This window comes from Odontesthes bonariensis, chromosome 9 (genome assembly GCF_027942865.1).
Source record: "Odontesthes bonariensis isolate fOdoBon6 chromosome 9, fOdoBon6.hap1, whole genome shotgun sequence".
Classification (NCBI taxonomy): Eukaryota; Metazoa; Chordata; class Actinopteri; order Atheriniformes; family Atherinopsidae; genus Odontesthes; species Odontesthes bonariensis.
Genome location: NC_134514.1, coordinates 1,054,647 through 1,125,689, shown reverse-complemented (window position 1 = coordinate 1,125,689; position 71,043 = coordinate 1,054,647). Strand labels below are relative to the sequence as shown.

At 42.4% G+C, this 71,043-nt stretch overlaps 7 protein-coding genes across 8 annotated transcripts in view; 4 read left to right on the top strand and 3 right to left on the bottom strand.

The window, feature by feature from the left end:
• Positions 1 to 13,003, top strand: part of abcg1 (ATP-binding cassette, sub-family G (WHITE), member 1) — a 61,015-nt gene extending 48,012 nt beyond the window's left edge. Inside the window, exons 5-15 of one of the 2 annotated variants that reach the window (XM_075472715.1) lie at positions 594 to 644; positions 735 to 880; positions 3,277 to 3,400; positions 4,291 to 4,405; positions 5,440 to 5,585; positions 6,387 to 6,488; positions 7,326 to 7,494; positions 7,573 to 7,673; positions 7,940 to 8,098; positions 8,170 to 8,288; positions 12,393 to 13,003. In XM_075472715.1, the coding sequence (XP_075328830.1) occupies positions 594 to 644; positions 735 to 880; positions 3,277 to 3,400; positions 4,291 to 4,405; positions 5,440 to 5,585; positions 6,387 to 6,488; positions 7,326 to 7,494; positions 7,573 to 7,673; positions 7,940 to 8,098; positions 8,170 to 8,288; positions 12,393 to 12,621 (1,461 nt within the window). In that variant the 3' untranslated portion in view covers positions 12,622 to 13,003. Of the gene's footprint in view, positions 1 to 593; positions 645 to 731; positions 881 to 3,276; positions 3,401 to 4,290; positions 4,406 to 5,439; positions 5,586 to 6,386; positions 6,489 to 7,325; positions 7,495 to 7,572; positions 7,674 to 7,939; positions 8,099 to 8,169; positions 8,289 to 12,392 lie in introns of both variants that reach the window. The other variant, XM_075472716.1, reaches the window with a different exon arrangement.
• A 1,951-nt stretch (positions 13,004 to 14,954) lies between these two features.
• On the bottom strand, positions 14,955 to 15,917 carry LOC142388979 (olfactory receptor 10A6-like). Its single transcript, XM_075474529.1, has one exon. It carries the CDS (start codon positions 15,915 to 15,917, stop codon positions 14,955 to 14,957), a length of 963 nt encoding a protein of 320 aa, XP_075330644.1.
• An 8,308-nt stretch (positions 15,918 to 24,225) lies between these two features.
• Positions 24,226 to 25,188, bottom strand: LOC142388978 (olfactory receptor 10A6-like). The gene has a single exon (XM_075474528.1). It carries the CDS (start codon positions 25,186 to 25,188, stop codon positions 24,226 to 24,228), a length of 963 nt encoding a protein of 320 aa, XP_075330643.1.
• A 15,524-nt stretch (positions 25,189 to 40,712) lies between these two features.
• LOC142388977 (olfactory receptor 4B13-like) lies at positions 40,713 to 41,651 on the bottom strand. The gene has a single exon (XM_075474527.1). It carries the CDS (start codon positions 41,649 to 41,651, stop codon positions 40,713 to 40,715), a length of 939 nt encoding a protein of 312 aa, XP_075330642.1.
• A 4,623-nt stretch (positions 41,652 to 46,274) lies between these two features.
• Positions 46,275 to 47,213, top strand: LOC142388731 (olfactory receptor 10A6-like). The gene has a single exon (XM_075474281.1). It carries the CDS (start codon positions 46,275 to 46,277, stop codon positions 47,211 to 47,213), a length of 939 nt encoding a protein of 312 aa, XP_075330396.1.
• Positions 47,214 to 50,999: 3,786 nt separating this feature from the next.
• On the top strand, positions 51,000 to 51,929 carry LOC142388976 (olfactory receptor 4B13-like). Its single transcript, XM_075474526.1, has one exon. It carries the CDS (start codon positions 51,000 to 51,002, stop codon positions 51,927 to 51,929), a length of 930 nt encoding a protein of 309 aa, XP_075330641.1.
• An 11,413-nt stretch (positions 51,930 to 63,342) lies between these two features.
• Positions 63,343 to 64,272, top strand: LOC142388975 (olfactory receptor 4B13-like). The gene has a single exon (XM_075474525.1). The coding sequence runs from the start codon at positions 63,343 to 63,345 to the stop codon at positions 64,270 to 64,272; it is 930 nt and encodes a 309-aa protein (XP_075330640.1).
• Positions 64,273 to 71,043: the final 6,771 nt, after the last annotated feature.

The following is a 71,043-nucleotide window of genomic DNA, read 5'->3' as shown; positions in this document are numbered from 1 at the left end:
TGGTCTCAGCAGCAGATGGAGGGGCGAGCCACAACCCCCGAGTCCTGGTCTGAATCAGAGCCCTGGTGTGAATCAGAGTCCTGATCTGAATCAGAGTCCTGGTGTGAATCAGAGTCCTGGTGTGAATCAGAGTCCTGGTGTGAATCAGAGCCCTGGTGTGAATCAGAGCCCTGGTGTGAATCAGAGTCCTGGTGTGAATCAGAGTCCTGGTGTGAATCAGAGTCCTGGTGTAAATCAGAGTCCTGGTGTAAATCCTCCACGTTTAAAGTGGTTGGTATGGTAAAAACCTCCAAAAAGTCCGTGTTAATTCCAGGTTGTAAAGAGAAGCATTGAATGTGTTTGTGAAAAACTTTCCCAGGTGACTGTAGTGCGTCAGGCAGTCAGGGACCCGGTCAGGGACCAGGTCCACTTTATGATCGGAGCCGGTCAGTCAGAGTAGCTGAGCATCCTTTATGTTTTTCATCAAACTTACAGCCAGCTGAAGCTCGGCTGAATATTGGGTGAGGACACCTCGGTACCATCCCCACATTTAGAACCTCTGGTCCCCACCGGGCTCTGGTATCGGTCAGTTCTGAGTCTCGGTGTCTCTGCAGGTTTCGGCCAACCTGAAGCTGCAGGAGAAGGCAGAAGCTCGCAGGGAGATGGTGAGTTCTGACCCCTCACAGGTTCCTGGTCCCGTTCCCGATCTCAGAGTCTGAGCTGCAGTGTTCGGGTTCTGGTTTCTGCTCCAGCAGGTCCGGGAGATCCTGAAGGCTCTAGGTCTGCTGGACTGTGCTAAAACCAGGACGTCCCACCTGTCGGGGGGGCAGAGGAAGCGGCTGGCCATCGCTCTGGAGCTCGTCAATAATCCTCCAGTCATGTTCTTCGATGAACCCACGAGGTGAGAAAAACTTTATGTAGCTGTGAAACCGGGTTTGGATTCAGGTTCTGTCACTGCTGGTTGGTTCTGCTGCAGAAGTCATGGTCGGTAACGGGTCGGTAAGGGTCGGTACGGGGTCGGTAAGAGTCGATAAGGGTCGGTAAGGGTCGATAAGGGGTCGGTACGGGTCGGTACGGGGTCGGTAGGGGTCGGTACGGGGTCGGTAAGGGTCGATAAGGGGTCGGTACGGGTCGGTAGGGGTCGGTATGGGGTCGGTACGGGGTCGGTAAGGGTCGGTAGGGGTCGGTACGGGGTCGGTAAGGGTCGGTAGGGGTCGGTATGGGGTCGGTACGGGGTCGGTAAGGGGTCGGTACGGGTCGGTACGGGGTCGGTAGGGGTCGGTACGGGGTCGGTAAGGGTCGGTAGGGGTCGGTACGGGGTCGGTAAGGGTCGGTACGGGGCCGGTAAGGGTCGCTAAGGGGTCGGTACGGGTCGGTACGGGGTCGGTAAGTGTCGGTAAGGGTCGCTAAGGGGTCGGTACGGGTCGGTACGGGTCGGTACGGGGCCGGTAAGGGTCGCTAAGGGGTCGGTACGGGGTCGGTACGGGTCGGTACGGGGTCGGTAAGGGTCGGTACGGGGCCGGTAAGGGGTCGGTACGGGTCGGTAAGGGTCGGTAAGGGTCGGTACGGGGTCGGTGAGGGTCGATAAGGGGTCGGTACGGGTCGGTACGGGGTCGGTAGGGGTCGGTATAGGGTCGGTAAGGGTTGGTACGGGGCCGGTAAGGGGTCGGTAAGGGTCGATACGGGTCGGTACGGGTCGGTACGGGTCGGTACGGGGTCGGTAAGGGTCGGTACGGGGTCGGTAAGGGTCGGTACGGGGTCGGTAAGGGTCGGTACGGGGTCGGTAAGGGTCGGTACGGGGTCGGTAAGGGTCGGTAAGGGTCGATAAGGGGTCGGTACGGGTCGGTACGGGGCCGGTAAGGGGTCGGTAAGGGTCGGTAAGGGTCGATAAGGGGTCGGTACGGGTCGGTAAGGGTCGGTACGGGGTCGGTAAGGGTCGCTAAGGGTCGCTAAGGGGTCGGTACGGGTCGGTACGGGTCGCTAAGGGGTCGGTACGGGTCGGTACGGGGTCGGTACGGGGTCGGTAAGGGTCGGTAAGGGTCGGTAAGGGTCGGTAAGGGTCGCTAAGGGGTCGGTACGGGGTCGGTAAGGGTCGGTAAGGGTCGGTAAGGGTCGGTAAGGGTCGCTAAGGGGTCGGTACGGGTCGGTACGGGGTCGGTACGGGGTCGGTAAGGGTCGATAAGGGGTCGGTACGGGTCGGTAGGGGTCGGTACGGGGTCGGTAGGGGTCGGTACGGGGTCGGTAAGGGTCGGTAAGGGTCGCTAAGGGGTCGGTACGGGTCGGTACGGGGTCGGTACGGGGTCGGTAAGGGTCGGTACGGGGCCGGTAAGGGTCGCTAAGGGGTCGGTACGGGTCGGTACGGGGTCGGTACGGGTCGGTACGGGGTCGGTAAGGGTCGGTACGGGGCCGGTAAGGGGTCGGTACGGGTCGGTACGGGGTCGGTAAGGGTCGGTAAGGGTCGGTACGGGGTCGGTAAGGGTCGATAAGGGGTCGGTACGGGTCGGTACGGGGTCGGTAGGGGTCGGTATAGGGTCGGTAAGGGTTGGTACGGGGCCGGTAAGGGGTCGGTAAGGGTCGGTACGGGGTCGGTAAGGGTCGGTACGGGGTCGGTACGGGGTCGGTAAGGGTCGGTACGGGGCTGGTAAGGGGTCGGTAAGGGTCGGTAAGGGTCGGTACGGGGTCGGTACGGGGCCGGTAAGGGGTCGGTACGGGTCGGTACGGGGTCGGTAAGGGTCGGTAAGGGTCGGTACGGGGTCGGTAAGGGTCGGTACGGGGTCGGTACGGGGTCGGTAAGGGTCGGTACGGGGCTGGTAAGGGGTCGGTAAGGGTCGGTACGGGGTCGGTACGGGGTCGGTAAGGGTCGGTACGGGGCTGGTAAGGGGTCGGTAAGGGTCGGTAAGGGTCGGTACGGGGTCGGTAAGGGTCGGTAAGGGTCGGTAAGGGGTCGATAAGGGTCGGTACGGGGTCTGTGAGGAGTCTGTGAGGAGTCTGTAAGGAGTCTGTGAGGAGTCTGTAAGAACATGTGGATCTTCTGGTTCCTCTGGTCTGAACATGTGGATCTTCTGGTTCCTCTGGTTCCTCTGGTTCCTCTGGTCTGAACATGTGGATCTTCTGGTTCCTCTGGTTCCTCTGGTCTGAACATGTGGATATTCTGGTTCCTCTGATTCCTCTGGTTCCTCTGGTCTGAACATGTGGATATTCTGGTTCCTCTGGTTCCTCTGGTTCCTCTGGTTCCTCTGGTCTGAACATGTGGATCTTCTGTCTGACTGAAGCTGACACAGGTTTTTCTGTCTGCAGCGGCCTGGACAGCTCGTCCTGTTTCCAGGTGGTGTCTCTGCTCAAAGCTCTCGCTCAGGGAGGGCGGACCGTCATCTGCACCATACACCAACCCAGCGCCAAACTCTTCGAACTCTTCGACAAGGTGAGCCGAGCCCAACAAACGCACAGATTTAAGGTTCCCACCGGAGTTCCGGAGTCTCCAGCAGAGAACTGGCAGATTGGTGCTGATGGAGTCAGAAAGTGTCAGCTCCTTCATTTATGAGAACTAGTCCTGTAATTTATAGCAAAACAATATTTTCATGAAATGAACCAAGAAATCCAGAAGCTATTCAAGATTCAAGATGTTTATTTGTCTTTTACACAATAACAGACACAGTGGTTATTATTGGGTGATGAAAATCTTAAACCAGTTAGAGTCCAATTCAAACCAATTAGAGTTCAGTTTAAACCAATTAAAGTCCAGTTTAAACCAGTTAGAGTTCAGTTTAAACCAATTAGAGTTCAGTTTAATCCAGTTAAGAGTTCAGTTTAAACCAGTTAAGAGTTCAGTTTAAACCAGTTAAGTGTTCAGTTTAAACCAGTTAGAGTTCAGTTTAAACCAGTTAGAGTTTAGTTTAAACCAATTAAAGATTAGTTTAAACCAATTAGAGTTCTGTTTAAACCAGTTAGAGTTTAGTTTAAACCAATTAGAGTTCAGTTTAAACCAGTTAGAGTTCAGTTTAAACCAATTAAAGTCCAGTTTAAACCAATTAAAGTCCAGTTTAAACCAGTTAAAGTTCAGTTTAAACCAATTAAAGTTTAGTTTAAACCAATTAGAGTTCAGTTTTTAAACCAGTTAAGAGTTCAGTTTAAACCAGTTAAGAGTTCAGTTTTAACCAATTAGAGTCCAATTCAAACCAGTTAGAGTTCAGTTTAAACCAGTTAGAGTCCAATCAAACAAGAGCTCCGACCTAGGTTTTTGAATCTCCACTTTCATCAGATGATGTCATCAGTTGGTGTGTCTAAAGTCAAGTGTGTGTGTTCGTGTTCCAGCTGTACGTGCTCAGTCAGGGTCAGTGCATCTATAGAGGGAAGGTGTCCAGTCTGGTTCCGTATCTGCGAGAACTCGGACTCAACTGCCCCACCTACCACAACCCCGCCGACTTCGGTAAGACCACGGGAAGCGGTCTCAGCATGGGATTTAGTTCGGACTTTAGGGACCATTAAAGAACCCAGAAGAACCCAAGGGTTCTGACAGAACTCGGAATGTAAAAGCAGAAACCTTTAACCCTTTGTTTGGTCTTAACATTGTGTTTACTCCCTTTGTCCTACGGGTCAGAAATGAGCCGCCCTACCAAAGCCCTAAAATAAAGCAACTTAATTGAATTTTAAATCCAAAATCTATTTTGTATGATGAAACCACCTGTTATTTATCTATTCAGCTCAATTCAATACATTTTTTATCATGTATTTTTTGTTACACAATACAAAAAGACAATCACCAGTTTTCAGGATTACACTTTTTTTTTTACTGTCAGTTGGACCAACAGTTTTCTTGTTTTCTCAGTTTTCTTTGACATAATAAAGGTTTATTATTGCTATTATATAAATGTGAAGTAATTACTTCTGAATTAATTATATTGAAAGGGAAAAAAACAGTTAAAAAAACAGTTAAAAACTTGTTAAAAAAACAGTTAAAAAAATAGTTTAAAAAACAGTTTTAAACAGTTTAAAAAAAAAACAGTTAAAAAAAAACAGTTATAAAAACAGTGAACTTTTTTCTGCTGTTTAAATGTTTTTATAATTCACGGCTCAAAAATGACCCATAAGACAATCTTTGTACCCTGGTGGTGTACAGCCCACATGGAAACATAAACAAAAATAAAGTGTGACTTCTTCTAATGATGGGGTCCCTTTAGGAAAAGTCATAACATTTCAAGTTGGAGAAAGATAGTTTAAGGTGTTTTTTCTACAGCTAAACATGGTGGTGGCTCACTTTTGACCCGCAGGACAACAGGAGGGTTAAGAGCCTTAAAACTAGGAAAAGAACCTGAAAATCTCTTCTGAAGCCGATGCAGAGACCTTAAAGCTGCTGTGGGTCAGAACCGGCTGAGTTCTGGCTGTGGGGGGGCAGAAAGCAGAGCATCCCAGGGATGGATTCTGGAGGAAGTAAAAGCCTGTGATGGTATGTCTGTTCCCCAGTCATGGAGGTGGCATCCGGGGAGCACGGGGACCAGATGGTGAGACTGGTGAAGGCCGTTCAGGACAGGAAGTGTGAGAAGGAGGATCAGACGGAGCTGAACGGGGACACCAGCCTCCACCCGCTCCTGTGGCAGCGCACCGAGGAGGTAGGAAACAAACGCACCCCAGATATTTGATAATGTATGTGGAAGTTATAAGCAACTTAATTTTTTATGGCGAGTCATAAATTTGAGGCGTCGCCACGGCCACGCCCTTTGAGGTTTGAAAAAGTTTCTCCATGACTCTTTCCCCCCATGTCTTAAGAGTAACCTGGCCAAGTTTGAAGCCTGTAGCATTAAATCTGTAGGACGAGTTTGATCAAATGCGAGGCGTGGAATCGGTCAAAAATGGCATGAAAACGGACCTTCCATCCAAAATGGCCGCCTTCCTGTGGACGTGGGACCATGGTACATTGAGACTTATTTGTGCGTCTGGGCATGATGAATGAGTATGCCGAATTTTGTCATTCCACGTGAAACTAACCCCAATGCGGGGACCATTTTTAAGCATCGTAGGGGGCGCTACAGAGTCAATGAGCGACTCCCAAAAATATAAAGTTTAGATTCTTTCATGTCGTCGACTGGCAGGTGGCGCTCGCAAAATTTCAAGAGTTTTCGAGTAACTTTTGCAAAGAATAATTCGGAAGAATAATAATAAACCTTACAGATACAATAGGGTCCTTGCAGTTTCACTGCTCGGTTCCGAACAATAAATCACCTTTTCTCTGATGGTTACAGGAAAGATTAATCTGGTTTTAAACTTTATAACGACACAGAAAAATAGAAAAAAGACAGAATGAAATGACATGATGGTGGTGACGGTTCTGAGGATTATTTAAATGTGATAAAAGCATCTCTGACCTTGAGGAGAAAAGTAGAGATCAGGTGTTTCCTCTGTGTTGTGGACAGGAAAACTCTCCGTCTGAAGGCTGCCACAGCTTCTCAGCCAGCTGCATGACTCAGTTCTGCATCCTGTTCAGAAGGACGTTCCTCAGCATCCTCAGAGACTCGGTGAGAAACTCTCAGTTTGATGACCTGTTCCACAAAACTTCCTCAATTAGAGTCCAATTCAAACCAATTAGAGTTCAGTTTAAACCAGTTAGAGTTCAGTTTAAACCAGTTAGAGTTCAGTTTAAATCAGTTAGAGTTCAGTTTAAACCAGTTAGAGTTCAGTTTAAATCAGTTAGAGTTCAGTTTAAACCAATTAGAGTTCAATTTAAACCAATTAGAGTTCAGTTTAAACCAATTAGAGTTCAATTTAAACCAATTAGAGTTCAGTTTAAACCAATTAGAGTTCAATTCAAACCAATTAGAGTTCAGTTTAAACCAATTAGCGTTCAGTTTAAACCAATTAGAGTCCAGTTCAAACCAATTAGAGTTCAGTTCAAACCAGTTAAAGTTCAGTTCAAACCAATTAGAGTCCAGTTCAAACCAATTAGAGTCCAGTTTAAACCAATTAGAGTCCAGTTTAAACCAATTAGAGTCCAGTTTAAACCAGTTAGAGTCCAGTTTAAACCAGTTAGAGTCCAGTTTAAACCTATTAGAGTCTAGTTCAAACCAGTTAGAGTTAAGTTTAAACCAATTAGAGTCCAGTTCAAACCAATTAGAGTTCAGTTCAAACCAGTTAGAGTCCAGTTTAAACCAATTAGAGTTCAGTTTAAACCAATTAGAGGCCAGTTCAAACCAGTTAGAGTCCTGTTCAAACCAATTAAAGTCCAGTTATGAACAGAAACATTCTGTAACTCACAGCAAACAGCAGCCGAGGTTCAGGAAACTATGAGGAAACTTCCAGGAAATAATCTGTAGAACTGTGGAAACTGCCATGCAACGTTGTGATTGGTCGAACAGGTCCTGACTCACCTGAGGATCTCTTCTCACATCGGAATCGGCGTTCTGATTGGTCTGCTGTACCTGGGCATCGGCAACGAGGCCAAGAAGGTTCTGAGTAACTCGGGCTTCCTGTTCTTCTCCATGCTGTTCCTCATGTTCGCCGCTCTGATGCCCACCGTGCTCACCTGTGAGTCACCTGCCGATCATGTGACCAACAAGCTGAGATCAGAGTCCTCCCTCAAAGAAACCGTGTGTTTGTGTTCAGTTCCTCTGGAGATGGCGGTTTTCCTCCGGGAACACCTGAACTACTGGTACAGTCTGAAGGCGTATTACCTGGCTAAGACCATGGCCGACGTCCCCTTCCAGGTAACCACCCGAGCAATCGCTTCTTTAAGATACTTTAAAAATACTTTTAAAAACAAAGACATGAACGCATCGCTGTGTTTGCCTCTTAAATGTGTTAAAGTCTCACCTTTAAGGTCTGAAATGGTCCCAAATACATCTCAGACTTGTTCCCTGCTGATCATCTGATAACTGTTCCCAGATCAGTTTGTGATCTTTGGAGCTTCATATTTATATTTATATTTATATTTATATTTATATTTATTTATTTACCCCCGGCTTTGGTCCAGGTGGTGTTCCCGGTGGTGTACTGCTGCATCGTGTACTGGATGACGGCTCAGCCTCCGGACGCCGGACGCTTCTTCCTCTTCCTGTCTCTGGGGGTCCTGACCTCCCTGGTGGCTCAGAGTTTGGGTCTGCTGATCGGCGCCGCCTCCACCTCGCTCCAGGTTGGCGTTCCTTCCTCGCCTGCATCCCACAGGTGATACGGACGTGTCTGAGGTGTGCTTCATCCCCACAGGTGGCCACGTTCGTGGGGCCGGTGACGGCCATCCCGGTTCTGCTGTTCTCTGGGTTCTTCGTCAGCTTTGACACCATCCCTTGGTACCTGCAGTGGATGTCCTACATCTCCTACGTCAGGTGGGGGCGCCGCACACGTTGGGAGTCTTGGGTAACTGCGGTAACTGAGCAGCAGGGGGCGCTGCTGCTCAATGAGGCCAGTAATTTTAAGAATAGGCTAAAATTCTATGGAGGTTCTGAGCCTGTTGATCACCAACTTGGCCTAGCAGTGAAATCATCACAGATCCAATGATTTTGGTTGGATTTTTCCAATTTTTCTATGGAATGAGTACACTGTTTGGTGAACAGAATGGCATACTTACTGATGTCATAATTTGGGGGAATAATTGATTGCCAATGAAGTAAAGAGGAAAATATTGGAAAAAAGTGAAAAAAACGCCTGATTTCTTTGCATTAAATTGAGCCAAAATCATGTAGAAATGTATTTTAAGAGTTATACTTTCTTTGTTTTTAAATTTGCAAATTTTTATTGAGTTTTTGTTTTCCATACAGGTGAACAACCACAATTCCACATTTTTCACAATATCCTTTCCGTATTCAACAAACTGTTGTGTCCACATTCTGTATTATAACCTTTCTTTCCTTTATGTACTTCAACCTGCCCCAACACTTTCAATACCCGGCATTTACTGTTCCTTCTTCCAACCTCTTCCAGTCTCCTAATTTTCCTATCTTCTCATTTAAATTTACCTCCAAATGAACTATATACAATCTGTAGCTATGTAAGGGTTCCTCCTGTCCCCGGGGTTTTATTCAACAACATCTGACCTCAATGGTGAAACAAAGTCCAACCAATTTTTCCAGTAATTCTTAAATTTGCCCGATTCTAATCTGATGGAAAATGTCAACCTTTCCATCATATAAATATTGTGCATTACGTCAACCCGATCTTCCCTTTTAGGCTCCATCTTCATCCATTTCCTAGTGATGGCTTTTTTTGCTAGCCACCGGCATGATCCCAAACATATATTTATCAGCTGATCTTGACAACCTTTCCGTCCCTCTTCCCATGTTTAGAGCATCAAATGTGAACGGCATGTTCGTCCCCAAAACTTTATCAAGAGTTATAATTTAATTGGATGTTGTCTCCACATGTGTTCTGTGCACCTGGAATGCATTTATTGACAGCTTACCCAACCCACTGAGGATTTATGGAAAATTGTAATTTTCCAACATTTTCTATCAAAAAATGAAGGGTACATACACTAAAATGGCCACAATTTTTTTTTCGCCATGTTTCCGGCAGAGCTGACCCTCTGATTATTGCTTCTTACGGTAGCCGTCCACTATTCCGGCACGTCAACTTAACTCGCCGGATTGGATGCCTAGTCTCGCCATGTTGCCTGTACAGTGGGCGTGTACAGAGGGGCTTGTATACGAAGTTGTAGATAGAACATACGGGCTCCGGGGGAAAGTAAATAACTTGGAATTTTAACCAACCGAAGTTTCTCCCTCTAAAAATCTGAGTTTTGGAGGGAAATGAATGTGTATAAATCGTCAGCAATGGAACATTTTTTCGTATTGCACCATGGCTGTGGATCTGCGAGCGAGGAGAGCTGCTGTGCTGCTGCTGCGACACAGGAGATCACATGATCTACTGTCATTGGGTAACGCACTCCGTGTGCCGTGGCAAATTTGCATAAAGTTCGGCCGAGCCCAACTTTTTGACGTGCCGCAAGTGCCCCGCTCGCCGTGCCGGAATCCCAGCATGCTTTGCGAGCACGGCGACAACGATCGGTTGGATTTAATTGAAAATGAATTGAATGCGTTGGATACGGCTTGACGTGCCGGAATAGTGGACGCCTACCGTTACGGTAGTCGTCAATTGTTCCGTCACGTCAACTTAACTCGCCGGATTGGATGCCTAGTCTCGCCATGTTGCCTGTACAGTGGGCGTGTACAGAGGGGCGTGTATACGAAGTTGTAGATAGAACATACGGGCTCCGGGGGAAAGTAAATAACTTGTGATTTTAACCAACCGAAGTTTCTCCCTCTAAAAATTTGAGTTTTGGAGGGAAATGAATGTGTATAAATCGTCAGCAATGGAACGTTATTTCATATTGCACCATGGATCCGGATCTGCGAGCGAGGAGAGCTGCTGTGCTGCTGCTGCGACACAGGAGATCACATGATCTACTGTCATTGGGTAACGCACTACGGCTGCCGTGGCAAATTTGCATAAACTTCGAGCGAGCCCAACTTTTTGACGTGCCGCAGGTCCCCCGCTCGCCGTGCCGGAATCCCAGCATGCTTTGCGAGCACGGCGACAACGATCGCCCGGATTTCATTGAAAATTAACTGAATGCGTTGGATACGGCTTGCTTTGACGGAACAATGGACGACTAGCGTGAGGCATGGGCGTCAACTGGGTACGGCAGCTGCCACATCTTGGCTCCAGGGGAAAATGTAAATGTTCGTTTTTCTTTTTTTCTCTTTTTTTTTAAATGAATTTATGGAATTACTCTGTGTCAATTTGTATTGATTATTCTATTATTTAATACATATCGATGAACTACAAATGAAATTCTGATAAACACAATCAATTGATCTAAGTATCATCTTCCCTTTTGAAATGTGGTATCTCCGAGCCCCCCCCCCCCCCCCACGAGATGACGGAGCCTGGAGGTCAAAGCTGACGTTATTAGCGGGATTTGTTGTTTGCTAATTAATGTAAAATATGAAAAGGAAGCAGAAACCTTATTTATCAATCACCAAAAAAAAAGCAGGTGATGATGGGACCAATGTTGCCCCAGCGGCGGAGGAAGGAGGACCGGGTAGTGAAGGCGGGATTCAGGCTGTTAACGAGGCTAATGCTAATGCTAATGCTAACAGGGAGACGGAGACGAGTCCATTGTTATGTTAGCGGCTATGTGAGTGAGACTGCATTTGCACACAGAGAAGCTACATAGCAGACTTTTGTGGTGAAAATTGTATATTTATTGATTTATTGATACGGTAGTCATGTGACTATTGACCCATCCCACGTGACGTCACAACAAAAGCGTCAACCATTTTGGACGTGAAAACAAGTAGTCTACCACAGCCAACAACGGAGGAGCGAGGAACATTCAAAGGAAAATATCGATTCGATCAGTAAGGTTTACATCATGCCGGCATATTGTTGCGCGCCTGGGTGTACCAGCAGTCAGCAGACGAGGAAAGATTTGTCTTTTTACCGGATCCCCTCTGACCTTGAGCGACAGAGAAGATGAGTCGCGGCGATCAATAGGAAAGGCTGGCAACCTTCAGTATACCAGCGGTTGTGTAGTGACCACTTTGTTGGAGGTAAGTGTCGAATAAAGATATTTAACATATACATATACATGCAAAATAAAGATAAAGCCTTAGAGGGATTTTCCACGGCACACCAGATGATCTCTCACGGCACACTAGTGTTCCCCCGTGCCATTTCAGGGTTGCCTTTCTACTAGATAAAACATAACACAGCGCCTTTAGTAAAGCACTACGACTTGGTCATTGCAATTCTCGTAATAGCAAGATTATAACACCGTGTCAACGGGTTTACATGTCGTTTATCCTGGTAAACAACGTTAAATGAAAAATGTAAACAAACCTTAGCTGTAAAAAGATGGCGCCCACCGGCTCCAGGGACGATCCACTGGAAAAAGGCTTTCCCATGTATGGCGATGGGTTTTTTACAACATAAATATAAAGGTCGTGGGGGCCGAAGTCGGGTAAAGACGAGGCGGTGGCATGCTGTCGGACGTCTGTAAACAGCCCTAGTGGAAGCAAGTACACGTCGTTTTCTAAACCTCCAATTTTCAGCTTCTCCAAATACCTCTCCCTCTGCTGGCCCACTAAATGCCCGACCTCGCTGGATAGTGGAGGTTTTTTCTGCATCTTGTTCTTTCTTCTTTTATTCAATTTTCAGTCTGTCTGTATCGTTACTGTTACTATCGTTACTCGCAAATCGTTGTCTTCTATAAGTCCAAAATGGCGGTTGCTTTACGAAAGTCACGTGACTGGGAAGGGTCAATAGTGACCTTGCCGTACCTTAGCTTTGGCTGAATTGACGCCGCTGTCCTTAGGGTCAAAGTGAACATAAGAAACACAAATAAAAAGTATGGCAGACCATGTCAGGTTCAACCCATTTTTGAGTCTTTGGCTCCCCGACTACAGGCCGAACCTGCTGCTGTGTTTCAGATACGGGTTCGAGGGGGTCATCCTGTCCATCTACGGCCTGGACCGCGAGGACCTCCACTGCGAAAAAGATGAAACGTGTCACTTCCAGAAGTCGGAGGCCATCCTGAAGGAGCTGGACATGCTGGACGCCAAGCTCTACCTGGACTTCATCATCCTCGCCATCTTCTTCTTCTCTCTGAGGCTCATCGCTTACTTCGTCCTCCGGTACAAGATCAGCTCCGAGAGGTAGACCCGGGCGAGGAGGCGGAGCCACGGGGCGAGCAGGCGGAGCCACGGACGAGGAGGCGGAGCCACGGGGCGAGGAGGCGGAGCCACGGCGCGCTGCATTTAGGCCAAAGTTAGCACGCAGTCATGTTGTCTAAAAACACACGAAGAAGAAAGAGATGGTCTGAGAGAACGTGTGACGCCTGTAGACGTAGATCTGGTTGTTGTCTCATTCAGGTTTCGAAGGATCCGGAGCTGGTCTCCTGGTTCCTGAAAGTTTCTTCGTGCCACAGCCTGAAAGTCTGCAGGAAAACGGTCTCAGGACGACTTTAGTGAATTATTGATGAGTTTAAAGCGTGAGGACGCCACAGACTGTTCATGTTGATGAATAAAGTTAATTTCCTCTGTCCTGTGTCCAGTATCTGCTTCAGTTACAGGTGAAACCTCTGAGTTTGGGTCTTAACTCGGGTGATTCACGGTCATTTTTTTTATTCTTTCGTCCAGTTTTTCATGCATTTAACGTCTCCAGTGACACTGAAAGTCCCCATAAAATTCAGATTCGATGTTTAACCCTCCTGTTGTCCTGCGGGTCCAAAGTGAGCCACCACCATGTTTAGCTGTAGAAAAAACACCTTAAACTATCTTTTTCCAACTTGAAATGTTATGACTTTTCCTAAAGGGACCCCATCATTAGAAAAAGTCAGACTTTATTTTTGTTTATGTCTCCATGTGGGCTGTACACCACTAGGGTACAAAGATTGTCTTATGGCTCATTTCTGACCCGTGAATTATAAAAACATTTAGACACCAGAAAAAAGTTCACTGTTTTTTTTCCCTTTCAATATAATTAATTCAGAAGTAATTACTTCACATTTATATAATAGCAATAATAAACCTTTATTATGTAAAAGAAAACTGTTGGTCCAACTGACAGTAAAAAAAAAGTGTAATCCTGAAAACTGCTGATTGTCTTTTTGTATTGTGTAACAAAAAATAAATGATAAAAAATGTATTGAATTGAGTTGAATAGATAAATAACAGGTGGTTTCATCATACAGAATAGATTTTGGATTTAAAATTCAGTTAAGTTGCTTTATTTTGGGGCTTTGGTAGGGCGGGGCATTTCTGACCCGTAGGACAAGTGTCTTAAAACGACATGAAAGTAGGATCTGTGGGTCTCTGAAGCACTGACGGATGCAGGTTTTCATCTCTGTGGCCACACCATCCATCCTCTCAGTGGGATCAGCTGATCCTTCATTTTCTTTGTCTTTGTCAACACTGGAAAAAATGCCCCTCCAAAAATAAGGAAAAAAAACAACAAATAAAAGACGTTTTTGCTTGAAATAAGCAAAAAAATCTGCCAATGGAACTAGTGAAAATCGGCTTGTCAAGAAAAAAAAAAGCTTGTTTCATATGAAATGTGACTCAAAACAATTTGTTTTCAAGACTTTTTCATTTAACAAGATATTCCAGATGTATTGTATTAAAACAAGTCCCTATATCTGGCTGAAATGGTGCTTGTTAGGCAGTTGTGTCTCATATTAAGTGTAATGAGATATTTAGACTAGAAATGAGACAAATATACTTGGTAAGACTTTGATTTTTTCCAATGTTCTTCATAACCCGAGTCAGATGGAAGATTCTAAATATTTGAAACGCGTTGGATCCAGAGGAGGTGAAGCTCTGATTGGTCCACAGACTGAAACATGGACTCACCATGGTATTACTGATACTGTACCTGTGAGCCCCAGGTGGAGCTGTTTACCAGCAGGTGGGGTTTCAGCATCAGTTCAGAGCACTGTTACTCCCTCTGCTGGCTGCTGGCTGCCGGTGAAGTGATCTTTATCCAGAACAGGACTTCAGAAAGAGAAAAAGAGTTCTAACCAGCTGTTACGTGCCTTCTTTCACCTTCGTAATGTTGTTAAAATCAGGAACATCTTGTCTCAGAGTGATGCAGAAAAACTGCTCCATGCATTTGTTACTTCAGGATTGGACTACTGTAATTCTTTATTATTGGGCTGTCCCACATATTCTCTGAAAAGCCTCCAGATATGTGTTTACAAGTGTTTGCAGTTTGTTTGTCTTTTTCACAAACGCTCCAGATTCCATGTTTGATTCATAGGCGACTTTATTCAGTTCTCAATGAAAGGGGGTAAAAATGGGTAAAAACCTTTGCCAGAAATACATATAAACACATATAAACAGGGGCGGACTGGGGAGAAAAAGTGGCCTCGAAAACCATCGGTAAATTAACTCGTTATCTGGAGAAAACCATCAGAAAAAAGTTTATACGCACCACGTCCGCTCCGGGCTTCCGTACATCAACACACATGTTTTTAATCTTCTGTTCATAATGAATCATGACGCAGTATTTTTCCGCTGATCTATAATCTTAAAACAGAGCACGTGTTTGTATATTTTTCTTATCTTTGACATCTGCAGTCCGTACATGACAGGGTTTAGAAAGGGTTGTATGATGAGAAAGTAGAGGGACAGAAAGAGCTTCAGCTCAGCGGGGACGCCGGTCAGATCAAATCTGCTCTGAAGCATCTCAAAGCAGCTGCCGAAAGAAAAGTTCACGAGAGACACGAGGTGAGGCGAGCAGGTGCTGACGGCCTTCTGCCTCATCTGCCTGGAACCCACGAAACACACTCTCAGGATTTTCATGTAGGAGAAGATGATTGGAAGCAGGGGAGCAAAAACAGAGAGAAAAATACTAAAAATACCGTAAAAGTTATTCACCTGGGTGTCAGAACAGGCTAATTTAACCACCCCGTAGTTCTGACAGTACAAACTGTTTAAGATGTTTCCGCAGAACGACAAGCGGATGGTTAAAGACAAGACGATGAAAAACTTCACAAAACAGTAAAGCCAAGTCAGAACGATGATCACAGCAGCGCTGCGTAGCGTCATGCGTGTGCTGTACTGCAGAGGATAACAGATGGCCACATATCTGTCGTAAGACATGACGGCCAAGTTACAAAACTCAACACTTCCGTAAGTATAAACACAGAAGATCTGCAGGAAGCAGAGAGGAGCAGAAACAGTGTGAACGTCAGAGAGGATCTGAATCAGCAGGAATGGAAACAGCCCTAAACTACCATACAGTTCATTTACAAACAGGCTGCACAGAAACATGTACATGGGTTCATGTAAGCTCCTGTTCACACTGATAACCACGATGAGCGACGCGTTGGCCACGACTATAACAACGTACAGCGAAGCGGCCATCAGGAAGAAGAAGTATCTCAACTTTCCAACATTCAAATAAGCACCAAGAATGAAATGAGACAAAGTTGATGAAGTTGAATTCAACTTCATTCTTCTGATCAAACTTGGTGCAGATTTCAAAGGTTCTATTATCAGGTCAAAACTTATTATTTACATTTATAGTTCATTTACAAACAGGTTGGACTGAACGTAGTTTTATAGAATACGTGTTCACTTACAGAAGAAAATATAACCCTTTAGTTCATGTTTGCATCTTTTTTTCTCACCAAAAACAGAAAATAAAGCAGTTTGATTTAAAAGAATTAAATATTTCCTGACCTTTCTACATGTTTCTGATTTTAGAAATGGTGCGTCAAAGCTGCACAAAGTTACCGTTTGTTCTTCTTCACCATCGCAGCTGTGAAGCTGCTCAGCTGAACTTTATAAGTCCTTCAGGACAAAGAAAACCACCGGCTGCACACACCTCATCCCCAGTGACGCCATGTTTACCGACAGCGAGATGAAACCTTCTTTAAACCTTTGGTTTCAGCCGTCTGACGCAACCCTGCTCCTTCAGACAGATAGAACATAGATGCCACTGTGTGTCCAGTTTCTAGCTGAAAGATTTCTGTCTCATCTGGAACTAACAGAACAAAGTCTAAAGTTTTCCTGTGAACAGAGAAAAACACCAAAAATACCCAAAAAGTTCGCAGAACAGGCCGATAACAGAAGTTTTAGATCTGAATATTTTATATCTGTACACTCCCCTTTCAATCCCCTTGAAATAGAAGAGGTAAAGATAAGTAGGAATGGGAATCAAACCCTGGTTCAAGTAGGGGGTAATGAAAGTATAGAGGGTGCCAGAGGTGGAGGCAGGACACGACACACTATTGCATTGTATTTAAATTTAAACTCCTCTACTAGACTAGAAACTGGGAGCTGGAGTATGCCTTTCCCATACAGTGCCACAGTACTTAAACATCTAGGAACACCGAGCCACTTCCATGTCTGCCTGGTACCACCTGCCTAAACTCTATTTCACTTCCATCTTTAAACTATTCATATTCGCTCTGACAAAAAAAGCAAAAAGCAAAATGTTTCTTCACTTGATGGTGAAAGTTTTCTTTCTTTTAGCATCACACAACTAAACAAGTTTCAGGGATGGTTCAGGTAGGTTCACTGCCATGATTCTTTGATAAGATAAGAGTGTGGAAATGAAGAATAAGCTCCCTCAAATGTTCGAGCAGGTGGTTATAGGGGTAAAGAACTAAAAGGGAAAATGTTTGTAAGATAGAATTTAATTTAACACATTTTTGTTTAAGGCAACAAAGCATCAAATTATTTTAGGTGACACATTTAAGCATATTTCACCCTTCTGTGCATCAGTCTGCTGCTTGGTGCTTTATGTCACAGCTCCATTAATGACAGGGTTAGGGTCTCCCCAGTCCGCCCCTGTTTATATGTGTTTTATATGTGTTTGTATGTGTTATATGTGTTTATATATGTTTATATGTGTTTATATGTGTTTTATGTGTTTATATGTGTTTATATGTCTTTATATGTTTTATGTATTTATATGTGTTTATATGTGTTTATATATGTTTATATGTGTTTATATGTGTTTGTATGTGTTTATATGTATTTATATGTGTTTATATCTGTGTATATATGTTTATATGTGTTTATATGTCTTTATATGTGTTATATGTATTTATATGTCTTTATATGTGTTATATGTGTTTATATATGTTTATATATGTTTATATGTGTTTATATGTCTTTATATGTGTTATATGTGTTTATATGTCTTTATATGTGTTATATGTGTTTATATATGTTTATATGTGTTTATATGTCTTTATATGTGTTATATGTGTTTATATATGTTTATATGTGTTTATATGTGTTTTATGTGTTTATATATGTTTATATGTGTTTATATGTGTTTATATGTCTTTATATGTGTTATATGTGTTTATATATGTTTATATATGTTTATATGTGTTTATATGTCTTTATATGTGTTATATGTGTTTATATGTCTTTATATGTGTTATATATGTTTATATATGTTTATATGTGTTTATATGTCTTTATATGTGTTATATGTGTTTATATGTCTTTATATGTGTTATATGTGTTTATATATGTTTATATGTGTTTATATGTCTTTATATGTGTTATATGTGTTTATATATGTTTATATGTGTTTATATGTGTTTATATGTCTTTATATGTGTTATATGTCTTTATATGTCTTTATATGTGTTATATGTGTTTATATATGTTTATATGTGTTTATATGTGTTTATATGTCTTTATATGTGTTATATGTGTTTATATATGTTTATATGTGTTTATATGTGTTTATATGTCTTTATATGTGTTATATGTGTTTATATATGTTTATATGTGTTTTATGTGTTTATATGTGTTTATATGTATTTATATGTGTTTATATGTTTTATGTATTTATATGTGTTTATATGTGTTTATATATGTTTATATGTGTTTGTATGTGTTTATATGTATTTATATGTGTTTATATCTGTCTATATATGTTTATATGTGTTTATATGTCTTTATATGTGTTATATGTGTTTATATGTCTTTATATGTGTTATATGTGTTTGTATGTGTTATATGTGTTTCTATATGTTTATATGTGTTTATATGTGTTTATATGTGTTTTATGTGTTTATATGTGTTTATATGTATTTATATGTGTTTATATGTTTTATGTATTTATATGTGTTTATATGTGTTTATATATGTTTATATGTGTTTGTATGTGTTTATATGTATTTATATGTGTTTATATCTGTCTATATATGTTTATATGTGTTTATATGTCTTTATATGTGTTATATGTGTTTATATATGTTTATATGTGTTTATATGTGTTTATATGTGTTTTATGTGTTTATATGTGTTTATATGTCTTTATATGTGTTATATGTGTTTATATATGTTTATATGTGTTTATATGTGTTTATATGTCTTTATATGTGTTTATATGTGTTTATATATGTTTATATGTGTTTATATGTGTTTTATGTGTTTATATGTGTTTATATGTATTTATATGTGTTTATATGTTTTATGTATTTATATGTGTTTATATGTGTTTAAATATGTTTATATGTGTTTGTATGTGTTTATATGTATTTATATGTGTTTATATCTGTCTATATATGTTTATATGTGTTTATATGTCTTTATATGTGTTATATGTGTTTATATATGTTTATATGTGTTTATATGTGTTTATATGTGTTTTATGTGTTTATATGTGTTTATATGTCTTTATATGTGTTATATGTGTTTATATATGTTTATATGTGTTTATATGTCTTTATATGTCTTTATATGTGTTATATGTGTTTATATATGTTTATATGTGTTTATATGTGTTTATATGTGTTTTATGTGTTTATATGTGTTTATATGTATTTATATGTGTTTATATGTCTTTATATGTGTTATATGTGTTTATATGTCTTTATATGTGTTATATGTGTTTATATATGTTTATATGTGTTTATATGTCTTTATATGTGTTATATGTGTTTATATGTGTTTATATGTGTTTATATGTGTTTTATGTGTTTATATATGTTTATATGTGTTTATATGTGTTTATATGTCTTTATATGTGTTATATGTGTTTATATATGTTTATATATGTTTATATGTGTTTATATGTCTTTATATGTGTTATATGTGTTTATATGTCTTTATATGTGTTATATATGTTTATATATGTTTATATGTGTTTATATGTCTTTATATGTGTTATATGTGTTTATATGTCTTTATATGTGTTATATGTGTTTATATATGTTTATATGTGTTTATATGTCTTTATATGTGTTATATGTGTTTATATATGTTTATATGTGTTTATATGTGTTTATATGTCTTTATATGTGTTATATGTCTTTATATGTCTTTATATGTGTTATATGTGTTTATATATGTTTATATGTGTTTATATGTGTTTATATGTCTTTATATGTGTTATATGTGTTTATATATGTTTATATGTGTTTATATGTGTTTATATGTCTTTATATGTGTTATATGTGTTTATATATGTTTATATGTGTTTTATGTGTTTATATGTGTTTATATGTATTTATATGTGTTTATATGTTTTATGTATTTATATGTGTTTATATGTGTTTATATATGTTTATATGTGTTTGTATGTGTTTATATGTATTTATATGTGTTTATATCTGTCTATATATGTTTATATGTGTTTATATGTCTTTATATGTGTTATATGTGTTTATATGTCTTTATATGTGTTATATGTGTTTGTATGTGTTATATGTGTTTCTATATGTTTATATGTGTTTATATGTGTTTATATGTGTTTTATGTGTTTATATGTGTTTATATGTATTTATATGTGTTTATATGTTTTATGTATTTATATGTGTTTATATGTGTTTATATATGTTTATATGTGTTTGTATGTGTTTATATGTATTTATATGTGTTTATATCTGTCTATATATGTTTATATGTGTTTATATGTCTTTATATGTGTTATATGTGTTTATATATGTTTATATGTGTTTATATGTGTTTATATGTGTTTTATGTGTTTATATGTGTTTATATGTCTTTATATGTGTTATATGTGTTTATATATGTTTATATGTGTTTATATGTGTTTATATGTCTTTATATGTGTTTATATGTGTTTATATATGTTTATATGTGTTTATATGTGTTTTATGTGTTTATATGTGTTTATATGTATTTATATGTGTTTATATGTTTTATGTATTTATATGTGTTTATATGTGTTTAAATATGTTTATATGTGTTTGTATGTGTTTATATGTATTTATATGTGTTTATATCTGTCTATATATGTTTATATGTGTTTATATGTCTTTATATGTGTTATATGTGTTTATATATGTTTATATGTGTTTATATGTGTTTATATGTGTTTTATGTGTTTATATGTGTTTATATGTCTTTATATGTGTTATATGTGTTTATATATGTTTATATGTGTTTATATGTCTTTATATGTCTTTATATGTGTTATATGTGTTTATATATGTTTATATGTGTTTATATGTGTTTATATGTGTTTTATGTGTTTATATGTGTTTATATGTATTTATATGTGTTTATATGTTTTATGTATTTATATGTGTTTATATGTGTTTATATATGTTTATATGTGTTTGTATGTGTTTATATGTGTTTATATATGTTTATATGTGTTTGTATGTGTTTATATGTATTTATATGTGTTTATATCTGTCTATATATGTTTATATGTGTTCATATGTGTTTATATATGTTTATATGTCTTTATATGTGTTATATGTGTTTATATATGTTTATATGTGTTTATATGTATTTATATGTGTTTTATGTGTTTATATGTATTTATATGTGTTATATATGTTTATATGTGTTTATATGTATTTATATGTGTTTTATGTGTTTATATGTGTTTATATATGTTTATATGTATTTATATGTGTTTATATGTTTTATGTATTTATATGTGTTTTATGTATTTATATGTGTTTATATGTGTTTATATATGTTTATATGTGTTTATATTTATTTATATGTGTTTATATATGTTTATATGTGTTTATATTTATTTATATGTGTTTATATATGTGTTTTATGTATTTATATGTGTTTATATGTGTTTTATGTATTTATATGTGTTTATATGTGTTTATATATGTTTATATGTGTTTTATGTATTTATATGTGTTTATATATGTTTATATGTGTTTATATATGTTTATATGTGTTTATATTTATTTATATGTGTTTATATGTGTTTTATGTATTTATATGTGTTTATATGTGTTTATATGTATTTATATGTGTTTTATGTGTTTATATGTGTTTATATATGTTTATATGTATTTATATGTGTTTATATGTTTTATGTATTTATATGTGTTTATATGTGTTTATATATGTTTATATGTGTTTATATTTATTTATATGTGTTTATATGTGTTTTATGTATTTATATGTGTTTATATGTGTTTTATGTATTTATATGTGTTTATATATGTTTATATGTGTTTATATTTATTTATATGTGTTTATATGTGTTTTATGTATTTATATGTGTTTATATGTGTTTATACGTATTTATATGTGTTTATATGTATTTATATGTGTTTATATGTGTTTATATGTATTTATATGTGTTTTATGTGTTTATATATGTTTATATGTGTTTATATGTATTTATATGTGTTTATATGTGTTTTATGTGTTTATATGTGTTTTATGTATTTATATGTGTTTATATGTGTTTATATATGTTTATATGTGTTTTATGTATTTATATGTGTTTATATATGTTTATATGTGTTTATATATGTTTATATGTGTTTATATTTATTTATATGTGTTTCATGTGTTTATATGTGTTTATATGTATTTATATGTGTTTTATGTGTTTATATGTGTTTATATATGTTTATATGTATTTATATGTGTTTATATGTTTTATGTATTTATATGTGTTTATATGTGTTTATATATGTTTATATGTGTTTATATTTATTTATATGTGTTTATATGTGTTTTATGTATTTATATGTATTTATATGTGTTTATATGTGTTTTATGTATTTATATGTGTTTATATATGTTTATATGTGTTTATATTTATTTATATGTGTTTATATGTGTTTTATGTATTTATATGTGTTTATATGTGTTTTATGTATTTATATGTGTTTATATGTGTTTATACGTATTTATATGTGTTTATATGTATTTATATGTGTTTATATGTGTTTATATGTATTTATATGTGTTTATATGTGTTTATATGTATTTATATGTGTTTTATGTGTTTATATGTGTTTATATGTGTTTATATGTATTTATATGTGTTTATATGTGTTTTATGTGTTTATATATGTTTATATGTGTTTATACGTATTTATATGTGTTTATATGTGTTTTATGTATTTATATGTGTTTATATGTGTTTATATGTGTTTTATGTGTTTATATGTGTTTATATATGTTTATATGTGTTTATATTTATTTATATGTGTTTATATGTGTTTTATGTATTTATATGTGTTTATATGTGTTTTATGTATTTATATGTGTTTATATGTGTTTATATGTATTTATATGTGTTTATATGTGTTTTATGTGTTTATATGTGTTTATATGTGTTTTATGTGTTTATATGTGTTTATATGTATTTATATGTGTTTATATGTATTTATATGTGTTTATACGCACCACGTCCGCTCCGGGCTTCCGTAGCTTAAACCACACGTTTTTAATCTTCTGTTCATAATGAATCATGACACAGTATTATGTGTTTATATGTGTTTATATGTATTTATATTTGCTTATATGTGTTTTATGTGTTAATATGTGTTTACATGTATTTATGTGTTCATATGTGTTTTATATGTATTTATATTTGCTTATATGTGTTTTATGTGTTAATATGTGTTTACATGTGTTTATATGTATTTATGTGTTCATATGTGTTTATATGTATTCATATGTATTTATATGTGCTTATATGTGTTTTATGTGTTAATATGTGTTCACATGTGTTTATGTGTTCATATGTATTTATATGTATTTATATTTGCTTATATGTGTTTTATGTGTTAATATGTGTTTACATGTATTTATGTGTTCATATGTGTTTTATATGTATTTATATTTGCTTATATGTGTTTTATGTGTTAATATGTGTTTACATGTGTTTATATGTATTTATGTGTTCATATGTGTTTACATGTGTTTATATGTATTTATGTGTTAATATGTGTTTACATGTATTTATGTGTTCATATGTGTTTTATATGTATTTATATGTATTTATATGTGCTTATATGTGTTTTATGTGTTAATATGTGTTTACATGTGTTTATATGTATTTATGTGTTCATATGTGTTTATATGTATTTATATGCGTTTTATGTGTTCGCAGTTTGTTTGTCTCGTAGAGATAACTTTCATATCTTAACTTTCAGGCCGTCTCCATGGTTACCCAATGATGCACCAGAGGTGCCGTCATCGTTTTCTGGAGATAACGATAATGGCATGATTGGTGTGTGTTAAACCTGATTCCATTCTTCTTTGCTTTTTTCAGTTTCAAAAACGCTCCAGATTCCATGTTTGATTCATAGGCGACTTTATTCAGTTCTCAATGAAAGGGGGTAAAAATGGGTAAAAACCTTTGCCAGAAATACATATAAACACATATAAACAGGGGCGGACTGGGGAGAAAAAGTGGCCTCGAAAACCATCGGTAAATTAACTCGTTATCTGGAGAAAACCATCAGAAAAAAGTTTATACGCACCACGTCCGCTCCGGGCTTCCGTACATCAACACACATGTTTTTAATCTTCTGTTCATAATGAATCATGACGCAGTATTTTTCCGCTGATCTATAATCTTAAAACAGAGCACGTGTTTGTATATTTTTCTTATCTTTGACATCTGCAGTCCGTACATGACAGGGTTTAGAAAGGGTTGTATGATGAGAAAGTAGAGGGACAGAATGAGCTTCAGCTCAGCGGGGACGCCGGTCAGATCAAATCTGCTCTGAAGAATCTCAAAGCAGCTGCCGAAAGAAAAGTTCACGAGAGACACGAGGTGAGGCGAGCAGGTGCTGACGGCCTTCTGCCTCATCTGCCTGGAACCCACGAAACACACTCTCAGGATTTTCATGTAGGAGAAGATGATTGGAAGCAGGGGAGCAAAAACAGAGAGAAAAATACCAAAAATACCGTAAAAGTTATTCACCTGGGTGTCAGAACAGGCTAATTTAACCACCCCGTAGTTCTGACAGTACAAACTGTTTAAGATGTTTCCGCAGAACGACAAGCGGATGGTTAAAGACAAGTTGATGAAAAACTTCACAAAACAGTAAAGCCAAGTCAGAACGATGATCACAGCAGCGCTGCGTAGCGTCATGCGTGTGCTGTACTGCAGAGGATAACAGATGGCCACATATCTGTCGTAAGACATGACGGCCAAGTTACAAAACTCAACACTTCCGTAAGTATAAACACAGAAGATCTGCAGGAAGCAGAGAGGAGCAGAAACAGTGTGAACGTCAGAGAGGATCTGAATCAGCAGGAATGGAAACAGCCCTAAACTACCATACAGTTCATTTACAAACAGGCTGCACAGAAACATGTACATGGGTTCATGTAAGCTCCTGTTCACACTGATAACCACGATGAGCGACGCGTTGGCCACGACTATAACAACGTACAGCGAAGCGGCCATCAGGAAGAAGAAGTATCTCAACTTTCCAACATTCAAATAAGCACCAAGAATGAAATGAGACAAAGTTGATGAAGTTGAATTTAACTTCATTCTTCTGATCAAACTTGGTGCAGATTTCAAAGGTTCTATTATCAGGTCAAAACTTATTATTTACATTTATAGTTCATTTACAAACAGGTTGGACTGAACGTAGTTTTATAGAATACGTGTTCACTTACAGAAGAAAATATAACCCTTTAGTTCATGTTTGCATCTTTTTTTCTCACCAAAAACAGAAAATAAAGCAGTTTGATTTAAAAGAATTAAATATTTCCTGACCTTTCTACATGTCTCTGATTTTAGAAATGATGTGTCAAAGCTGCACAAAGTTACCGTTTGTTCTTCTTCGCCATCGCAGCTCTGAAGCTGCTCAGCTGAACTTTATAAGTCCTTCAGGACAAAGAAAACCACCGGCTGCACACACCTCATCCCCAGTGACGCCATGTTTACCGACAGCGAGATGAAACCTTCTTTAAACCTTTGGTTTCAGCCGTCTGACGCAACCCTGCTCCTTCAGACAGATAGAACATAGATGCCACTGTGTGTCCAGTTTCTAGCTGAAAGATTTCTGTCTCATCTGGAACTAACAGAACAAAGTCTAAAGTTTTCCTGTGAACAGAGAAAAACACCAAAAATACCCAAAAAGTTCCCAGAACAGGCCGATAACAGAAGTTTTAGATCTGAATATCTTATATCTGTACACTCCCCTTTAATTCTAAGGTTTCTCAAGGTGTTTATGGTGTATCAGGTTATAATGGAAATATTTTCAAAGTAAACTCAAGAAATTTGTGCTAAAGAAAAAATGGACCAGACTCAGTGAATGATTCCCTATTATATAGATCAGTGAGCAGTGCTGACCAACATCATTGGGGTCATCAGGGGGGAACCTCCTTTCATCAGTGTTTGGTCTAGGTCGAAGTAGGAATGGGATTCAAACCCTGGTTTGGGTAGGGGGTAGAAATAGAAGAGGTAAAGATAAGTAGGAATGGGAATCAAAGCCTGGTTCAGGTAGGGGGTAATGAAAGTATAGAGGGTGCCAGAGGTGGAGGCAGGACAAGACACATAGTGGTTCCCAAACTGGGAGGCACAGAGCAATTGCAGGAGGGAATGCACAAATTAATCAATTAAAATAAATGATACTGCTAGCATAACATGGACAAGTTTTTGATGGGGCTCCCATGTAAACGCAAAGCAGAGGATGATGCCAAATATGCTTCCAAAGCAATTTCCTTCCATGGCAAAGAAAAGTATATATGGTGACACATATCTTGCCTTTGGCTTCACCTGTAAAACGGTGGGTTACGAGGAGATACCGCAGTGTGTTGTCTGTCTTAAAACTCTAGCTTGTGACAGCTTGAAGCTGAACAAGCTTCGGTAAAAAATGTCTTATGTACCAAAGGGGGGCCCAGCAGAGAATGTTTGGGAACCATTGCACTAGCAGATTCAGCAGACTAACTCACCTAAACAGTCCTACAGTCACTAAAAATGCCAGCAAAAACAAAGCCATACAGGCCAACTCACCTAAAATGGCTGCCTGGTTACACATGGGCCACACCCTCCACTTAAATGTCTTGAACTTCTTCTTTGCTTCTTCCAAGAGTCTGTTTACCCTAAGTGCTCCCCCTGCTGGGCCCCCAGCTGCTATTGCTTCTTCTAATCCAAATCCACTGACTGGACTTTACTGCTTCATCTGACACTTCCTTCACTATTTTCCTCACACTCTGTCCACTTACACCCAGCTCCCTCAGCAATGAGACAACAGACTTTGCAACAAATCCTCTACATCCTACTTCCACTGGACAGATTCTAACCTTCCATCCTCGCTGCTCTGCTTCTGCCCCCAACTCCACATATCTAAGCTTTTTCCTTTCATATGCTTCTGCTACTGATTCCTCCCAAGGAACAGTCAGCTCTATGAAACAGACTCTCATTCTACTCCTAGACCACAAGACTATATCAGGCTTTAGATTTGTAGAGGCTATCTCCTGGGGAACAACAAGCTTATTTCCTAAATCTACCTGCATCTCCCAATCACAAGCATCCTCCAAGCTGCCGTGCCTCCTAATCGTTTTATTAACTTTCTCCCCCTCTTGAACAAACTGAATTGCCCCTCTCTTCGCCTAAAGGGCCCAGTATAGTTGCCGTGATGGCTCTCACGAACGGTGTTGATGATGTCACAGTGTCGTGCCAGCCATATATAGCGCCAATCTTCTCCGTCACAGAGGTGTCGCTGCTACGTGAAGGATACCGCTCTGCAACGACGATAGTTGAGAAGAAAACAATGCCCCTGCAGCGCTGCCATCAGTGAAGCTTCTGCTTAGAACCTTACCTAAAAAAAAATAAAAAGTAATAAAAATAAATAAAAATAAAAAACAATTAAAAATCATTTTAAAAAAGAACCTTACCGGCGAAAAGGTGACGAAAGAGAAAGATTATTTTTCATAATAGCTGATGAGCCTGCAGAAGTTGAAATTTCAATAGGTGTTTTCTATAGTCTGATACAGTCCTTAGAATATTGTTATAGGACTTTAAGTGTATTGTGTTACCTTTTGTTTGTTTGTTTGTTATGAAATAGTGTGCTTCAATGGACACACTTTGGAATTATCGTTACCTTTCAGGATGCAACAATAATAATAACAGATGGTTTTATATGGCGCTGATACTCAACGCTGCTTCCAGTGAATGAAACAACAGCAAATTCTTAACGACATCATTTATTTACAAATAATAGCACAAAGTATTTTACATGACAACCGGCAGCCGCGTGCCTGTTTTCGAGTTGGTCCGTCCGGTTTGTCGTTTTACGTGCGCGCCAAGTTTCAAATTTTGACTGGTGCCCGACTACGCGCCACGCCGCCTTTTCATGGCGCGCACCAGGCAGAAATACGTCATCTTGATGTTACAAGACATATTCATATTCTTTCTTCTTTCTCTTTTTCCTAAGACGTTCAGCCCTTCTGAGTATTGCTAGCCTGCCTCTCAATTCTTCCTGCAAAACATTAATTCCCTCTCTCTCTTCTTCTGTAGATATTTTCCACTGCTTTCTTAAATTTCTTCTTTCCTTAACCAATTTCTCCATCTCTTTTTGCCGCCTAGACTTAACTAAATGTACTCTTTCAACTCTCTTTCTATCTTGCACCCCAAATCTTTCTACACCATAGGAGTAAATTATATCTCCCATCTTCTCTAGCCTATCGCTTGCATTTCCTCCTAACCTACCTAATATGGACAAAACAGAAACACTGGTTATTGCCCCTGATGACTCCATTCCAGGGATTAACCAGTACTTGGGTGACTTGGGCCAGTCTGTTAAACCGAGCCTAAGGAACCTGGGTGTTGTGTTTGACAAAGACACGTCAAACAGCTGACCAAAAACTGCTTTTTTCAACTGAGGAAAATCTCCAAACTCTGGAAAATGGTGTCACAAAATGATTTGGAGCTGATCATTCATGCATTTGTGTCTTTGCGTTTGGACTATTGTAATAGTCTGTTTTCATGTCTGAACAAGAAGGAGCTGTCTCGCCTGCAGTTGGTGCAAAACTCTGCAGCCAGAATTCTGACCCGCTCTAATAGGAGGACTCACATAACTCCTGTTCTTAAAGCTCTTCATTGGCTACCAGTTTCCTCTAGGATAAATTTTAAAATTTTGGTTTTAACTTTCCGAGCATTGCATGGTCAGGCTCCACCTTACATCAGAGATCTGATCCAGTCTTACACCCCAGCTAGGGATCTGAGGTCTGTGGATCAGAACCTTCTGATGGTGCCGGACCAAAGGAGACCGATCCTTCCAGGCTTTGGAACGATCTTCCGCTCATGCTATGCTCGATGGAGTCTGTTGACGCCTTCAAAAGGCAACTGAAGACCTTTTTATTTGTTCAGGTTTTTTCTTAATTGTCTTGGGGCTGCTATGATTGTCACTGAGTTGCCTTGGCCTTCTTAAACTTATACTTTTATGTACTTCTTAACTGTGTTTTTCTATTCTACCTGTAAAGCGCTTTGTGACTCTGGTCTGTGAAAGGCGCTGTACAAATAAAGATTACTAACTTACTTACTTACTAATATTATCTACAAATCTTTATTGACTGCCTCCCATTCTTTGTTACTATTTGCCCTAGGCCACTTAACTCTAGCTTTCTGCTCCATATTTCTCTCTCTAACTGGCCTGTTCACCTCAGTATCAGCTGCATCCCTTCTTAGAACCTCCTCCTCCCCCTCTGTAGCTGTGTTATTGATATCCTTTGGACTGTGGTTTCCTACCTGCCGCTGGACTCCATCCGACTTACTTGATTGACTTCTTAAAAAGTACTGATCGATTCGGCCACACTGCCCTTCCTTTACCACACATCTCTTTCTTCCCTGATGCATTTTAAGGCCTCTAACTATTTTACTTGAGCCTACCACTTTTATTCTCTCCAGCTACACTCACTTTCCTCTGAGAACTATTCTGCCCAGCTCTAGCCCCAGAGAATAGGTCTGTGCCCCTATCCTTCACCGAGTCACATCTCCAACTCATAGTCATGCACTGGAAAAAATCTAAATCTTACCAAGTATATTGGTCTCATTTCTAGTCAAAATATCTCATTACACTTAATATAAGACACAACTGCCTAACAAGCACCATTACAGCCAGATATAGGGACTTGTTTTAATACAATACATCTGGAATATCTTGTTAAGTGAAAAAGTCTTGAAAACATCTTATTTTGAGTCATATTTCACATGAAACAAGCTTTTTTTTTTAATTTAAAGAGGTCTTTAAGCTAATTTCAAGATCACTTTTAACTCAAAAGTCCTAAATATCACATTTTATTTCAAGAAATCTTGACAAGCCGATTTTCACTAGTTCCATTGGCAGATTTTTGTGCTTTTTTCAAGTATTTGTTGTTTTTCTTACTTATTTTTTGAGAGGCATTTTTTCCAGTGTGTTATATACCTATTAAGTCCCAAAATGAGGGGAACCAAACCTCAGATGAACAACACATGACTAACTGACAGATATGTCACATCTGTACTGTGTGATGAGATCTTTAGAACGTTAAATGGCAGCTCCAGTTTCATCATAACCAATACCAGCTGTCGCTAACTGCCCTGGATGCTAAAGAACTCGTATCTCCCACTTTCAAATCCGGCTCAGTTGGACGGCCGTGCTACCTGCTGGTTTGTGAACATTCCCACATCAGAAAATGAGGACAAAGGATTATCAGTAATCCTCAGTCACGCGTCTCAGAATCTCTCTTTTATTTTCAGCTGTTTAGTTAGCTTAAAGTTAGTAAAACATTTCCTCCAACCCCCTTACAATGTCTATCAAGTTAACCTTGTTTACTGGTTTATGAGTAAAAAAAATTAGCCAAATTTCCAAAATACTAAAACCTGGTGGACATGTGAAAGAAAATCTCTCATCGGCAGGAATATAAAGTTTTTAGTTGAGTTACTGTTTATATTTCAGCAGAATACTGTGATGAGAAAGCAGAACAGATGATGCTGTTTTTAGGTTGTTAAGAGGAATCAATCTGTCCCAAAAATAATGATAATAAAGTGGAATCTCATTAATGAAAGCTGGGTTTGGAGTCGGGCTCCTGGAAAGGATTTGGGTCAAACATGGAGGAAGTGCGATGCTCTGTGTTTCTGTAACTGGATTCAGAGTTGGTTGGATGGGATAAAGATCCAAATGTCAGAGGAAAACAGCTGCTTTCAGTCATAGAACCGATGTTTGAGATCAGAGAAGAAGAAGAAATATCTGTTTGTTCTGTACTTTAACCCTCCTGTTGTCCTGCGGGTCCAAAGTGAGCCACCACCATGTTTAGCTGTAGAAAAAACACCTTAAACTATCTTTTTCCAACTTGAAATTTCATGACTTTTCCTAAAGGGACCCCATCATTAGAAAAAGTCACACTTTATTTTTGTTTATGTTGCCATGTGGGCTGTACACCACTAGGGTACAAAGATTGTCTTATGGGTCATTTCTGACCCGTGAATTATAAAAACATTTAAACACCAGAAAAAAGTTCACTGTTTTTTTCCCTTTCAATATAATTAATTCAGAAGTAATTACTTCACATTTATATAATAGCAATAATAAACCTTTATTATGTAAAAGAAAACTGAGAAAACAAGAAAACTGTTGGTCCAACTGACAGTAAAAAAAAAAAAGTGTAATCCTGAAAACTGGTGATTGTCTTTTTGTATTGTGTAACAAAAGATACATGATAAAAAATGTATTGAATTGAGTTGAATAGATAAATAACAGGTGGCTTCATCATACTAAATAGATTTTGGATTTAAAATTAAAGTAAGTTGCTTTATTTTGGGCCTTTGGTAGGGCGGCTCATTTCTGACCCGTAGGACAAAGGAGAGTAAACACAATGTTAAGACCGCACAAAGGGTTAAACCTGGTATGATAACACAAAGTGTTTCCAAACTTCAGTTAATTTCACATCTAATCATTTTCGTGACTAATACAACTAAAGTTTGCTGTGTCGTTCCTCCTGAGGCGTGTTGTTGCAGAACGGTCTGATGGGAGGTCATTAGTGTCCTCAGCACTCTGCGGACAGACGGACGCCTGATTGGTCTCTCTGGTTCAGAGGAAACGAACAGAAACTGTGGCTAAAGCTGAAGACGCCTCAGGGACAAACGTGTTGAGTCGCTGAGGCGACCTCGGACATCAGGGACTTCAGTAATGAGCTGCAGTGATGCAACTTCAGCTTCCATCAGCAATGCAAACAAAGTTTATCTGACAAAAGTTTCATCACTTAGACACATAATCAACAACATTTTCAGAAAAGCTGAGAAGATTAAACAAACAAATGCGCTGATTATTGATCCTGAAGAAATGGGATCAAGAAGGGATCAGAAACTTTCTAGATTCTGACGAGAACCTTTTCCAATCAGAAAACATTTAACAAAGTTCTGGTAAATATCTTTTTTCTTTCTAAGTGAACTAAATAACTGCTGATGAGAACTTCCAAAGAAAAGTTGTGGATAAAGGTGAAGACTCCGACGGTCCACTTAAAGCATCAGAATAAAGCTGGACTGAGGATGAATTCTGGTGAGTCTGGGAAACTGAGACAGAATAAAGTAGAAACTGAACAAAGATCAGAACTGAGGCAGAGCCAGACTGAGACTACATCAGATAGATAGATAGATAGATAGATAGATAGATAGATAGATAAGTACTTTATTCATCCCAATTTGGGAAATTATTGTGTTGCAGCAGCGTACAGTATAAAAGATATGTAAACAATTAAAGTAAAAACAAGCAAATAGAATAGAATAAAAATAGTGAATAAACATCAGCTATATACAGATCTACAGTATGAAGAGTAGGGTAAATAATGATAATAGTAATAATAATAATAATAATGATGATGAACATCAGTAAACTAAATAAAATAAATTAAAAACAGATTTGTACATTTAAAGGAAAACGTCGGAAAATTTCAATTTTTCTATTTTCCCTGACACCTGTCCCCCAAAATCGATTTCTCACACTGTTTTACATTATTCAACCCATAACCTTGCGCTCCCAGATTTTTTCACTTCTAGCCATGGGCGCAGCCATGTTCAGCCACATCCGGGCATATTTTACGTCAGAAATGCAAATTCTACTTGTGCAGCGGAAACAAAAATTCTACTTGTGTGGCGGGAGTGTGCTCTAACAAAGTGTAGAGTGTAACTTGGAAATACACAATGATTGAATACTACCTGTATATAGTAGAATTAGAAATTATTTTTATTTCAACATGTATGTTCACATATATCTGTAGTGATAGTCTACAACTGCCTCGTCGGCGTGAAGGAAACCCTTGTAGGTCCCGTCCTGCGACTCATATTTATCCCTGATCGCCCACACCGCACAGGAGGGAATCACTCTTCGGAAGCGCTTCCCAAGTCTCCCATGGAGAAAGTAGGTCACCTGCCGGTAGGCCTGGAAACGGTACACAAGGTTGGGCATGGGGTCCGGAAACGCCTCACGGCTCGTGGATACAACCGGTGAGTCGTTAGCATTTGGCGGCGGTGCCGCGGCTGCTGCGACAGCCACTTGTCCGTCCTTATTTTTAGCCTTATCCGACCATCTCGGCTGATGGCTAAGCTAACATAACTTGGATCGAGAGGCTGATCATGATCTGACTCGGACTCAGGCGAAACTTCGCATTCTATCTCCGGGTCCGAGTCAGACCAAGACAGTTCGTAAGTGTCTTCCATTGCTGTAGAAAAAATGTTTGCATTTCTGACGTCATGTTGAGTGAACATGGCGGCGCTAGGGAGGCAGAGCCAGAGCGGTATAACTTGAATTTCAAACATTCGCGAATGTTACTCTCTCGGGCTGACAAATGTAAACAAGGTGAGAAATTGAGTTTGGGGAACATCTTCCAGGGAAAATAGTACATTTGAAACTTTCCAGCGTTTTCCTTTAACAATAAAGGTAAAAAAAAATAGATTTAACTGAGCAGACTAAACCAATAAGAAATATAGGGTATATGGATAAAATATGGGGCATATGGATAATTTACATTATATTGTACTATGATGAAAACATGTTTTTTAGTTTTTATGAATATAAAACTAAAGAGAGACAGAGCAATAAATCAGAATAAATCAGCTGATTCGATACATTTATTCTTCTGTTGTGTTTTATTTGTGTTGAGCAGTGATAAGCAGGGCTAACCCCTGACCCTGAAGCTAGGTATTCGAAAAGAACTGGTTTACTTCTGATACAAGGGTTATACAACTGGTTTGAAAAGTAACAGGCCTTTGATTCACAAAAACAGAGTCACCACGTGAGGAGCCCTTTGTCCAAAACAACAGGTCCGCCATCTTGGGCCGCCATCTTGAACAAAGGCAAAACAATAGGTCCGCCATTTTGTGACGCTATGTTGAACAAAGACACATCAGTGTCATCCACGCAGTTTAAACAGAAACTGAACAGAATAAAACCGAATTCAGGGCAAGCTTAAAGATAAACTTTTTATCATCAAATCACCACCAAATTGGACGCAGGACTATTCTTTAGACCTGATCAGCTGAGGGGCTGCCACAATGGAGGGCATATGGTGATAAACAGCTGAAACGCCTGCGGATTTGCTCACAAAATCGTTCTCGGCTGTCGGCAGGCGGCAGCAGGCAGTGATACGAAGGGAGAGAAAATAGGGCCAAGAGATTGTGAGCTCTGACTTTTTCCTGTTGAACCATTTTGTGATGCAAATGTATTACTCTGTTGAACGCATATTGTTTTGAGAAGCAAAACGCTTTATTTTTTAAACCCCAGCCAACTAGCCGGACTACCTTCATCAACACCAAAACGAGGCTGGAACTCTGCTCACAGGACGCAGCAGGGGGTAAGAAGATGTTCAGAAATGATGTTGCTAATATGGGATGTTGTCAGGTTCAAATACTTAGAATTACATAAAGAAGAGAGAGAGAGACGTTTAGGATTTTTTACTCATGAGGAGAGCAATGAGGAGACAGCTTTTTACACTCTCAAAAAACGCTCTGAAGCTTCTCCATCATGTCTCCTCAACTTTATTTGGAAAATGGGTGTGTCTTGCTTACAAACAGCTCTCAAAAGAAGGGAAGGGGGATCCAGTTTCAGGCCTGACCAGACCACATTCCTAACAGTGGAATTTACGATCTTCACACAAATGAGCAAAGCACAACTTTGCTTAAAACTCTTAATCAATACAACAAAACAGAGTATATATGGGATAACTAACATAAAATGTATTTACAACTCAACAGATGTCATACAGCTTCATGTCAAAAGAGGCGAACTGTCCCTTTAAGGGGTGCAAAGGCAGTGGCTCAGGCTAAGCAGGGACGCTGGGTGAATTGGGAAGGTGTAGAGAAGAAAAAGCTTAGTTGGAAAGAACTGTGGAGTATGGAGGAAAGGAGTATTAGATTTTTGATAGGGGCAACATGTGATGTATTGCCAGAACCTAAAACTCTGGGTAAATGGAGACCCGTTATGTTCGTTATGTTCAGGTACTGCAACTCTAAGGCATATTTTGTCAGGTTGTAAGGTTAGTCTGTCACAAGGCCAGTATACATGGCGACATGACCAAGTATTAAGAAGCTTAGCTGCAGGTATTGAAGATAAACGAAGGCAGGTAAACTTAGGAGGGTCTAAAGCTTGTTTTATGGTTGACGCGTCGCTCATGGCGCGTGACATCAAGATGACGTATTTCTGCCTGGTGCGCGCCATGAAAAGGCGGCGTGGCGCGTAGTCGGGCACCAGTCAAAATTTGAAACTTGGCGCGCACGTAAAACGACAAACCGGACGGACCAACTCGAAAACAGGCACGCGGCTGCCGGTTGTCATGTAAAATACTTTGTGCTATTATTTGTAAATAAATGATGTTGTTAAGAATTTGCTGTTGTTTCATTCACTGGAAGCAGCGTTGAGTATCAGCGCTATATAAAACCATCTGTTATTATTATTGTTGCATCCTGAAAGGTAACGATAATTCCAAAGTGTGTCCATTGAAGCACACTATATCATAACAAACAAACAAACAAAAGGTAACACAATACACTTAAAGTCCTATAACAATATTCTAAGGACTGTATCAGACTATAGAAAACACCTATTGAAATTTCAACTTCTGCAGGCTCATCAGCTATTATGAAAAATAATCTTTCTCTTTCGTCACCTTTTCGCCGGTAAGGTTCTTTTTTTAAATTATTTTTAATTGTTTTTTATTTTTATTTATTTTTTATTACTATTTATTTTTTTATTTGTTTTAGGTAAGGTTCTAAGCAGAAGCATCACTGATGGCAGCGCTGCAGGGGCATTGTTTTCTTCTCAACTATCGTCGTTGCAGTGTAGTTAGCGGTATCCTTCACGTAGCAGCGACACCTCTGTGACGGAGAAGATTGGCGCTATGTATGGCTGGCACGACACTGTGACATCATCAACACCGTTCGTGAGAGCCATCACGGCAACTATACTGGGCCCTTTAGGCGAAGAGAGTGGCAATTCAGTTTGTTCAAGAGGGGGAGAAAGTTAATAAGACGATTAGGAGGCACGGCAGCTTGGAGGATGCTTGTGATTGGGAGATGCAGGTAGATTTAGGAGATAAGCTTGTTGTTCCCCAGGAGATAGCCTCTACAAATTTAAGGCCTGATATAGTCTTGTGGTCTAGGAGTAGAATGAGAGTCTGTTTCATAGAGCTGACTGTTCCTTGGGAGGAATCAGTAGCAGAAGCATATGAAAGGAAAAAGCTTAGATATGTGGAGTTGGGGGCAGAAGCAGAGCAGCGAGGATGGAAGGTTAGAATCTGTCCAGTGGAAGTAGGATGTAGAGGATTTGTTGCAAAGTCTGTTGTCTCATTGTTGAGGGAGCTGGGTGTAAGTGGACAGAGTGTGAGGAAAATAGTGAAGGAAGTGTCAGATGAGGCAGTAAAGTCCAGTCAGTGGATTTGGATTAGAAGAAGCAATAGCAGCTGGGGGCCCAGCAGGGGGAGCACTTAGGGTAAACAGACTCTTGGAAGAAGCAAAGAAGAAATTCAAGATATTTAAGTGGAGGGTGTGGCCCATGTGTAACCAGGCGGCCATTTTAGGTGAGTGGGCCTGTATGGCTTTGTTTTTGCTGGTATTTTTAGTGACTGTAGGACTGCTTAGGTGAGTTTGTCTGCTGAATCTGCTCGTGTGTCTTGTCCTGCCTCCATCTCTGGCACCCTCTATACTTTCATTACACCCTACCTGAACCGGGGTTTGAATCCCATTCCTACTTATCTTTAACTCTTCTATTTCTACCCCCTACCTGAACCTGGGTTTGAATCCCATTCCTACTTATCTTTACCTCTTCTATTTCTACCCCCTACCAGAACCAGGGTTTGAATCCCATTCCTACTTATCTTTACCTCATCTATTTCTCTTCTCCTTCCGACGGGCTCACCACCCGTGGGAGGGGCCATGGGGGTCGGGTGCAGTGTGAGCTGGGTGGCAGCCGAAGGCGGAGACCTTGACGGTCTGATCCTCAACTACTGAAGCTGGCTCTTGGGACGTGGAACGTCACCTCTCTGTTGGGAAAGGAGCCTGAGCTGGTGCGCGAGGCTGAGCGGTTCCGGCTAGATATAGTCGGACTCACCTCGACGCATGGCTTGGGCTCCTGAACCAGCCTCCTCGAGAGGGGTTGGACTCTTCCACTCTGGAGTTGCCCGTGGTGAGAGGCACAGAGCAGGTGTGGGCATACTTATTGCCCCCCGGCTGTGAGCCTGTACATTGGGGTTTACCCGGGTGGACGAGAGGGTAGCCTCCCTCCGCCTTAGGGTGGGGGGACAAGTCCTCATTGTTGTTTGTGCTTATGGGTACCGACAGGCCAAACGGAAAGAGGCCTCGGCGGTTGCTGAGGAAAAAACTCGGGTTTGGGAGGAGTTTGGTGAGGCCATGGAGAACGACTTTCGGACGGCCTCGAAGAGTTTCTGGTCCACCATCCGGTGTGGGAGAGAAATGTCATGACATGGCCTAATTACATCGTGTGCTTTGTTGTTCGGTTCATATGAATATTGTTGATAGTTAGAATGAGCTTGTTTATGATAACGGCGAAAGCTAGGCGCCTCCAAAGAAGATTGGGCCTGGCCACTACGTATAAAAGGTTGTCACAAAATGAGGTCGTTGGAGAGTTTCGGACATCCTGTAAGCACATTTGCTGTGACGGCTTGTTCAAATAAACTTCCCCAATGAAAGACTGACCGACGCGGATTCGACTCCTTTTTCTCCACAACATAATGGTGACCCCGAATTCGTGAGATTTCTACATCTGGAGCCGGCTCAGGAGGGGAAAGCGGTGCACCGTCAACGCCGTGTATGGTGAGGAAGGGGCTCTCCTGACCTCATCTAGGGACGTTGTGAGTCGGTGGGGGGAAAACTTCGAGGGCCTCCTCAATCCTACCGAGTTGGGGAACTTGGACGTGGGGCCTCTCATTTCTGGGGCTGAGGTTCCCGAGTTGGTCAAAAAGCTGCTCGTTGGCAAGGCCCCGGGGGTGGATGAGGTCCGTCCCGAGTCCCTAAAGGCTCTGGATGCTGTAGGGCTGTCTTGGTTGACACGCCTCTGCAGCATCGCGTGGACATCGGGGGCAGTGCCTCTGGACTGGCAGATCGGGGTGGTGGTCCCCCTCTTTAAAAAGGGGGACCGGAGGGTGTGTTCCAACTATAGGGGGATCCCACTCCTCAGCCTCCCTGGAAGGGTCTATTCGGGGGTACTGGAGAGGAGGATCCACCGGATAATCGAATCTCAGATTCAGGAGGTGCAGTGTGGTTTTCGTCCTGGCTGTGGAACAGTGGACCAGCTCTACACCCTCCGCAGGATCCTGGAGGGTGCATGGGAGTTCGCCCAACCGGTCTACATGTGTTTTGTGGACTTGGAGAAGGCGTTCAACCGTGTCCCTCGGGGAGTCCTGTGGGGGGTGCTCCGGGAGTATGGAGTCCCGGACCCCTTGATAGGGGAGTTTGGTCCGTATTGCCTGCAGTAAGTCAGACATGTTTCCTGTGAGGGTTGGACTCTGTCAGGGCTGCCCTTTGTCACCGATTCTGTTCATAATTTTTATGGACAGAATTTCTAGGCGCAGCCAGGGCGTTGAGGGGGTCCGTTTTGGCGACCTCAGAATCGGGTCTCTGGCTTTTGTGGATGATGTGGTTCTGTTGGCGTCGTCATGCCGTGACCTTCAGCCTCACTGGAGCGGTTCGCAGCCGAGTGTGAAGCGGCTGGGATGAGAATCAGCACCTCCAAATCCGAGACCATGATCCTATGGCCGGAAAAGGGTGGAATGCCCTCTCCGGGTCAAGGATGAGATCCTTCTTATTCACGAGTGAGGGACATATGGAGCAGGAGATTGACAGGCAGATCGGTGCGGTGTCTGCAGTAATGTGGGCTCAAGCTGCTGCCCCCGCAACCCGATCCCTAGTTGAGGTCAGCAGAGCCCCGCCCTCACCATACACGGTGTTGACGGTGCACCGCTTTCACTCCCTGAGCCGCCGGATGGTGGACCAGAATCTCTTCGAGGCCGTCCGAAAGTCGTTCTCCATGGCCTCACCGAACTCCTCCCAAGCCCGAGTTTTTTCCTCAGCAACCGCCGATGCTGCACAAACAACAGTCAGGACTCGTCCCCCCCATCCTAAGGCGGAGGGAGGCTATCGTCTCGTCCACTGGGGTAAACCCCAATGTACAGGCACACAGCCGGGGGGCAATAAGTATAAGCATTTTGCCAGAAATGCAACAGTAAAGTTAAGTCTGTATAAAGTGCAAAAACTTGTCACGAGGAGCCATTGTTAAGGTGGCTTAAGCCGGAACTCTGGCCACATGCCAGATCGGCCACTTCTGCCACGTCGCCAGAAGTCTGGCCACCCGCCAGGCCGTCTCTGGCTTTCCTCAGGTAAAAACAGACCTGCAGTTTCATTAAAAACTGTTTTTTGTTCCGATAAAATGCTGAATCTAATAAAATCAGTTTTGCTCCTGAAGGGGTCTTCACATGATTAAATTGTTGATGGTGGAAAAGAGGATCTTGGGTTATTCTTACTGTCGGTTATTACTTTGGTAAAGTAGGTATTCCTTGTCTGTTTAACCGCAGCGTTGTAGGTTTTAAGTTGTTTTTGCACAATTTGATGACGTGTTGCCAGTTCCTTTCAGCCATCCTCCAATTTCTTTTCAGTTGTCTAATTTCATCGTTTCTCCAACTGTAGGCTTAGTATTTACCTTTTTTGTTATCAGTGGAGCGACTGAGTAAAGACTTGATTTGAGTTAAATGTTCAATGATGAAATCACAGGAGAACTTTTGTTTAAGACTTCAATAAAATTTGCAGCCACTTCTGGGGTCAGATCGCGTTTCGTCACCCTGAGGGTTTTCTCTGGGGGCTACGCCTCCCTCTACACATCTAAACAAGTGTGTTAGGTTAACTGGTGGATTTAAACCTACTGTGTGTGACAGCTGCTTCCACTGTAAACATTTCTCTACCAGGACATGAAAGAATGATTTTACCACTCAGGGTACAGAAGTTTTATTTCACATGTACAGACTAGAAGGTACAGAAATGTCTTTGGGACCTTTACTTTGCCTTGATTTCTTCATGTATAATCATTTAATTTGGGCTCTCTTCTTTTACTATGAGCTGAACTTTATTTGCAACAGAACTGCTGAATTGTGGAGTTCCCTGACATAAGGTGCCTTATGATGGCCTTTAGCCTTCAACTGATGCTGCATAATTAAAGTGAATTAAACTGCAGATGGTTAAATACAGTTACAGACACATTTTGGTCCCTTCTGAAAATGATCTCCCGTTTCAGCGTTGGACATCCACCTCTGGGTGTCTCACACGTCTCAGTTCAGAGACTTGAAGAAACAACAGTTTAAGCTCAGAAATACAAATATTTCAAAGCGTATGTGTGAAGTTATTAGACTTTAAAGCAGTGGTAACAGAACAGAAGGAATGACTACTTTCAGTGACACAAAGAAAATCTCTAGCTCTGTAACAAAAGTATTTACTCTTTCTTCAGACTGTTATTAAAATCAAATAGTTCTGCACTCACATTTAGTTCCATTTAATCTAATAATATCTCAGTTCCACCTCATATGACGGTTGGATTAGAGGTAGATCTTCCTCCCAAAAAGCAGATCTTTACATGCGTTTCTTATTTTGGACATTTTCAGTCCGTAAAGCACAGGATTGACAAGCGGCTGACATGTGAGCCAGTACAAGGACAAAAAGATGCGCAGCATGTTCGGTAACCTGCTCAAGTTAAACCTACTCTGCACAATTTCAAAAAAGGCCCCAAAGGAGAAGTTGAGCAGAGAAGCCAGGTGTGGTGTGCAGGTACTGAAAACCTTCTGTCGGGTTTGTTTGGACCCAGAAAAACACACTTTCAGGATTCTAATATAAGTGTAAATGATTAGAACAATCAGACCCAGGATGACTGTAAACATCTTAACAAGTCCACAGATGTTATTGACTGTGGTGTCAGAGCAGGCCAGTTTTACGATATAGTAGTTATCACAGTACACTTTGTTGATGAGGTTCCCACACAGCTGTAAAGGGACAGTTAGTACAAACACAAGGAAGACATTAGAAAGGAAAGGGTAGACCCATAAAACAGCAGTGAGCACAGCAATCTTATTAGATGTCATGCGTATGTTGTAATGCAGAGGATAACAGATAGCAAGATATCTGTCATAAGACATGATGGCCAGGGTGAAAAACTCTACACCTCCGTACGAGTGCAAACAGAAAACCTGCAGGAAACAGAGAGGAGCAGAAACAGTGTGAACGTCAGAGAGGATCTGAATCAGCAGGAATGGAAACAGCCCTGAACTACCATACAGCTCATTTACAAACAGGCTGCACAGAAACATGTACATGGGTTCATGTAAGCTCCTGTTCACACTGATAACCACGATGAGCAGAACATTAGAGCTGATGATCAGGATATAAAGAGTCAGCACAACCAGAAAGTATAAATGCTTCAAACGCCCAGTGTCAAAGTAAGCAGTGAGGGTGAAATATGAAACCTGTGTGGAGTTTACCATGATCACCTTTCCAGTCATTACCGCTGTTCAGAAAGAGGATACACTGTGATTACTCTCCAACAGTTTGTCAAAGCTCAAAACCACAAACTCTCCACGTGTTCAACTGACTGTCAGATGATTCAACATCAGTGTGATGCAGGCTGTGAGGGTGGTTGAGCTGCTCATACCTCTTTAACCTTTTCAGGTGAGGGGTGGGGTGGAGCCCAGGTTTTCATTTCCGGTCTGATTGGCCGACAGAAACATTGTCAGGGTGGGGTGGGGAGGTAAGACACGGATGGGGACTTTCAAAAAGAAAACTGGGTTTATTTCACAAAACAAAACATGGTTAAACAAAAGGCGCGGCTGAGCCGGATTAAAACACTAAACTGTGACAAAACAAACAAATCACTTGACATGGCATGGAATAAAAACTTAGCTTCAAAAGATGACGTAGCGAGGCATGAGGGGTGAAGACGGATAACATGGGTGGGAACATAGGTAATATGGGTAAGGATCTGACAAACTGAAAGGGGAAACCTGGAAACTAAATAGAGGACTGGGAATGTTAGTGAATGAGTGCAGCTGATGGGGAAAACAGGTGAAGGGAGTGAAGCTAACAAGCTAACACTAAACTAAAACATGGGAAAAGTCACGTGGGTGTGACAGAGACCCCCCCCCCCCTCAAGACGACCCAAAACTCTGAGGGAGGGAGGGGCTCGAAGCCAGTGACGGCCTGGCATGTGGCCAGAGTTCCGGCTTCGAGTGGCAGGAGGCGGTCTGGCGAGCGGCCAGACTTCCTGTGATTCTGAGGTCGCCAAACCGGACCCCCTCAACGCCCTGGCTGCGCCTAGAAATTCTGTCCATAAAGATTATGAACAGAATCGGTGACAAAGGGCAGCCCTGACGGAGTCCAACCCTCACAGGAAACATGTCCGACTTACTGCCGGCAATGCGGACCAAACTCTGACACCGGTCATACAGAGACCGAACAGCCCATATCAAGGAGTCCGGCACTCCATACTCCCGGAGCACCCCCCACAAGAGTCCCCGAGGGACACGGTCGAACGCATTCTCCAAGTCCACAAAACACATGTAGACCGGTTGGGCGAACTCCCATGCACCCTCCAGGATCCTGCAGAGGGTATGGAACTGGTCCACTGGTCCACTGTTCTGGACTCTATTGCCCCTTTTAGGCAAAAATCTGCCAAGCCAAGAACTGACCCCTGGTTGAACGACACCACCCGCGCCATCAGGCAACGTTGCAGGCAGGCCGAACGCAGATTGAAGAAGGACAAACTGTATGTGTCTCTGGAAATGTTAAGGGACTGTTTCGCTGATTATCAGAGAGCCGTACGTGAAGCAAAATCTCAGTATCTCTCTGATATTATTTCTAGCAGCAGTCATTGTCCCAAGGTGTTATTTGATACAATTAACGCTGTTGTTAACCCTTGCACTTCTTCTGTGATTGATGTATCAATAGCCACTTTTTCTTTAACATTCAAAATGATGAATTTCTTCATCATTTTGTTGAAAAAGTGGATTCTGTTAGAAAAGATACCAGTAATGTTATTGTGAGTAGAAATAAGGATCTACCTGTTGCCCCATCTCATTCTGCTGCGTTCGATCAGTTTGATTAGGTTTCCCTCTTCTCTCTGTGACGTAGTGAAATCTCTGAAACCTACAAACTGCCCATTGGATATTGTCCCTGCCAAAGTTTTGAAAGTGGTTTTTAAAACTATGGGGCCCAGTCTCCTGGTTTTTATTGACTCCTGTCTGAGATTAGGAACTGTCCCAGCTGCCTTTAAACAGGCTGTGGTCAGGCCCCTTCTTAAAAAGCCTAATCTTGACCCCTCAGTGTTGTCACATTTTAGACCTGTTTCCAATCTGTACTTTCTTTCTAAGGTTTTAGAAAAAGTTGTTTTTATACAATTACAGTCCTTTCTTGAGGATAACTCTGTTTTTGAGAAATTCCAATCTGGGTTCAGGTCTCCTCACAGCAGAGTCTGCACTGTTAAAGGTGCACATTGCTCTGTCTGTGGATGCCCTGTTGTCTTAGTGCTGCTTGATCTCACAGCAGCCTTTGACACGGTGGACCATGCAGTCCTCCTGTCACATCTCAGTAATTATATTGGCATCCACAGCTCTGCATTGAAGTGGTTTACGTCTTACTTGTCCAGTAGAACCTTCTCCGTTATGGTTGGTGACCTTTCCTTTTCCAGTGCTCCTCTCTCCTGTGGAGTTCCTCAAGGATCTATTCTTGGCCCCATCCTCTTCTCATTGTACATGCTACCATCCATCCATCCATCCATCCATCATCTTCCGCTGGTCCGGGGATCGGGTCGCGGGGGCAGCAGCTTGAGCAAAGAGACCCAGACGTCCCTGTCCCCGGCCATGTCCTCCAGCTCTTCTGGGGGGACCCCGAGGCGTTCCCAGGCCAGCCGAGAGACATAGTCTCTCCAACGTGTCCTGGGTCTTCCCCGGGGCCTCCTCCCAGTGGGACGGGCCCGGAACACCTCACCGGGGAGGCGTCCAGGAGGCATCCTAACCAGATGCCCCAGAAGGCATCCTAACCAGATGCCCCAGGAGGCATCCTAACCAGATGCCCCAGGAGGCATCCTAACCAGATGCCCCAGGAGGCATCCTAACCAGATGCCCCAGGAGGCATCCTAACCAGATGCCCCAGGAGGCATCCTAACCAGATGCCCCAGGAGGCGTCCTAACCAGATGCCCCAGGAGGCATCCTAACCAGATGCCCGAGCCACCTCATCTGACTCCTCTCGATGCGGAGGAGCAGCGGTTCTACTCCGAGCCTCTCCCGGATGACCGAGCTTCTCACCCTATCTCTAAGGGAGAGCCCAGACACCCTGCGGAGGAAACTCATTTCGGCCGCTTGTATTCGCGATCTCGTTCTTTCGGTCACTACCCACAGCTCGTGACCATAGGTGAGGGTAGGAAAATAGATTGACCGGTAAATCGAGAGCTTGGCCTTCTGGCTCAGCTCCTTCTTCACCACGACGGGCCGGTGCAGAGCCCGCATCACTGCAGACGCCGCACCAATCCGTCTGTCAATCTCCTGCTCCATTCGTCCCTCACTCGTGAACAAGACCCCGAGATACTTGAACTCCTCCACTTGGGGAAAAGAAAAGGGTGGAATGCTCTCTCCGGGTTGGGAATGAGATCCTTCCCCAAGTGGAGGAGTTCAAGTACATGCTACCACTTGGGTCAATTATAGCCAGGCACAACCTTTCTTTCCACTGCTATGCAGACGATTTACACATTTATCTACCATTGAAGACAAACAGTAACAGTGCACAATGTTCTGTGTTTAATTGTGTTGCTGATATTAAGCAGTGGTTGGCCCAAACTTTCTTCATGTAAATGATGACCAAACTGAATGCATTGTGTTTGGGGACACTGTGACGGCTGGCTTTGGCACCTTGTCTTCAAAGCTCAGTTCAACCATCAGAAATCTGGGAGTGACTTTTGACCTTTGACCTGAGGTCGGACAAACAAATGAACAATGTCATCAGGACTAGTTTTTTCCAGCTGCGTCTCCTGGCCAAAGTTAAAATGTTTTTAAGTGGTCATGACCTTGAGAAAGCCGTCCATGCCCTAATAAGTTCATAAGGTCAGACTATTTTAATGCTCTTTATGTGGGCGTCTCCCAGTCTTCTCTCAGCCGCCTTCAGCTGGTGCAGAACGCTGCTGCCCGTCTTTAACCAACACCAACAGACGTGTGCACATCACTCCTGTTCTTAACTCCCTCCATCGGCTTCCTGTCCTTTATAGAACTGATTTTAACCTTTTAATGTGTGTTTTTAAAGCTCCTAACGGCCTCGCCCCGTCGTATTTATCTGAGCTTTTAACAGTCCTGGTAGAGCTCTGAGGTCAGCAGATCAGTTTCTGCTGGAAGTGCCCAGGTCAGAATACAAACCCTGGGGTGAGCGAGCCTTTTCCCAAAGCTGCCCCCAGGCTCTGGAATAAGCCCCCCGTCCAGCTAAGTCTTATTTCTGACCTGGGCCTCTTCAGATCTGGGCTAAAAACCTACTTATTTAGGATGGCTTTAATACCCAGTAGCATGAGGACACTTTTGTCTTATTTGGTTTTGTTGTATTTTATTGCTTTTACTGTGCTTTTTTTGTTTTTATTTGTTTTTACTTCTTCTTCTCTTTATTTATTACCTGCTTTAAAGCACGTTGGTACACCGGAAGGATTGTCTGTAAAGGGCTGTAGAAATAAAGTACATTTATATTTACATCTGTGGGACCACTGAGCACGAAGATGATTGTTTACTGGGTTATTCACAAAGAATTAAAAAGTGCTAAAATGGTCAGTTTCCCAGCTGTATTGCATGAAATTCTTTGTTAAAGTGAGGATGGACATTTCAGATGAATGTGTGTTTCTGTATCATTCAAGCTGATGGTAAACAGAGATCATCACTGGGGATACGGAGGGTGTATCTCACAGGTCCTCTTTGGTCTTAAATGAGTCTATAGATGAGCTGGATCTCACAGAAGCTCTGAGCTCATCATGATGAATCATTAATGTTCTCATGAGCAAAAGGTAACTTTATGCTGCTTGTGACATTTTTATTCTTTTTAAAGCCAGTAATTATTATTTATGTGAACTAACACAGAACAAATCATGTTAAACTCAACTTTATCCACTTTGTCGTATTTCATCCTTGAAGCTTACATGAATGTAGGGACGCTGAGATACTTTTACTTTGTGGTAACGCTGATGTTATATGGCAGCATTATTGTGGCCAACGCGTGGCTCATCGTGGTTATCAGTGTGAACAGGAGCTTACATGAACCCATGTACATGTTTCTGTGCAGCCTGTTTGTAAATGAGCTGTATGGTAGTTCAGGGCTGTTTCCATTCCTGCTGATTCAGATCCTCTCTGACGTTCACACTGTTTCTGCTCCTCTCTGCTTCCTGCAGGTTTTCTGTATTTATACTTATGCGAATATTGAATTTTGTAACTTAGCCGTTATGTCTTATGACAGATATGTGGCCATCTGTCATCCTCTACAATACAACACACGTATGACACTGAACACGGTGACTGTCTTCATTGTTTTGTCGTGGTTCTACTGTTTCATCCGATGCTTCATCACTTTGAACCTCAACATCCGTCTGACGCTGTGTGGGAACAGCCTGAACAGTTTGTACTGTCAGAGCTACTTAATAATTAAGTTGGCGTGTTCTGCCGCTCAGGTGAACAACATTTATGGACTCATTGGTTTAGTCTTTTCTGTAATTTTCCCTCTGCTGGCGATCCTTTTCTCTTACAGCAGGATTCTGAAGGTTTGCTTCTCTGGCTCCAGAAACACGAGACAGAAAGCTGTCAGCACCTGCACGCCTCACCTCATTTCTCTGGTAAATTTCTCTTTCGGATGCTTATTTGAAACCCTCCAGAGTAGATTTGATATGAGCAGCTGGTCCCATGTGCTGAGACTCACTTTGTCTTTGTATTTTCTGATGCTCCAACCGCTTTTAAATCCAATCGTGTACGGAATGCAAATGTCTAAGATTCGGAATTCATGGAAAGGTTTCCTGCAGAAGAAGATTTTGGCATGAAGACGAAGATACTCGAACTCAAAACTCTGCTGCTCAGCCTGACACGAATGATGGAAAAATGATGAAGTGTGAATCGTGATTTTAATGTGTGTTGGAGGTGTTAATCGGGATTTTCTGGAGCTCTGAAGGAAAAGAGCAGCGAGGCAGTCAGTCTGTGTAAAGCTTAGAAAATATAAGCTTTGTTTGAAATGATTTCCTCAGTGTAAAGGTTTCTAACCTTTTAAATTTAAAGGTTTTTACTAATCTCCTTTCAAAGTTGATTCTTTGTTGTTTCAGAAAAGAATGATTTTAAATGAAATTCTATCTTCTATCTCTAAAGTTGAGTGTCCAGCTCTTATAACTGATTCCTTCTCAGATAATATTTTATTGGTCTAACATGTAAATATTGACATTCTTTATCAATAATTTTCAGTTTTTTTATTCTCACAAAGATAAATGATGTTTTCAGAGATGTTTAAATCATCCTCACACAGATGGAAAACATTGCTCGTCCTCTTCTGGATGTTACATTTTCTTCAGATCATCATAAAACCACCTGAGAGTCTGTCTGTGGGTCTGAAGGTCGTTGTTTTCCTCGTACTCCTTTATTGTTCAGTCAGCTTCCACCTAGACACAGAAGTTTCCTGCAGGAGGATTCGACTTCTTCCTGACTTTTAAAGCTTTCAGCGAAATGATTAATGTGAACTGAAATATAATTAATGAACATGTCTCAGTCTGTGGAAAATCCTGTTTAAATGTGGAGCAGATAATGATTCCAGATACTGACTTCCTCAATCTCAATATGAAAGAGAACTAGAAAAGTTCTTCAGAAATTTTGATGGGTGCCAATCTACTGCCCGCCCTATCAACAAACCGTTTAGTTCAGTTGAAGCTGAGAGTCTCCTGTCACATATAAACTATAACGATCTCTCTGTGATGTTGCATGGCTGAGTTATGAGGTCTCCAAAATAGGGCAGTTTTTGGCTCTTTTGGCTCGTTAAGTGCTTTTCAATTTAATTTTGGACCAAAATTCACTAGACAGGTCTGCTGTAGCCAGCTATGTTATTTTTTATCAAGGTCCTGTTTAAAATACAGCTTTTATGGCATTTTCAAAATGGCCTTAATAAGTGCTTTTCAATGCATTTTCCCATTGCATTGTGGGTATTTTCAAACTTCCCCTCCCTATGAGTTTAAAGGGGAAAAGCAGATCAGATTCATAACATGAAGCTGTTATAACAGGGCATCCATCTTGGCTCTGCCCTCATAAGCAGTCTTAGAACAGAGCAGGCTAACAAGGCGTTGCCCCGGTAACAGGAGCAGGTGTGGCTCGTCTGTAGCCCTTTTTCCATCAGATTCTGTAGCGAATTAAAAGTTATATCGCATTACTTTGTTGCGCAATAAGATGCGTTCGGTTGGTTTTCCATCAAACAGGACGATTCTAGCGAAATAAAATGACATCACCGGAACGTGCTGATGCGCATTATTCTGACTCGACCAGATGATTTTCCATTACAAAAGTGGCGAATTGTAGCGAATTAGAATGCTCGGTAGCGGGAGTTTAATTGCTCGCGCTGTTATTGTCAGCCTCCTGTTATAACAGTTGCTATAACTTTCAAGGCTACGTACCTTTTCACCACCGGCTTTCGTTTTATTTATTAGGCTAGTTACTTATTTAGAGTTATGGACCGTAGGATAGGACTAAACATGCTGCTAGTGCTGCTATGTCAGCTTATAATAGCGTCAGAAATTTAAGAAGGAGGATGAGAGCGAGGCGAGAATTAATTATGCTGCTTCAGGACCTCCCGAATTGTGTTTATAAAAAGCAGAGTCTCTGCTCTCGACCAGTTGTTTCTTTTATTATCGGACATTGTTGTTACTAGTTGTTGCTGCTGTTTTGATACCGACAGGATAGGTGAAGTGGGGCGGCTGAGCGGCTCAACAACAACATTCGAATCCTCACGCTTTACCAACACCATCTGCGCATGCGTGGCTAGTCTGAATTGCATTAACCTTTTCCATTACTTCTGTAGTGACACAACTTAGCCCTGAACCACCTATTTCCAGTGAATTGATTTAATGCGACAAAACAGGCGTTCTAGCGATTTAACCGTTTTTCCATCACGTGTCACACTAACTTCTTGATGCGCATAAATTTAAAGCGAATCATGTCGTTGATGGAAAAAGGGCTTATGTTAGACAGAGAGCAAACTGACATATGTACACACACTATGGCTTCTTAAAATTGGAGTATAAATTTGACTCGAACAAACGGTCGCTGTTCGATAAGGACAAGTCGTATCCGAATAATTCTTGAACTGTCAGCACCCCAAGAGATGGCAGAAGCCAGCAGTGTAATTTTATTCGGCTACTATGTTTGGGTCGTTTTTTATGGCAGTTTTAAAATCATTTTTCACATTAATTTTATGAGTTTAGGCGTTTACAATGAGCGGAATGTCAGCTGGAGGGCCGACTGTCTGCGCTCAGAGGCGATTTGTAAGAAATCTGTAAGGCAGAGCTTAATGAGTGAAACTTTGTGTGAAAGAGGACAAAAATACCTACATTTTGAAGTAAAAAGTTTTCAGATCGGGCTGATATTTTGGACATGAGAGACATTTGTTCGAGAAATTGGTGCAGTATCGAAATGAGAGTGAGAAACAGAGTGGGAGAGACACCTCAGCTGAGATGTAATCTTCCTAAAACGTAAACTGCCGTTGTGTCAAAGCTGTATAATGTATCAACAAACCCTTTAGTTCAGTCAAAGCTGAGAGTCTCCTGTCACATATAGACTTTGAATGAGGTCTGTGCGATGCTGTATGGCTGAGTTATAAGGCCTCTAATATAGAGTAGTTTTTGGCAGTTGGCGCCACAATTTTCCCACTTTTTCCTATTTTGAGAGAGAGCCCAAAGAGCTAGCGCCCAGAGAGCTGGAGCCAGAGCTAGCGCCTAGAGCGCGTTTTGAGAATCTACACCAACATATGACATAAATACTGGGGGGCGGGCACTTGTTTAGCGCTCGGCTAGTTCCGGTTAGCATCGTCGGCTAGCTCCTGCTAGGTTTTTTGACGATTTATGTTAGCTAATACAAAATAGTATTTACTTTTGGGTCTACTGCGTGTTATGTAATCCAAACATTGCTATTATTTATGGAAATAATTTAATTGATTATGTTTTTGTTTATTGAAATAAAAAAGCTATTTAAAAAAGTTATAATTTCGTTAATATTATTACCTGGTTTGATTGTTTCAGGTTTATTACCTGTGGTCATTTTGAATACAAATAAAAGAAGACCTATGACAAACACGAGCCATAACATTTGTGCTACCTGTAAAGCCTTTTCAGAGGGCTAAATTGTGAAGATCCGAACAATCACAGCATTCTGTGACAGAGACTTCAACATGTTATTGGGATTAAAGGCCTTTCATAATCAGCAGGGAAACAAAGCCGACACAAAAGTGGGTGGAAAAGAGGGACAGAAGTGGATGTGTTCAGTTGGGGGGGGGGGGCAGAGATGGTGGGAAACTAAAACACCAGTGGGAACTTTCATAATGAGGCAACTCAGCAGCTGCTGTCACCCTCTGCTGAAAAGTTAAAAGATGTTGAGGAAGTTGAAATGTTTCAGTCGGCAGAGAGACTGAAGCAGGACAGCAGGTTTGAAGCATGGATGGTCCTCTCAGTGGTGGCTTTGTGTGTGTTTTATCTTTCAGCGGGAGCTTGTTGAAAAAGGCAGATTTGAACCAGGAAAAATGCAACAACTTTGTTTCACAGAACATGAACTCATTCTTTGTTTGATGTGTAGAATGATTCATCATGATGAACACCTCACAGGTTTCATATTTCACACTTGGTGGTTACTTTGACCCTGGACTTTTAAAGTACTTTTATTTTATATTCACCCTGTCATTGTATATTTTAATAGTTGGTTCTAATGTTCTGCTCATCGTGGTTATCGGTGTGAACAGGAGCTTACATGGACCCATGTACATGTTTCTGTGCAGCCTGTTTGTGAATGAGCTGTATGGTAGTTCAGGGCTGTTTCCATTCCTGCTGATTCAGATCCTCTCTGACGTTCACACTGTTTCTGCTCCTCTTTGTTTCCTGCAGCTTTTTATTGTTCATTCTTACGGAGGTATAGAGTTTTTAAACCTCGCTGTCATGTCCTATGACAGATATCTTGCTATCTGTTATCCTCTGCAGTACATCTCACGTATGACACCTAAAAAGATTGCCATTCTCATCTCTGTGACGTGGATATATCCTTTTTTGGGTTTGGTTATCGCTCTATCTCTGATTACACCGTTGCAGCTGTGTGGGAACAGGATTAACAAAGTTTACTGTGATATGCACTCTGTGGTCAAGCTGGCATGCTCTGACACAACTTTAATCAACATCTATGGGCTCATTGCTACTTTTGGCACAATCATTGTTGCTTTATTTTTAATCCTTTACACTTACATTCAGATTTTTATTGTATGTTTCTCTGGATCCAAACAGACCCGACAGAAGGCTGTCAGCACCTGCACGCCTCACCTGGCTTCCATCTTGAACTTTACCTTTGCTGTTACCTTTGAAATATCACAGAGCAGATTTAACATGAATCATGTACCGAAGGTGTTGCGTATTTTTCTGTCATTATATTTCTTCACGGTTCAGCCTCTTTTTAATCCTGCGATATATGGTCTGAACATGTCCAAGATCCGGAATATTTGTAAAGATCTTATTTCAAATGTAAAGAATTGAAATAAGTTTATTTTAATTAATCGGATAAGATTTTAAAGTAGCTCTGCTTATCTTCATCACGCAGCCATAAAACACACTGATGCACGTTTTTAGCCTCTTTTAAATCTCTGAATACAGGAACAGAACCTCTTCTGTGTTCCTTCAAAAAGCCCCGCATCAGATTCAGATGAATGTGAGCAGATGTGAGGTTTGTTCAGCACCTCATGAAGACCTGAATATTACCTTTAATAGCAATTCCAATTCCAATTAATTGAATTCCAATTGGCTTGAATTGGACTTTATTATCTAAGTGCTTTGAGATGACATTTGTTGTATTTGGCGCTATATAAATAAAAATGAATTGAATTGAATTGAATTCCACATCAAGTTTCCTGATTTTTTTAATCAACACAAAACAGTCTGATAAATGTTGAACAGTTTAACAGTGAAATGTAAGTTCTTTTTTGCATTGTTTGTCACATTTTAAGTCATGAATTTCACTCGTGCCTTTAGGAAATTGCTGTGTTCGACATCTTTAATTTTCCTCATGAAAAGACCAAAGTCAAAACATCTGTATTCATGAGAAGGGCAGGAAATATGCTGCTGAAAACATCTGTCTTTGCCTCTGTGTCCTCACTCCACCGCGACATTGTTACATCTATAATAAAACTAAAAACATTGGGTTTTCTCCATGTTTTTAGTTTTATGTTTTTATCATGTTTTAGGTTGTTTATGTCTTGTTTTTTGAGTTCATGTTTAGTTTTAGTTTTGCCATTGTCTTCCCCACAGTTTCACTCATTTGTCAATCACTCCCAGTTTAGTATTTATTTCCCAGGCTCCCCTTTCAGTTTGTGATTTCCTTTCCCTGAATTCACCATCTCCTTTGTCTTGCCACCACTTAAGCTAAGTGCTTTTCATGCCATGTCAAGTCATTTGTTTTTTTTATCACAGTTTATATTCATGTTTTTGTTCCCACAGTCTAGTTTTGTCATCCGGCCTTTTGTTGACTCTGTTTCTTAAAATAAACCCAGTTTGCTTTTACCTTTTGAAGTCTGTATTAGTGTTCTGCCACCCCACCCCTAACAGAAGGAAATCACCAGCCATAGATGGAGCGGACTCCGACAGGTTCTGGGATTTATACGAAGACTTCTGGCGCTGCTTGGAGTGGGACACCACCTAAGGTGACTCACGATCTGCTGGACTTTCTTTTAGAAAAACAGAATCTCCAGAATTGGACTGAGAACCTGGCAGACGTCTTGACTCATGCGAGGAGTGTACAGCGTGATTTGTTGCTGGACATTTTTGACATGGAGCCAGAAAAACTCATCACGCTGTACAGATCCTCCCTCACCTCTCCAACACCACAGTCCACAGACTCCCAGTCCAGATAGCTAGCAGCCACAGAGCCCAGAGAGCTAGCAGCCACAGAGTCCAGAGAGCTAGAAGGCACAGAGTCCAGAGAGCTAGCAGAGTCCAGAGAGCTAGCAGAGTCCAGAGAGCTAGCAGCCACAGAGTCCAGAGAGCTAGCAGCCACAGAGTCCAGAGAGCTAGCAGCCACAGAGTCCAGAGAGCTAGCAGCCACAGAGTCCAGAGAGCTAGCAGCCCCAGAGTCCAGAGAGCTAGAAGGCACAGAGTCCAGAGAGCTAGCAGCCACAGAGTCCAGAGAGCTAGCAGCCACAGAGCCCAGAGAGCTAGAAGCCACAGAGTCCAGAGAGCTAGCAGCCACAGAGTCCAGAGAGCTAGAAGCCACAGAGCCCAGAGAGCTAGAAGCCACAGAGTCCAGAGAGCTAGCAGCCACAGAGTCCAGAGAGCTAGCATCCACAGAGTCCAGAGAGCTAGCATCCACAGAGTCCAGAGAGCTAGCAGCCACAGAGTCCAGAGAGCTAGCAGCCACAGAGTCCAGAGAGCTAGCAGCCACAGAGTCCAGAGAGCTAGCAGCCACAGAGTCCAGAGAGCTAGCAGCCACAGAGTCCAGAGAGCTAGCAGCCACAGAGTCCAGAGAGCTAGCAGCCACAGCATCCACAGAGCTAGTGCCTATAGAGGCCACAGAGCTAGCGCCCATAGAAGCCAGAAAGCCAAAGCTAGGGCCCATAGAGGCCACAGAGCCAGAGCTAGCACCAGAGCCTAGAGAGCCCAGAGAGCCCTCCAGACCGCCCGCCAGACCGCCCGCCAGACCGCCAGACCGCCTCCAGTTCCTCATGCAACATCGCCGGACGTCTGGCTGGCCGCAGATCGGTTCCTGCCTCCACGTCACCGGAAGCTTCTTGCTGGACTTTTGTGTTGTATCAACATCATTCAAACTAAATCAAAAATAAATGAAAGAAAACAAATTATTGAATGTTCAGGCTCATGCTTCTTTTACCACAAACTGATACCATAGAAAGCAGGGCTGGGCGAGTTAACTCGTTATTATCGAGTTAACTCGTTGATTATTTAACGCCGATAAACATTTTATCGCACATTAACGCAGGTTTTATTTATTTATTTTTTACAAATTTTTTTTTTTTAAATATTTAAAAAAAAATTGGGGGGGGGTTTGTGCCTTTAATGGAAAGTTCAGAGAGACAGGAAGCGGGGGGCAGAGAGGGGGAACAACATGCAGCACCCCTGTTTTAACACTCTGGAGTCTAAAACCCACCGGCGGGATTTTTGACATTTGTCCAAAAACACATCTGTAACTCTGTGAGTTTTTGTCGTTCAAACATGTGACACCATTAAAAACCTTGAAACTTCTAGTTTTCAAATATATATATATTAAAATAAATTATATAGCTGGCCCTTTTTAAAGAGAGTGAACAGAAATCTCCCTCCCCATGAGCTGTCACCTTACCGTGGTGGGGGGGTTTGCGTGCCCCAATGAGTCTGGGAGCTATGTTGTCTGGGGCTTTAAGCCCCTGGTAGGGTCACCCGAGGCAAAAACTCGGGCTTAGGAGGAGATTCTGGTCCACCATCCGGCGGCTCAGGGGGGGAAAGCAGTGCACTGTCAACACCGTGTATGGTGAGGGCGGGGCTCTGCTGACTTCAACTGGGGACGTCGTGAGTCGGTGGGGGGAATACTTCGAGGGCCTCCTCAAGCCTACTGACACGCCTTCCGATGAGGAAGCAGAGTTGGGGAGCTCGGACGTGGGACCTCCCATTTCTGGGACTGAGGTTGCCGAGGTGGTCAAATAACTCCTCGGTGGCAAGGCCCCAGGGGTGGATGAGGTCCGTCCTGAGTTCCTCAAGGCTCTGGATGTTGTGGGGCTGTCTTGGTTGACACGCCTCTGCAGCATCGCATGGACATCGGGGGCAGTGCCTCTGGACTGGCAGATCGGGGTGGTGGTCCCCCTCTTTAAAAAGGGGGACCGGAGGGTGTGTTCCAACTATAGGGGGATCACACTCCTCAGCCTCCCTGGTAAGGTCTTTTCGGGGGTACTGGAGAGGAGGATCCGCCGGATAGTCGGATCTCGGATTCAGGAGGTGCAGTGTGGTTTTCGTCCTGGCCGTGGAACAGTGGACCAGCTCTATACCCTCCGCAGGATCCTGGAGGGTGCATGGGAGTTCGCCCAACTGGTCTACACGTGTTTCGTGGAAATGGATAAGGCGTTCGACCATGTCCCTCGGGGACTCTTGTGGGGGGTGCTCCGGGAGTATGGAGTGCCGGACTCCTTGATATGGGCTGTTCGGTCTCTGTATGACCGGTGTCAGAGTTTGGTCCGCATTGCCGGCAGTAAGTCGGACATGTTTCCTGTGAGGGTTGGACTCCGTCAGGGCTGCCCTCTGTCACCGATTCTGTTCATAATTTTTATGGACAGAATTTCTAGGCGCAGCCAGGGCGTTGAGGGGGTCAGTTTTGGCGACCTCAGAATCGGGTCTCTGCTTTTTGCGGACGATGTGGTTCTGTTGGCGTCCTCAGGCCGTGACCTTCAGCTCTCACTGGAGCGGTTTGCAGCCGAGTGTGAAGCGGCTGGGATGAGAATCAGCACCTCCAAATCTGAGACCATGGTCCTCGGCCGGAAAAGGGTGGAATGCCCTCTCCGGGTCGGGAATGAGATCCTTCCCCAAGTGGAGGAGTTCAAGTATCTCGGGGTCTTGTTCACGAGTGAGGGACGAATGGAGCAGGAGATTGACAGACGGATCGGTGCGGCGTCTGCAGTGATGCGGGCTCTGCACCGGCCCGTCGTGGTGAAGAAGGAGCTGAGCCAGAAGGCGAAGCTCTCGATTTACCGCTCAATCTATGTTCCTACCCTCACCTATGGTCACGAGCTGTGGGTAGTGACCGAAAGAACGAGATCCTATCCTCACCTATGGTCACGAGCTGTGGGTAGTGACCGAAAGAACGAGATCGCGAATACAAGCGGCCGAAATGAGTTTCCTCCGCAGGGTGTCTGGGCTCTCCCTTAGAGATAGGGTGAGAAGCTCGGTCATCCGGGAGGGGCTCGGAGTAGAACCGCTGCTCCTCCGCATCGAGAGGAGTCAGATGAGGTGGCTCGGGCATCTGGTTAGGATGCCTCCTGGGGCATCTGGTTAGGATGCCTCCTGGGGCATCAGGTTAGGATGCCTCCTGGGGCATCTGGTTAGGATGCCTCCTGGACGCCTCCCCAGTGAGGTGTTCCGGGCCCGTCCTACTGGGAGGAGGCCCCGCGGAAGACCCAGGACACGTTGAAGAGACTATGTTTCTCGGCTGGCCTGGGAACGCCTTGGGGTCCCCCCAGAAGAGCTGGAGGAAGTGGCCGGGGACAGGGACGTCTGGGTCTCTTTGCTCAAGCTGCTGCCCCCGCGACCCGATCCCCGGACCAGCGGAAGATAATGGATGGATGGATGGATGGAACAGAAATCTTTGGATTTTCTGTACTCTCTGACTGCAGCAGCCTCCTAGGCCACACCTATCGCTATTCACATGTAAAGTACCAGGTGATTGAGTGGCTATTCACAGGTGAGAACACACCCCATTCAGCCAGCATGTGGGGGAAGGCAGCAATGTCCTGCCAGTGACAGACAATTATCACATGGAGAGTGACAGGGGGGTGGGGGGAATCAGGGGTGTTACACACCCATCTAATTAGTATTCAACTCTCAGAGACACTGCCTGGAGTTACAATTACTTTTTTACAGTTTGTGTGAAAACAAAAAAACATTTCTGACTGCACTTTTTACTTTTATGCAGCCAACGCTTTTGTTTACAAGGTTCAACCTTCAAAAGTCTTGGCTAGATATATTTATAGTGTGTTTTCTTGCACTGTTTGAAGACCTCTAAAACTTGTTTTTTTGTACAGTTGTGTTTAACCTCAATTTAAATAAAACTTGTTTGTATTACATTCACTTCACTCTCATATTGTTTTTTGTTAGGCTTTTCAGAATACAACCATATGTGTCACTTTTGCATAGATGTTTACAGTTAGTTGAAATACTTGAAAATGTCAAGGTGGTGAAAACTGCCTCAAAGTCTCTGAAAAGGCCTTAGACTCCAGAGGGTTATGTTGAGAGTCTTCTTTCACATATAAACTTTGAATGAGGTCTCTGTGATGTCGTATGGCTGAGTTATGAGGCCTCCAAAATAGGGTAGTTTTTTGCTTTTTTGGATCGTTAAGTGCTTTTCAATTGATTTTCGGCCCAACATTCATAAGACAGGTCTTTTTTTTTTTTTTTAAACTTTTTATTTTGGATTTTGAATTTTGTACAGAAAGAAATAAAGGAAAAACAAAAAGCAAACATACAACATACTCATGGGTGTAACAGTATAGGGTCACATTCTTCTCAATACATCGAAGTACAGTGTCACACTATTCCAGGTACAGTGCATACATGATCCATTTTCCCAACATTCAACACATTTCTCCAATTCCAATCTTAAAATATAAGTCAGTCTCTCCATACAATAAACTTCTTTCACTATTTTCCTCCACTGGTGCAATGCTGGGGGGTCAGTCCGGAGCCATTTTCGGGTTATAGCCTTTCTACCACATGCCAAGAGAATCTTTAGCAGATATTTGCATTTGTGAGGGACAGATTCTGGTATTTTACCTAGATACAAAGTAGTAAAAGAGTAGTCTATTTCCAGTCCCATCATCTTACATATTTCATTAGTTACTTCCTTCCAATATGGTTGAATTCTTTGACAAGCCCAAAAGACATGAAAATGATTAGCCATAGCGACTCCACATTGTCTCCAACAAAGCCCCGGACTCTGAGAGCCTGATTGCAAAGCTGTTATTTTAGGAGTGATAAAAAACCTCACAACATTCTTCCAACCAAACTCTCTTAATGACCTTGAGTTCGCAGTGGTTGCTTGTGTCTCACATTTCTCCATCCAAGACTCATCTGATATTTCTGTACCAGACTCCTTTTCCCATTTTTGTTTGATGGATAATGTAGAGTGATTTTTGGAGGTTTGCATACTTTCATATATTCGTGAGATCAGTTTTTTAATGTTGTTTTTTTCATATGCTTCATGGAATAAAGAGATCAGGTTATATTCTTTCCCCGTTTTGATTTGTGATATTTTATTAAAGTAGTCTCTGGCTTGTAGGTATCTAAAAAAATCGCATTTTTCCAATCCAAATGAGTCAGAAATTGCCTTGTAACTCTGAAATTTACTGTTTGAAGTGAGTGAACAAAAGGATGTGATGCCTCTCCTAATCCACTGTTTAAAGCTCCCGTCCAGTCTTGCAGGTTCAAATTCTGGATCATATGCTACCCAATTCAAGACCCTGGCCTGTTTCTCTAGCTGCAATTTCCTCAACACCTTAAACCACAGTTTAACCGAGAATAGGGTCCATTGATTCAAGCTGTTATAATTCTTTTCTGCTTGGCTTTTGTTTCCTATATTGATTGTATTGGAATATCTGTCTGTGTCATTTCCAAAGACTTCCATTTAGATTCATAATTTGGTGTACACCAGTATACTAAGGGTTTCAATTGTGCAGCATGATAATAGTCCTGTAAGCATGGTAGAGCTCTTCCTCCCGTCTCCTTCTTCAATTGCAGTGTCTTGAACCGTACCCTCGGTCTTTTACCGTTCCAAATAAACCTTGAAATCCACCCGTCCCATTCATCAAATTGTTTGGGTGGTATCTCCAGGGGTAAGGACTGGAAGAGATAAAGAAATCGTGGCAACACATTCATTTTGATTATTTCTATTCTATTGCTCATATCCAGCGGGAGCATCGTCCATCTAGAGATGTCTGATTTTACCGCTTTGTTGATGGGGCCATAATTAATTTCAGAAAGCTTCGACATATCTTTTGGTAGATTTATTCCTAAATATTTTATTGTGGGAGAGTCCCATTTAAAGTTGTACTTCTTTTTTATATCTGGATGGGGAGTATAATTAAATGTAAGGGTTTGAGTTGTTTGAATATTTAGCTTGTATCCAGAGTATGAGTTGTAAGTCTTTAATAGACACATCAATCTGGGGATGCTCGAGTCAGGGGTTGTGATAAAGAGCAGGACATCATCTGCAAACATACAAATTTTATGTTCCTCTCCTCTAATAGTTGTCCCCTTTATCTCAGGGTCCTCTCTAATTGCTTGGGCCAAAGGTTCAATAAATAAGGCAAACAAGGTCGGACTCAGGGGACATCCCTGGCGTGTCCCTCTTTCTAGGTGAATAGTTTGTGACAGGTGTCCATTTATCCTCATCCTGGCTGTTGGAGAGGAGTATAACGATTTAATACATGTAGTGAAGCAGTCCTTAAAGCCAAATCTTGCAAGTACCCTATACAAATATTCCCAGCCTACTGAGTCAAAGGCCTTTTCGGCATCTAGACTGACCAACACTGCACCAATTTTGGTCGAAGTAACATGACTCATCACTTGTAATGTTCTCCTTAAGTTATCCTGTGTCTGTCTATTTAGTACAAAGCCTGTTTGGTCCAACTCTATTAGCTCCGGGATAATAGCTTCCAGCCTTTTAGATAGGACTGAGGCAAACAGTTTATAGTCTACATTGAGGACTGATATTGGTCTATATGAGCTGCATTCATTTTTATCTTTCCCTTCTTTTGGGATGACAGAAATGACTGCTTCCTTCCATGACTGCGGGGCTTCTCCTGTTCTCAAAGTGTGGTTAAAGCAGTTAAGCAGCATGGGTGTTATTTGTGTTCTAAATGTTTTGTACAATTCAGACGAATATCCATCTGCCCCAGGAGCTTTATTAGCTTTCAATCTTGAGATGGCTTTATTCAATTCTTCTAGCTTTATCTCAGCCATAATTTCTTTGTTCTGTTTTTCTCCTATGGATGGTAGGTCCAGCGAACTTAGAAACGTCTCTATTATTGTGGTATCGGCTCTGGTTGGTTGAGTATACAAGTCCTTATAGTATAGTTCAAACGAGCGTTGGATGTCTTCTAGATTGCCGCTCATATTTTTTGTCACAGGGTTCCTAATTTTATATATTGTATTTTTATCCTGTTGTTTTCGGATCCTCCAAGAAAGGAGTTTCATAGCCCTCGATCCTGTCTCATAGTACTTTTGTTTGATAAATTTAAGTTGTTTTTCAATTTCTTCATCATATATACCATTTATATCTTGAGGCCGTAAGGGCAATTATCTTACCTCGAATTACAGCCTTTGCTGCATCCCACAAAGTATTAGGAGACACTTCTCCATTATCATTATACTGTAGGTATGTTTCAAATTCCTGCTGGATCTGTTTCCGTACTGCTTAGTCATTTAAAATGCTTGTATTAAGCCTCCAAAGTGTATTTTTCCGTTGGTTGTTTAGATATAAGGTCAAATATACGCCTGAATGATCAGATAAGTCTCTAATCCCTATCTCACAATCTCTGACCCTATGCCAGTCTGATTTATACATAAATAAGTAATCAATCCGCGAGTAAACAGAGTGACAAGGGGAGTAATATGTAAATTGTTTTTCTATGGGATGGGACTCTCTCCACACATCAATAAGGCCCAGTTCTGTAAGCGTTCGCTGAACCAAGGTGGCATTTGGGCTTTTCTTTTGGCGTTGGTTAGATGTATCTAATTTTGGTTGAAGTTGGATGTTAAAGTCACCACCAAGAATCAGGATTCCCTGTGTTTCCTTTACCATCAATTCGAATATTTTCTTAAAAAAGGATTTGTTACTCCCCGGGGGGGCATTAAATAAAGTTACTGCTTCATTATCTAATTTGCCTTTTACTAAGACAAATCTCCCTTCATTATCTTTCACCTGGGAAATGAACTCAAAATTTACTGTATTGGGGATCAGTGTGGCCACACCTCTCCTCCGGCCTGATTTATGAAATGAATAATAGGTATTTTGGAACCCAAGCTTTTTTAATTTTTCATGTTCAGAAGAAGAGAGATGTGTCTCCTGCCAGTATATTATCTGCGGCTTTTCTCGCTTCATTTTTGCAATAATTTTACTCCTTTTTATCGGATTATGCAGCCCATTGACGTTTAGTGTGACTACTTTATACTCCTGGCGATGCATATCTTTTTCCAAACTGTGTAAACTTGTGTGACATTACCCATGACAACAAGAACAACAAACAGTGAACAATGAACTATAAAAGCAGAAACCAAAGACTTCCAAGTCCGAAGTTCAAATAAAGCTTCAAAATGAGAGGAGATCCTCGCAATGCATTTTCCCATTGCATTGTGGGTATTTTCAAACTTCCCCTCACTATCAGTTTAAAGGGGAAAAGCAGATCAGATTTATAACATGAAGCTGTTATAACAGGGCAGCCATCTTGGCTCTGCCCTCATCAGCAGTCTTAGAACAGAGCAGGCTAACAAGGCGTTGCTACGGAGATGGAACCAGCTGCGGCTCGTCTGTGTTATACAGAGAGCAAACTGACATATGTGCACACACTATGGCTTCTTAAAATTGCACTATAATTTTGACTGTAGCCTTTCTCGAACAAATGGGCGCTGTTCGAAAAGTACAAGTCGTATCCGAATAATTATTTAACCGTCAGCACCCCAAGAGACGGCAGAAGCCAGCGGTGTAATTTTTATTCGGCTACTATGTTTGGCTCGTTTTTAATGGCCGTTTTAAAATAATTTTTCACATTAATTTTATGATTTTAGGCGTTTATAATGGGCGGAATGTCAGCTGGAGGGCCAACTCTCTGCCCTCAGAGGCAATTTGTGAGAAATCTGTGATGCAAAGCTCAATGAGTGTGACTGTGTGAAAGAGGACAAAAATACCTACAATTTGAAGGAAAATTTGTCCAGATTGGGCAGGTATTTTGGATATGAATGACATTTGTTCGAGGAATTGGTGCAGTATCGAATTTAGAGTGAGAAACAGAGTGGGAGAGACACCTCAGCTGAGATGTAGTCTTCCTAAAACGTAAACTGCCGTTGTGTCAAAGCTGTGTAATGTATCAACAAACCCTTTGGGTCAGTTAAAGCCGAGAGTCTCCTGTCACATATAAACATTGAATGAGGTCTGTGCGATGCTGTATGGCTGAGTTATAAGGCCTCTAAAATAGGGCATTTTTTGGCAGTTGGCGCCACAATTTTCCCACTTTTTCCCATTTTGAGAGAGAGCCCAAAGAGCTAGCGCCCAGAGAGCTGGAGCCAGAGTTAGTGCCTAGAGCGCGTTTCGAGAATCTACACCAACATATGACATAAATACTGATCTATACGTCAAATATCTTGAACGAGTTAACTACTCATATTGAGCTACATCCTGCTTCCTCTGTTATTTATTCACAGGCTTGATTGACGCATCTGAATTTAAATGTTGTGTTTACAGAGAGGAACAACTTTAAGTTAACAGATTTGAACAGCTGTGGTGGAGATTGAATGTGAGATGATTTTGATCACAAGGTAGAAAGAATATGCTTGGAGTACTTGACAAAGCACAAATGTTCCTCTTTGTAAGCCCAACACAAATGTATCAAGTTCTCTTTACGTACTACATCCTGAACAGGGCAGTTTTGGAAGATAAAATATCTTCCTGATAAATAATTTAGCATCTGATTCAAACAGATATTTGATGTATAAATGATTGTGATTCACACAAAAAAGAAATCTCCATCAGTCCTGCATTTAATACGGTCGATCACAGCATTCTGTGACAGAGACTTCAACATGTTATTGGGATTAAAGGCCTTTCATGATCAGCAGGGAAACAAAGCCGACACAAAAGTGGGTGGAAAAAAGGGACAGAAGTGGATGTGTTCAGTTGGGGGGGGGCAGAGATGGTGGGAAACTAAAACACCAGTGGGAACTTTCATAATGAGGCAACTCAGCAGCTGCTGTCACCCTCTGCTGAAAAGTTAAAAGATGTTGAGGAAGTTGAAATGTTTCAGTCGGCAGAGAGACTGAAGCAGGACAGCAGGTTTGAAGCATGGATGGTCCTCTCAGTGGTGGCTTTGTGTGTGTTTTATCTTTCAGCGGGAGCTTGTTGAAAAAGGCAGATTTGAACCAGGAGAAATGCAACAACTTTGTTTCACAGGACATGAACTAATTCTTTGTTTGATGTGTAGAATGATTCATCATGATGAACACCTCACAGGTTTCATATTTCACACTTGGTGGTTACTTTGACCCTGGACTTTTAAAGTACTTTTATTTTATATTCACCCTGTCATTGTATATTTTAATAGTTGGTTCTAATGTTCTGCTCATCGTGGTTATCGGTGTGAACAGGAGCTTACATGGACCCATGTACATGTTTCTGTGCAGCCTGTTTGTGAATGAGCTGTATGGTAGTTCAGGGCTGGTTCCATTCCTGCTGATTCAGATCCTCTCTGACGTTCACACTGTTTCTGCTCCTCTTTGCTTCCTGCAGCTTTTTATTGCTCATTCTTACGGAGCTGTAGAGTTTTTAAACCTCGCTGTCATGTCCTATGACAGATATCTTGCTATCTGTTATCCTCTGCAGTACATCTCACGTATGACACCTAAAAAGATTGCCATTCTCATCTCTGTGACGTGGCTATATCCTTTTTTTGCGATGGTTATCTCTTTATCTCTGATTACACCGTTGCAGCTCTGTGGGAACAGGATTAACAAAGTTTACTGTGATATGCACTCTGTGGTCAAACTGGCATGCTATGAAACAACTTTAATCAACATCTATGGGCTCATTGCTACTTTTGGCACAATCATTGTTGCTTTATTTCTAATCCTTTACACTTACATTCAGATTTTTATTGTATGTTTCTCTGGATCCAAACAGACCCGACAGAAAGCTGTCAGCACCTGCACGCCTCACCTGGCTTCCATCTTGAACTTTACCTTTGCTGGTACCTTTGAAATATCACAGAGCAGATTTAACATGAGTCATGTACCGAAGGTGTTGCGTATTTTTCTGTCATTATATTTCTTCACGGTTCAGCCTCTTTTTAATCCTGCGATATATGGTCTGAACATGTCCAAGATCCGGAATATTTGTAAAGATCTTATTTCAAATGTAAAGAATTGAAATAAGTTTATTTTAATTAATCGGATAAGATTTTAAAGTAGCTCTGCTTATCTTCATCACGCAGCCATAAAACACACTGATGCACGTTTTTAGCCTCTTTTAAATCTCTGAATACAGGAACAGAACCTCTTCTGTGTTCCTTCAAAAAGCCCCGCATCAGATTCAGATGAATGTGAGCAGATGTGAGGTTTGTTCAGCACCTCATGAAGACCTGAATATTACCTTTAATAGCAATTCCAATTCCAATTAATTGAATTCCAATTGGCTTGAATTGGACTTTATTATCTAAGTGCCTTGAGATGACATTTGTTGTATTTGGCGCTATATAAATAAAAATGAATTGAATTGAATTCCACATCAAGTTTCCTGATTTTTTTTAATCAACACAAAACAGTCTGATAAATGTTGAACAGTTTAACAGTGAAATGTAAGTTCTTTTTTGCAGTGTTTGTCACATTTTAAGTCGTGAATTTCACTCGTGCCTTTAGGAAATTGGTGTGTTCGACATCTTTAATTTTCCTCATGAAAAGACCAAAGTCAAAACATCTGTATTCATGAGAAGGGCAGGAAATATGCTGCTGAAAACATCTGTCTTTGCCTCTGTGTCCTCACTCCACGGCGACATTGTTACATCTATAATAAAACTAAAAACATTGGGTTTTCTCCATGTTTTTAGTTTTATGTTTTTATCGTGTTTTAGGTTGTTTATGTCTTGGTTTTTGAGTTCATGTTTAGTTTTAATTTTGCCATTGTCTTCCCCACAGTTTCACTCATTTGTCAATCACTCCCAGTTTAGTATTTATTTCTCAGGCTCCCCTTTCAGTTTGTGATTTCCTTTCCCTGAATTCACCATCTCCTTTGTCTTGCCACGACTTAAGCTAAGTGCTTTTCATGCCATGTCAAGTCATTTGTTTTCTTATCACAGTTTATATTCATGTTTTTGTTCCCACAGTCTAGTTTTGTCATCCGGCCTTTTGTTGACTCTGTTTCTTAAAATAAACCCAGTTTGCTTTTACCTTTTGAAGTCTGTATTAGTGTTCTGCCACCCCACCCCTGACAGAAGGAAATCACCAGCCATGGATGCAGCGGACTCCGACAGGTTCTGGGATTTATACGAAGACTTCTGGCGCTGCTTGGAGTGGGACACCACCTAAGGTGACTCACGATCTGCTGGACTTTCTTTTAGAAAAACGGAATCTCCAGAATTGGACTGAGAACCTGGCAGACGTCTTGACTCATGCGAGGAGTGTACAGCGTGATTTGTTGCTGGACATTTTTGACATGGAGCCAGAAAAACTCATCACGCTGTACAGATCCTCCCTCACCTCTCCAACACCACAGTCCACAGACTCCCAGTCCAGATAGCTAGCAGCCACAGAGCCCAGAGAGCTAGAAGCCACAGAGTCCAGAGAGCTAGCAGCCACAGAGTCCAGAGAGCTAGCAGCCACAGAGCCCAGAGAGCTAGAAGCCACAGAGTCCAGAGAGCTAGCAGCCACAGAGTCCAGAGAGCTAGAAGCCACAGAGCCCAGAGAGCTAGAAGCCACAGAGTCCAGAGAGCTAGCAGCCACAGAGTCCAGAGAGCTAGAAGCCACAGAGTCCAGAGAGCTAGCATCCACAGAGTCCAGAGAGCTAGCATCCACAGAGTCCAGAGAGCTAGCAGCCACAGAGTCCAGAGAGCTAGCATCCACAGAGTCCAGAGAGCTAGCATCCACAGAGTCCAGAGAGCTAGCAGCCACAGAGTCCAGAGAGCTAGCAGCCACAGAGTCCAGAGAGCTAGCAGCCACAGCATCCACAGAGCTAGTGCCTATAGAGGCCACAGAGCTAGCGCCCATAGAAGCCAGAAAGCCAAAGCTAGCGCCCATAGAAGCCAGAGAGCCGGAGCTAGCGCCCAGAGCCCAGAAAGCCATAGCTAGGGCCCATAGAGGCCACAGAGCCAGAGCTAGCACCAGAGCCTAGAGAGCCCAGAGAGCCCTCCAGACCGCCCGCCAGACCGCCCCGCCAGACCGCCCCGCCAGACCGCCCGCCAGACCGCCCGCCAGACCGCCCGCCAGACCGCCTCCAGTTCCTCATGCAACATCGCCGGATGTCTGGCCGGCCGCCAGATCGGTTCCTGCCTCCACGTCACCGGAAGCTTCTTGCTGGACTTTTGTGTTGTATCAACATCATTCAAACTAAATAAAAAATAAATGAAAGTAAACAAATTATTGAATGTTCAGGCTCATGCTTCTTTTACCACAAACTGATACCATAAAAAGCAGGGCTGGGCGAGTTAACTCGTTATTATCGAGTTAACTCGTTGATTATTTAACGCCGATAAACATTTTATTGCACATTAACGCAGGTTTTATTTATTTATTTTTTACAATTTTTTTTTTTTTTAAATATTTAAAAAAAAATTTGGGGGGGGTTTGTGCCTTTAATGGAAAGTTCAGAGAGACAGGAAGCGGGGGGCAGAGAGGGGGAACAACATGCAGCACCCCTGTTTTAACACTCTGGAGTCTAAAACCCACCGGCGGGATTTTTGACATTTGTCCAAAAACACATCTGTAACTCTGTGAGTTTTTGTCATTCAAACATATAAGTGACACCATTAAAAACCTTGAAACTTCTAGTTTTCAAATATATATATATTAAAATAAATTATATAGCTGGCCCTTTTTAAAGAGAGTGAACAGAAATCTCCCTCCCCATGAGCTGTCACCTTACCGTGGTGGGGGGGTTTGCGTGCCCCAATGAGTCTGGGAGCTATGTTGTCTGGGGCTTTAAGCCCCTGGTAGGGTCACCCGAGGCAAACAGATCCTAGATGAGGGACCAGACAAAGAACAGCTCATAAAAACCCCTATGATGATGAAGAAAATTGGACACCGTGTTCCTTCGCCCGGACACGGGTCACTGGGGCCTCCCCCTGGAGCCAGGCCCAGGGGTGGGGCCCGCCGGCGAGCGCCTGGTGGGCGGGTCTGTGCCCATGGGGCTTGGTCGGGCACAGCCCGAAGAAACGACACGGGTCCCCCTTCCTACGGGCTCACCACCCGTGGGAGGGGCCATGGGGGTCGGGTGCAGTGTGAGCTGGGCGGCGGCCGAAGGCAGAGACCTTGGCGGTCTGATCCTCGGCTACTGAAGCTGGCTCTTGGGACGTGGAACGTCACCTCTCTGTTGGGGAAGGAGCGTGAGCTGGTGCGCAAGGCTGAGCGGTTCCGGTTAGATATAGTCGGACTCACCTCGACGCATGGCTTGGGCTCCGGAACCAGCCTCCTCGAGAGGGGTTGGACTCTCTTCCACTCTGGAGTTGCCTGCGGTGAGAGGCGTAGAGCAGGTGTGGGCATACTTATTGCCCCCCGGCTGTGCGCCTGTACATTGGGGTTTACCCCAGTAGACGAGAGGGTAGCCTCCCTCCGCCTTAGGGTGGGGGGACGGGTCCTGACTGTTGTTTGTGCTTATGCACCGAACGGCAGTTCAGAGTACCCACCCTTTTTGGAGTCCCTGGAGGAGGCACTGGAGAGTGCTCCTCCGGGAGACTCCCTCGTCCTGCTGGGGGACTTCAATGCTCACGTGGGCAATGACAGTGAGACCTGGAGGGGCGTGATTGGGAGGAACGGCCCCCCCGATCTGAATCAGAGTGGTGTTTTGTTGTTGGACTTCTGTGCTCGTCACGGACTGTCCATAACAAACACCATGTTCAGGCATAAGGGTGTCCATATGTGCACTTGGCACCAGGACACCCTAGGCCGCAGCTCGATGATCGACTTTGTGGTTGTATCGTCGGACTTGCGGCCGTATGTACTGGACACTCGGGTGAAGAGAGGGGCGGAGCTGTCAACTGATCACCACCTGGTGGTGAGTTGGCTCCGCTGGTGGGGGAGGAAGCCGGTCAGACCTGGCAGGCCCAAACGTATTGTGAGGGTCTGTTGGGAACGGCTGGCGGAATCCCCTGTAAGGAGGAGTTTCAACTCCCACCTCCGGCAGAGCTTCAACCATGTCCCGGGGGAGGTGGGGGACATTGAGCCCGAATGGGCCATGTTCCGTGCCTCCATTGTTGATGCGGCCGACCGGAGCTGTGGCCGTCAGGTGGTCGGTGCCTGTCGTGGCGGCAATCCCCGAACCCGCTGGTGGACCCCAGTGGTGAGGGAAGCCCTCAAGCTGAAGAAGGAGTCCTATTGGGCCTTTTTGGCCAGTGGGACTCTGGAAGCAGCTGATGGGTACCGACAGGCCAAGCGGAACGCAGCCTCGGCGGTTGCTGAGGCAAAAACTCGGGCTTAGGAGGAGATTCTGGTCCACCATCCGGCGGCTCAGGGGGGGAAAGCAGTGCACCGTCAACACCGTGTATGGTGAGGGCGGGGCTCTGCTGACTTCAACTGGGGACGTCGTGAGTCGGTGGGGGGAATACTTCGAGGGCCTCCTCAATCCTACGGACACGCCTTCCGATGAGGAAGCAGAGTTGGGGAGCTCGGACATGGGGCCTCCCATTTCTGGGACTGAGGTTGCCGAGGTGGTCAAATAACTCCTCGGTGGCAAGGCCCCGGGGGTGGATGAGGTCCGTCCTGAGTTCCTCAAGGCTCTGGATGTTGTGGGGCTGTCTTGGTTGACACGCCTCTGCAGCATCGCGTGGACATCGGGGGCAGTGCCTCTGGACTGGCAGATCGGGGTGGTGGTCCCCCTCTTTAAAAAGGGGGACCGGAGGGTGTGTTCCAACTATAGGGGGATCACACTCATCAGCCTCCCTGGTAAGGTCTTTTCGGGGGTACTGGAGAGGAGGATCCGCCGGATAGTCGAATCTCGGATTCAGGAGGTGCAGTGTGGTTTTCGTCCTGGCCGTGGAACAGTGGACCAGCTCTATACCCTCCGCAGGATCCTGGAGGGTGCATGGGAGTTCGCCCAACCGGTCTACATGTGTTTTGTGGACTTAGAGAAGGCGTTCGACCGTGTCCCTCGGGGACTCTTGTGGGGGGTGCTCCGGGAGTATGGAGTGCCGGACTCCTTGATATGGGCTGTTCGGTCTCTGTATGACCGGTGTCAGAGTTTGGTCCGTATTGCCGGCAGTAAGTCGGACATGTTTCCTGTGAGGGTTGGACTCCATCAGGGCTGCCCTTTGTCACCGATTCTGTTCATAATTTTTATGGACAGAATTTCTAGGCGCAGCCAGGGCGTTGAGGGGGTCCGGTTTGGCGACCTCAGAATCGGGTCTCTGCTTTTTGCGGACGATGTGGTTCTGTTGGCGTCGTCGGGCCGTGACCTTCAGCTCTCACTGGAGCGGTTCGCAGCCGAGTGTGAAGCGGCTGGGATGAGAATCAGCACCTCCAAATCCGAGACCATGGTCTTCGGCCGGAAAAGGGTGGAATGCTCTCTCCGGGTCGGGAATGAGATCCTTCCCCAAGTGGAGGAGTTCAAGTATCTGTGGGTCTTGTTCACGAGTGAGGGACGAACGGAGCAGGAGATTGACAGACGGATCGGTGCGGCGTCTGCAGTGATGCGGGCTCTGCACTGGCCCGTCATGGTGAAGAAGGAGCTGAGCCAGAAGGCGAAGCTCTCGATTTACCGGTCAATCTATGTTCCTACCCTCACCTATGGCCACGAGCTGTGGGTAGTGACCGAAAGAACGAGATCCTATCCTCACCTATGGTCACGAGCTGTGGGTAGTGACCGAAAGAACGAGATCGCTAATACAAGCGGCCGAAATGTGTTTCCTCCGCAGGGTGTCTGGGCTCTCCCTTAGAGATAGGGTGAGAAGCTCAGTCATCCGGGAGGGGCTCGGAGTAGAACCGCTGCACCTCCGCATCGAGAGGAGTCAGATGAGGTGGCTCGGGCATCTGGTTAGGATGCCTCCTGGACGCCTCCCCAGTGAGGTGTTCCGGGCCCGTCCCACTGGGAGGAGGCCCCGGGGAAGACCCAGGACAAGTTGGAGAGACTATGTTTCTCGGCTGTGCTGGGAACGCCTCGGGGTCCCCCCAGAAGAGCTGGAGGAAGTGGCCGGGGACAGGGACGTCTGGGTCTCTCTGCTCAAGCTGCTGCCCCCGCGACCCGATCCCCGGACCAGCGGAAGATAATGGATGGATGGATGGATGGAACAGAAATCTTTGGATTTTCTGTACTCTCTGACTGCAGCAGCCTCCTAGGCCACACCTATCGCTATTCACATGTAAAGTACCAGGTGATTGAGTGGCTATTCACAGGTGAGAACACACCCCGTTCAGCCAGCATGTGGGGGAAGGCAGCAATGTCCTGCCAGTGACAGACAATTATCACATGGAGAGTGACAGGGGGGTGGGGGGAATCAGGGGTGTTACACACCCATCTAATTAGTATTCAACTCTCAGAGACACTGCCTGGAGTTACAATTACTTTTTTACAGTTTGTGTGAAAACAAAAAAACATTTCTGACTGCACTTTTTACTTTTATGCAGCCAACGCTTTTGTTTACAAGGTTCAACCTTCAAAAGTCTTGGCTAGATATATTTATAGTGTGTTTTCTTGCACTGTTTGAAGACCTCTAAAACTTGTTTTTTTGTACAGTTGTGTTTAACCTCAATTTAAATAAAACTTGTTTGTATTACATTCACTTCACTCTCATATTGTTTTTTGTTAGGCTTTTCAGAATACAACCATATGTGTCACTTTTGCATAGATGTTTACAGTTAGTTGAAATACTTGAAAATGTCAAGGTGGTGAAAACTGCCTCAAAGTCTCTGAAAAGGCCTTAGACTCCAGAGGGTTATGTTGAGAGTCTTCTTTCACATATAAACTTTGAATGAGGTCTCTGTGATGTCGTATGGCTGA

Coding starts and splice junctions, on each gene's coding strand:
- LOC142388977 (XM_075474527.1), bottom strand. CDS start 41,651: ATGGTAAACTCCACACAGGTTTCATATTTCACCCTCACTGCTTACTTT.
- LOC142388975 (XM_075474525.1), top strand. CDS start 63,343: ATGATGAACACCTCACAGGTTTCATATTTCACACTTGGTGGTTACTTT.
- LOC142388731 (XM_075474281.1), top strand. CDS start 46,275: ATGTTAAACTCAACTTTATCCACTTTGTCGTATTTCATCCTTGAAGCT.
- LOC142388976 (XM_075474526.1), top strand. CDS start 51,000: ATGATGAACACCTCACAGGTTTCATATTTCACACTTGGTGGTTACTTT.
- LOC142388979 (XM_075474529.1), bottom strand. CDS start 15,917: ATGAAGTTGAATTCAACTTCATCAACTTTGTCTCATTTCATTCTTGGT.
- LOC142388978 (XM_075474528.1), bottom strand. CDS start 25,188: ATGAAGTTAAATTCAACTTCATCAACTTTGTCTCATTTCATTCTTGGT.